General features: G+C 39.7%; 1 protein-coding gene across 4 annotated transcripts; it reads left to right on the plus strand.

Annotated features, from left to right (window-relative positions):
• The first annotated feature begins 2,542 nt into the window (after positions 1-2,542).
• LOC140075239 (putative methyltransferase DDB_G0268948) lies at positions 2,543-29,433 on the plus strand. Of its 4 annotated transcripts, none has more exons than XM_072120851.1 (8): positions 2,543-2,675; positions 7,514-7,647; positions 18,047-18,207; positions 18,800-18,902; positions 22,699-22,809; positions 23,649-23,749; positions 24,548-24,685; positions 29,170-29,433. In XM_072120851.1, the coding sequence occupies exons 2-8, from the start codon at positions 7,537-7,539 to the stop codon at positions 29,258-29,260; spliced, it is 816 nt and encodes a 271-aa protein (XP_071976952.1). In that variant the 5' UTR covers positions 2,543-2,675; positions 7,514-7,536; the 3' UTR covers positions 29,261-29,433. The 4 variants fall into 4 exon arrangements, with proteins under 4 accessions (XP_071976952.1, XP_071976951.1, XP_071976950.1 ...); XM_072120850.1 differs by lacking the exon at positions 2,543-2,675 and adding an exon at positions 2,687-2,822; XM_072120849.1 differs by lacking the exon at positions 2,543-2,675 and adding an exon at positions 2,901-3,100.
• Positions 29,434-72,089: the final 42,656 nt, after the last annotated feature.

Below are 72,089 nucleotides of genomic sequence, written 5' to 3' on the forward strand. Positions count from 1 at the left end.
AAAGTGACTGCTGCCGACAGACAGAGAGTGACTGAAAGAGACTGCTGCCGACAGACAGTGACTGAAAGAGACTACCGGTGATACATATAAAATATTTTTTTTTTAACCCATTCTATTTTGTTGTAGCTAAGAGCAGTTATTTACTATCCCAGGCAACGCCGGGAGCTACAGCTAGTGTTATATATAAGCAAATTGTCCTTAGAGGCTACATGCACAAAACTCCGGCTTTACAGACAAGTGTGTGCAGCTACAGCGAGCTATGTGATGAAGACAGGGATCAGTAAAAGTGGGACAGTAAAAGTTTAATAAAATTAGGCATAGGGCTAACAAAAAATACAGGAACCTGTCATCGGATCTACCTTATTCAGTACATCCGTGATGGTAGGTTTCCTTTAAAGGGAACCTGTCATCAGGAGCCCTTTTTCTGGCTCTCCCATGTCCCCATAGAGAATAGTGTACACATTTTTATAGTAAAACTGCTTCAGTGACTGGATAGCAGTGGGATTTAAACAAATCCCATCCACACCCAAGGTAAATTCCCTAAGGACAGAATGACTTGTGTTGTTGGATGGAATTGACATTAATTTATACACTGATTCTAAGGCTCTTTCACACAATTGATGCCCAACAGTAGCCAGTAGGCAGAGGAATGCCCCCAGTAGCCAGCAATCAAATGATGCCCCATAATAGTCACAGGAATTCCCCCAGTAGCCAGCAGTCACAGTGATACCCCACGGTAGTCCGTAGTCACAGGAATGCCCACAGTAGCCAGCAGTCACAGTGATGCCCCACAGTAGTCACAGGAATGCCCCCAGTAGCTAGCAGTCACAGTGATGACCTCAGTAGCCAGCAGTCACAGTGATGCCCCACAGTAGTCACAGGAATTCCTCCATTAGGCAGCAGTCTCCGCCTGCGGTCATCTCTGGCCATAGGCCTCTGCAGTCTTAGACCAGGCATAGGCAGACACGTCATCACACGTTATCTGCAATGCATCTACTATTATACAGACTGTGCACTTACAGTCTGTGTTATAGATGGAGAGAAGCAGAGGACGGGGGTATGTGCCAGCACTCTGCCCCTGGGGTGTCTCTGTACCAAACGCCATTGAAAAACACATATTTCCAATTGTCTTAGACCTATTGTAAAGGTTGTTTGACCAAAGGGGACACAACTCACAGGTTGAGAGCTGCTGATCTATTACATTTAGGAGTTGAAACTAATTATTTTCTACGTTGGGTGCATTTTTTCCTATCAGAGTTAATTTTCATTCGTATCAAAAATATTTTTACACTGTGAATCAAAATTTGCATGAAGGTGCCATGAAGGGGTCTCTAAACTCCTTAATGCACTTTTGAAAATGGGACAAGTGCAGTGGCGTAACTTGAAGCTGTTGGGCCCCAGTGCAAAGTCTGTGCCAGGCCTCCGATTATAATGTATGTTTTATAGTACAGGCGGTCCCCTACTTAAGAACACTCGACTTACATATGACCCCTAGATACAAACGGACCACTGGATATTGGTAATTTATTGTACTTTAGTCCTAGGCTACAATAAACAGCTGTAACAGTTATCACAGGTGTCTGTAATGAAGCTTTAGTGTTAATTCTGATTCTTATGACAACCCAACATTTTTAAAATCCAATTGTCACAGAGACCAAAAAAGTTCTGGCTGGGATTACAATGATAAAATATACAGTTCCGACTTACATACAAATTCAACTTAAGAACAAACCTACAGATCCCATCTTGTATGTAACCCGGAGACTGCCTGTACTAGTTGTCTCATATGGGAAAGTGAAACCTTGTGCGCCCCCTAAGGGTGAAGACACACATGGCGTTTTTGGGCCGTTTTTACTAAGTGCGTTTTCAGATCGTTAAAAAACGCATCCGTTTTTTTAAAAACGCATGCGTTTTTGTCCATTTTCATTGCGCAATTTCGGAAAAACTGACACAAACGCATGCATTTTTTAACGCGTGCGTTTTTAACGATCTGAAAACGCACTTAGTGTGTGTCTTCACCCTTAGCCTCTTGGCCCAGGTGTGATCGCACTCTCTGCACACCCTCAAGTTACGTCCCTTTCAGTGCCTGCTTTCAGAAAATATGTAGTTTGTTGGGGTCTACTATAAAGTTTATGCTGTAATTTCGGTTGTATTTGTACGCATTAAAATGCTACAAAATTTCCAGAGACACCTGGCAGGGAAAGGGTTAGTGCGAAGGATAAAAGCAAACAGGTTCTTGATTGCATTGGCTTTGAAAGGGTTAAGGGCCACTTTACAGCTCTGTACATCAGTGATTGTGTGAGCCAACACCGAGTGCAGAGGTGAGGTGTTATTATATTATTATAGCCACTCTGTGAGACCGCCCCCGGTTTTGGCGGGAAATAACTTAAGAAATGAGATGTAAGTCCTCTCATATCATATTGTACTATTACTGCCCTCAGCATCTCCATGAGTATACAGCATTAGTATACAGCCTCTCCATGAGTAAAGAGCAGTGCTGGGACATGACAGGAGTGACTGCAGGTCACCCCAGGACACAGCCTCAGCCTCAGCCTCAGCCTCTCTGCACCGCCCTGTGCCTCTACGTCACACTGCAGGATCATACCAACTGCTAGCACAACACGGGGGTGCACGGACAAAGTATTTTGCCTCAATTGCTGTAGATACATGACCTCGTACGTTATAGATGTTCTCAATCATTATAACTAAGCATTGTACTTCAGTGTCACCCTGTCGTCTGCTGCGTGCTGCTCAGTAGCTAGGAGCTGGAAGGTTCCATGTGCGCATGCGGCAGCTTCCTGGACTGTAATGTGTGTGATGCTGTGAGTATATACATTGTATACATGGTGCTTGGAGGTGTGTGACTGTGTTGCATCTCATGTTATTGTATACTGATGTTCTCTGCTGTGTGTGTGCACACATCTACAACATACATTATCAGTGGGGACATGTACACAGCAGGCGCCGCCCCTCACATGCATTGTACATATTCCAGTCCAAAGGTCACCATAACTTTCCTGTACAAGTAGCTCTGACTCCCTGCACATACATTACACGGAGAGCACCTCCAGGAGAGTGCGGCCTCACAGCGGGACACCAGGTGAGCGGCACGAATAGCTGACAATCACTACACATGAATGCAGGGGTTTTCTGCTGCATTTACAGGATTTTTTGCTAACCCATTCACATTCTGCTCTGAGTCTGTGGGATGTGAAAAGACCATTTGTTGCTGAGCCTTTTACTAGTCAGGTAGGTGGATATTACCCTGAGGCTGCACTCACACGTGACACACTGATAGGGAGAAATGCGTCCTATGATATCTCCCGACCGACTTGTAATGCCAGTGCATTGTGAGACCACAGACTACATTGTGTTCGACCCATGGAAACGGACCCATGTGCAGGCCAGAGGCAGACCATAGGAGACTGCCAGCGCAGTGGATGGGAGTCTTTGCATCATAGGGAAATATGATGCAAGGAGTCCCTGACACTGTAACAAGCATTACAGTGCTGGTGCTACAGTTCGGCCGGTGTCTTAGGCCACGGTCACACATATGGCTAGGTGTCTGTCATAACACGACGCTAGCGCACAGGGGGAGGTCCTCGGCCCGAACGCGCATGCATTTCCCTGGATTGATAAGCCGATCGCATGCGTTTCTCTTGACACGTGCTCAGTTAGTTAACCTCTAAGCGCTCTGTGTCCATTATATCGGACATAGAACACTGGGCTTTAAGATATTATGCGGTATCTTATAGATATATAAGACACCGCAATACAAACGCAGTGGATGGGAGTCTTTGCATCATAGGGAAATATGACAGTCCCTGTCACTGTAACAAGCATTACAGTGCCGGTGCTACAGTTCGGCAGTCCCTGTATCATATTTCTGTATGAAGTAAGGAATCCTGTCAACTCACAGGGAGGAATTCAACAATGTGTCTCAGAATCTGCCAGTTTCTAAATCAGATTTATCATTGTGATCATAAATTCTAGAGCAGAATAAAACCATTGGTGACTACTTTAGACCTAGTTTGAGTTGGTCTAAATAGTGCACCAGGATTTTTGGTGCACAGATGATTTCCTGCAGGCCACACCCATTTGTTCTAAGACCACACCCATTTCTCAAAAGCCATGCTCCCTTAATTGGGAAAGTGCCAAAATAAGGTCTAAAAACCTTGATAAATGAGGCACTCGTATACTGGTCAAAGACTCTGAGGGTGCAGTCACACGTTGCAGTTAAAACTGCATCGCAATCAGCTTTGAGGTGGTTTTAGGTGCAGTTTTGTCAATTTAACAGGTGAAAGACATGAACTGAACGGGTGAATTTGATTTTGAAGGAGAAAGCTGTTCCACAAATACAAATCTCCTGTTGATTTGATGTCTTTCACTTGCGATGCAGTTTTAACTGCAACGTGTGAACGCTCATGGCAACCAATCAGAGATCATCTTGTATTTTCCCACAGCAGTTTATAAAATCAAAGCTGAGCTCTGATTGGTTGCCATGAGCAACTACAACAGTTTTGCTGTAAGACAATTCTGATGTACCAGTACCATAAATAAAACGTAACTTTTAATAATTACTGATATAATAAGTTCACAGTGACAAGGACGGTCCCAGTACTGTCCCTTTCAGACCCTGTTAGTCCCTAATATGTAATCCCATATTAGGGACAGGGTCTGAAAGGGACAGTACTGGGACCGTCCTTGTCAGGGCGGGAGCAATATTGCGGGGTCAGGATACAAAGCGATCGTAGGGCTTAATAGGTCCTGTACCTCCAGACCATTACCACTCGAGATGGCGCATCGAAGACTGGTGAGATCCACCCTATTATTCCTTACTGTCCGGATTAATGTTGGTCCATGGTTTTGAGATGATGCACCGTGTCATATGCTATACAGGAATGCACTAAGACACGGTGAGGTATTACTGGGGACCGTGTCAGACGAGACATATTGGAGCTCTGAACGAGCTCCCTTTCTGATGTGTTTTTGCTGACTTGATGGTTGATGCTGATACTGTTGTGGTTCACGGTGAACTTATTTTATCAGTAATTATTAAAAGTTACGTTTTACTTATGGTACTGGTACATTCTGCTGGATTTCTTACCGATTTATGGATGTATTTTTCTTGACTTGAAAAGTGAGTTAGCCAACAAGGTAACCATTTTCTGTCTTGTTCGGATTTAGAATTTTAAGACAATTCTGATAAATCTCCCCCGCAGGCTGCTTTCACACAAGCTTTCCGTTTCACAGAGTATTGACCTCTTTGCAAGAATGGTTGTAAGTGTACGCCCGTTTTGGGAGCCCCTACTTTAAAACTGACTTGCATACTACTACAAATGTATTACGTCCAACTTCTGGCATCGGCTCCACGGGGGAGACACCGGTGGGTGTCCCTTGTATATCAAAAGCCATGGACTGCTAGTACTGCATTTACAAACACAGTGCTAGCGTACTTGGCAGTCCTTACTCTGATTGCATATACATTTTAATGGAAACGCATGGGATCGTTAACCAAACTCGTTGTTTTGCATTAAAAAAAAGAAACTGCTTTCTGAGGCCCACCCCTGTATGCTAGCACCCTTAGGCTGGCACCACACATAGCGCTTTGACTTTTACAGAATTTTTGCAAAATTTCCATTTTTTAAGAATAAAATGCAAAACTTATCACAAATTTTTTTTCCCACTAACATGAAGTACAATATGTCACAAGAAAATAGTCGCAAAATTAAGTGGATATGTAAAATCATTCAAAAGTTATTATCAATTATTGTGACACATGTCAGATTCAAAAAGTAGGGCTTGGTCACGAACTGTCATCCGAGGCAAGGGATTAAAGTCCTTACCGACGTGTGACATATCTGTACATCAGCTTCCTTTATATGTAGAGGGCTCATGGGCTGAACCCTCTCCATACAAGGTGGACGTTTGCTGCATATTGCAGCAAACACTCACCAGTAACACCCACAGTCGGTGCTGGCACCAATCGCAGTTGTTAACCCTGTAAACCGTTCTAGCAAAGCTGCCGGAGGCTTTTAAATTTTGGCCACCATCTTGAATTCGATCACCACCCCATATGAATTTATCGGGAGCGGCGATCGGTTACTATGCAAGCCTTGGGTCTAACAAAGATTAACTCATTACAATGTATGATTTGCACATTGTAATAAATGTGGTAAATCATACTGTAGAATGGCACTATTTGGTAGGTACCTATACCTGTACCTATCAAAGTACCTATATACCTATATATTATGTTTGTATTATGTTTATATATGTTTACAGGCAGTCCCCAGGTTACGTACAAGATAGGGTCCGGAGGTTTGTTCTTAAGTTGAATTTGTATGTAAGTCGGAACTGTATATTTTATTATTGTAGATCCAGACGAAAATAATGTTGGCCCCAGTGACAATGTGAGTTTAAACATTTTTTGCTGTAATGGGTCCAAGGATTATCAATAAAACTTCATTACAGACACCTCACAGCTGATCATTGCAGTCTGGGACTATAGTAAAGCATTCAGAAAGCTTCACCAGAGGTCAGAGGGGTCTGTCTGTAACTATGGGTTGTCTGTAAGTCGAGTGTCCTTAAGTAAGGGACCGCCTGTATATATTATGTTTACATTAGATCTTATTCTTCACAGTTAGGAAATCATAGATATAATTAAACAGATATAGGAATGTATCCCTTACATACCTTTAAAGATAATTATTTACTTTGTCTAACTCAAGGAAGAAATATTTGACTAACTTTGAAACTGTCTTATTAACCCCTTTAGGATGAAGCCATAACTCTTGTCCTACATAAAATGCAATTAAAAGTGATAAAAGAATGATAAAACAAGCTCTCAACCAACTCTATAGACCAAATATGTTAAGCCACTTGGAAAATTGTGATGCAGAAATGATAGATTTTTTTCCCCACGTTAGGTGTCTTTCTACAAAATTAGTAAAATCTAAGCAAAACTATAGAAATATGGTATTGCTGTAATCGTAATGACCCATAGAAAATAGATAACATGTTACTTAAGGTATTTGGTGAAAAAACCATACCAGAGAGATGGACCACACGTGAATGTCCCGACACGTGTTTCGCTATCGCGCTTTATCAAAAGCGAAACACGTGTCGGGGGTCATTCACGTGTGGTCCATCTCTCTGGTATGGTTTTTTCTTCCAGTCAAATATTTTGTACTCTATAGGTGTCTTGTATGTACTGTATTCACCAAGTGATATTTGTTATTCTTTAGCTCCATACCCATATGGGACCTATTACTCTGTATTACCTACCTTTATGCCACTTACGGCGATTATTCTTGGACACATGTATTTTAAACTTCACTGTAGTCCATTCATTATTGCTTTCTGAATTTTATGTTTTTATATGTTTCATTAAAGAATGAGATTTGAGTATACTTTGGAGGTTTGACCCCTCTTTTCTTTCAAGTATTTGGTGGTAAACATTGACATTTGTAAACCGTATTCTTTTACTTTACTGTTCCTATTTATTATGCAGGTTGAAGATTGACTGATTTCCATATGGCTACACGATTGTTTGAGGGTAAGGAGCATGCATCCTATTACCAAAAATACCGTTTTTCTCCAGCACCAGAGATACAAGACCTGATCTTCAGTTATCTTAATGAAAGAGTAAGTAGAAGTTTCAGTAAAATAATCATTGTCTTATGAAAAAATGCTATTTTGGAGATTTGCAGGTAAATGAGTACTATATTGTAAATGTATCATAGCTGGAACTATTTTGATTATTTGCTGAAATATGATCATACGTCTATAAAGTCAGTATCACACTGCTTTAAATTGGAAGCATTGTAGAAGATTACTAATGGCAAACTATACTCACTGTGGCTCCATAGGACAGTCACTAGGTAACCTAAAGTTCTTGTGTTGATCTAGACAAGATACTTTTAGACCTTCCCTTTGACTGTTAAAGTCATAACAATAATCCTAATATTTATGTCTAATCTTTCTAATTCCCATAACCTTTTTATCTCACCATTAGAGCCGTTGGAGGGATCCCATGTTTAATGGTGATGGGGGCAGACAGGAAACCTTGAACAATGACCCAGATTGAAGGAATAGAAAAAAGGTTTTTGAGAAGAGATAAAAAAATGGTGGTGAAAACCCCATACAGTCAAACGGTTTATGTAAATCTACTGATAAACACACAGCTTGCTTGGGCAGATAATTATCCCACCTAGCCTGTATCAAATAACTGTGGGAACAAACCTACCTGGCCAGGGTGAATGTATTGCTCCACGATGGTCCTCTTGGCCAGTATCTTGGGGAGGAGCTTTATATCTACATTTATAAATTATATAGGGCGATCATTTTGGCACCTAGTATGATCCTTACCTGGCTTTAGTATGACTGAAAGGTAAGCAGAGAGGGCATCTGGAAAAGGAATCAAGTTCATCCTTATTCTGTCCCTCCTGGAACTGCATGAACAGTCCGGTCATTGGGAGGGAAAGCATAGGGAGTCCAAGGTGCTTCTGGTGAAAGTAAGTGCCGTTTACTTGGAGAATGCTGCCTATATGAATGGGTTTATGTCTATCTCTAATTAAAAACACCTTTGCATAAAACATTAGTAACAAAGTGTAAAATACTTTTAATCTATGATAATAGAAAAGCTTTGTGTTAAAACACTATAGCCTGAAGATTAATCTTGGTCTTAACAATTTTTGTATTTTAGATCTATATCTCAAGGTACAGTACAAGGCAACATTTCGTTGTCCAACCACCTTTTTCAAGCTTTACAAAGGTGGTTGGACACCAAAACGTGGCCACATTTTAAAATTTGATTCATTCACTTTTTGAAATTTGGAATAATGAAGCACTGTCTGTGTATTTGCACTTAATTGCATAGATAGATATCCATAGAAAAATTAAGCAGCATTGAAACAGCAAATCCGCTCAAAAAGAAAAATGGTGTTTGTTCCAAACGCAATGCTTCAGAGTGTTTTGTCATGCCAATAGCTGAAATGTAGCGTTCTGACTGGATTTGCTGTTGGAGTGCTGCTTATTTTTCTTTGGATACTTTGGAGGGACCTTTGTTGACTTGTGGGCACCCACCCTTTTATTGGTTTGTATACTTTGCTGCCTGGAAATTTCTCCAGGTATATAGATAGAAAGCATTTGCAACACCTTGTACATGAAGCTTTTGTCAAGCCTTGGTAAAGGCTTCATGTAGAAGCTGAAACGCTGCGATGTGTTTGGAATAAATCCACTTGTTTTTTCATTCCCCATATGAAGTGCTGCACAATTCTTATAATCTAGATAGATATGAAATGTTTTTGTTAACCCATTCTATTTTGTGAAAGCTAAAAGCGGTTATTTACTATCACGGGGAACGCCGGGAGCTACAGCTATACTATAAGTCTTTGGCTGCATTTCATAGGTACTATCAAATCAACTCAATCGTATGAACCTATTTTCAGTATTTACACAGTCTTTTAGTAAAATTATATGTATCCAGTAATGTGATCAATGCAGTCTTATCATTATCTTTTCAACAGAAGTTGTAAAGTTTCTTTAGCAATTCCTGAGAATATGTATTAACATGTACATCATACTGCAGCAGTGCCAACTAGCAGTCCATTTTTATTATTTACAAAAAGTAAGGGATATTTGGCTTTTGGGAGAAATTTATAGAAACCATATAAAGTTCACGCAATGATGCATAATGAAAGTTGAGAATATAAGTAGATGCATGTTGATTTTGTCATCTCAAACAATTTATTGAAACAAAAACCAACACCAGCTGGGTATATACCGATAAAATATCAATGTTTCAATAATTTCTCATTTATTTCATGCTGTTTTCAAGTCAATAAATTGTCTGCTGAGACAAGACATCCCAGTTTTTTTGAAGGGCTATCCCTCCACTCATTGAGGTGCCAGAGTGCAGAGTTACAAGCCTCTACAAAGTGACTCAGCTGATCCTGTATGTTTTCCCATAAAGTTGTTTTCTAATAATGTTACCTCAATGAACTGGTGCATTGTTGACCATTAAATTTCTGGTTCAGCAGGGGATTGTTCACAATGAAGCAATCATCAGTGTGCGATGTGGCAAAGGGACATCCTATTCTATGCCTCTCTGTAACTGCAGACACTCTGCAATACTTTAGGCTCAGGGGCCACTTCTGTCTCAAAACTTCTTGCTTGAAGCCTTGCAGTGGTGGGGTTCTGTTGATCAAATGTTAGGTGTCGTCTTGGTCTCATGATGTTTAATATCAAAATGTGAACAGAATGATGAGGAGATGCAAATTCTAATTTAAGCAGGAAATCTATTGTGCCATTCATGGATCAAGCATGCGGGAACCTCTCTATTAACCTTCAATATATACAGTGGGTATGGTGTGTGCCTTTCCTAATCAAGTCCATTCAGTTTAATTTAACACAACTGGACTCCATTTAAGGAGTAGAACCATCTTAAGGAGGATCAGAAAGAAATGGACAACATGAGTGAAATATGAGTGTCACAGCAAAACGTCTGAATACTTAAGACCATGTGACATTTCAGTTTTTCTTTGTTAATAAATTAGTAAAAATATCTAAATTTCAGTTTTTTCTGTGAAGATGGGGCGCAGAGTGTACATTCATACATTCAAAAATAAAGTACTTTATTGATATTACTAATTGGTGCCGATGAAACAAAGAGTGAAAAATTTAAAGGGGTCTGGATTGTCAGGCTCCAGGGGTAGTGGACCCACTGGATCACCACGGATGATGACATAAGCCAATACCTGGTTTACACCAGAGCCTGTCACAATGTGGATTGGAATTGTTGCGGTGTGGTACCACCAGGTCGTTCCACAGGTGCGACTCTGTTCGCGGCGGCAGCCAAGGCAAGATACACAGACGTTGAGCAGAATCGTAGTCGGGGACAGGAGCAGCTGAGGAGCATAGTCAGGAACAGAACCGGGGTCACAATTACAGCACACAATCACAATACCAGCACAGAGCATGAGTCAAGCTTTCTCTAAGGCACTAGATCCAGCAGGGTGTGCAGGAAGAGGCTGGATTATAAAGGATTCTGGGTATGGCCAGCTCCAATTAATGGTGCGCTGGCCCTTTAAATCTTCTTAAGCCCTAGGAGACAGGGACACGGTTGCAGGACCGGAAGCAGTAGTGAGGATTGGTGAGTAGGAGCTGCAGGGCGCTGGGGCACACAGAGGGGCACGGGTGGCCACGCGACCCGAGACATGGATGCTTTCCGTACCCACTGTACATGGTTAAGTCACCCATCAGCTGTTTTGTTATGAATCAAATAACTCTACCCTTGTTATTTATTTTTCTGTCTTTAAAATGTTTGAATAGGAAAACCATTCTGGGTTTTCATATTATTATTTTAGGTTATCATTGTTTGTCACTTGTTCTGTTCTATGCCTACCAACTATTTTGAGGAACTTCCTATCAGTGGCGTAACTACCGCCGTAGCAGCCGTAGCAGTTGCTACGGGGCCCGTGAGGTTCAGGGGCCCGGGGATGCACGCTCCCTGCAGTGCTTTGCCATGGCCTGGGGTAAGTGGTCCGGGGCTGCAGTGCCGGATCGTGCCCCCGGGCCCCTCCCTCTCTATGCATCTACACGTCTCCTGAGCCCGCCCGCCCACGCACCTCTTTCCAGGATCCCTGCCTGCTCATATCCTTGACCCGCCCCCCAGCCACCTCTCTGACCCGCCCCCCTCATCTCCCTGACCTGCCCGCTCATCAGCCTGCAGGGCGGCACAGTTGATTCTCTGCCCCCCCTTCCCCCGCTCGGCCCCCCTTTCCCCCGCTCACGCCCCCCCCTCCTCCGCGCGCCCCCCCCGCCGTCTGAATGCATCTGGACACCCACCTGAACACCTGCCTGAACACCCATACAGCCCCCAAACTTCCTAAAAGGTAAGTATATACAGATGTATTTATCTGTATGCATATATGTATTTATCTGTATGTATATATGTATTTATATGCATATACTGTGTACATATGTATATACAGTGTATGTGTATATACAGTGTATATACAGTGTATATGTGTATATACTGTGTATATGTGTATATATTGTATATATACTGTGTATATACGTGTATATGTGTATATATTGTATATATACTGTGTATATGTGTATATATTGTATATATACTGTGTATATGTGTGTATATACTGTGTATATGTGTATATATTGTATATATACTGTGTATATGTGTGTATATGTGTGTATATACTGTGTATATGTGTATATATTGTATATATACTGTGTATATGTGTGTATATACTGTGTATATGTGTGTATATACTGTGTATATGTGTATATATTGTATATATACTGTGAATATGTGTGTATATACTGTGTATATGTGTATATATTGTATATATACTGTGTATACATAAATATATATATATATATATATATAGAAGAGTAAAAAAGATTCCAAGCGGCACTGCTTAACAAATCCTGGTGGGTGCACGCTCCAACGGGCAGGCTACAGCCCACAGTCAATACAAATAGAAAAATAAGGCGGCACTCCAGTTTTGTGGGAAAAATCAAGTGGTTTTTATTCCCAGTTGGGAATAAAAACCACTTGATTTTTCCCACAAAACTGGAGTGCCGCCTTATTTTTCTATTTGTATATATATATATATATATATATATATATATACTGTTTATGCATATTCCGTATATATATATATGTGTAAATCCTATGTATATGTGTATATATGCATCTACTATGTATACATGTATATACTGTGTATAAATGCATTGAAGCAAATACTGTATTTTTACATGCATGTATTTATATTATATATATATGATGTGTGTTTTTGTATGTGGTAAGTATGTATGCTGTATATACTGAATGTATGTGTATATTCTGTATGTATATGCAACATGTGTGTATATGGTGTTTTTATCCTGCATGTATGTGTATATATGGTCAGTGTATACTGTATTTGTGTATGTATGTATATATATATATTTATATATATATGTGTGTGTATTGTAAATGTATTATATGTATATAATGTGTATACTGTATTAGTTTGTATATACTCTGTGTATTAGTGTATAAATGTATATGAGTGCATAAATGTGTGTATAAGTGAATGCTTGTATGTATAAGGGTGTGAGTATACGAGAGTAGAACTTTATGTGTGTATATAAAGGTGTGTATATATCAGTGTATAAATGTGTGTAATTGTATAAACATGACTGTATAGGGGTACCTTCCCAAGAACATATTGGGGATGTATATCTGGCCGCAGATTTGCTGCCGGATATACTTCCCCCATAAGCTTCTATACGCCAGGTCTCGGCACGGTGAGCACAACGAGTACTCACTGTTTTGAGCAAAAGAGAGAGAGCGTGCTCCATCTATGGCCGTAAGAACGACCATGCGGCTCTATTCTCTATGGAGAGGGGAGGGGTGAGCTGCGCTCACCTCTCCTCCTCTCCAGCACGCCCGACGTGTGCCTGCCATATATATATTTTAAGGGGAAGGGGGGCCCCATGCAGAAATCTGCTATGGGGCCCAGCCTCTCCTAGTTACGCCCCTGCTTCCTATATAAAGTGTATTTGCCAATTGACAAAAAATGCAGTTCCACCAATTTTGGATGGACTTCACCAATTAACGCTTAGGCCCTTTTTTGATTTTGCTTTTTAATTTTTCACTCCCCACATTAAAAAATCTATAACAATTTTTTTCTCAATGTAAAGAGCTGTGTAAATTCTTGTTTTGTGCGCCTTGTAGTGAAGGTATTTAATATTCCTTGCTGTGTACTGGGAATTGGGGAAAATATTCCAACTGACATGAAATTGGTGAAAAACCACATTTGAGCCATTTTCTTGTCGACTTTGTATTTATTGCTTTCACTGTGTGGCCAAATGACTTGTTTTCTTTATTCTTTAGGTTGCGGGGATACCAAATAAAAAAAAAAAAAAGTGAAAACCTTCTGTACAAAAAAAATTCTTTGTTTCACCATCTTCTGGCTCTAACATGTTTTTCATACTTTGCTGTACAGAGTTGTGTGACATGTACTGTATATACTGGCGTATAAGACTACTTTTTAACCCCTTAAAATAATGGCTACAGTGGGGGGTCGTCTTATACGCCGGATATACGGGGGCCGCACTGTGTGAGGTGTTTTTTTTCCCCGTCAGCGCGCAGAGAGCCGCTTCCTGGGACCGCCGCACATGCGCGGCAGTCCGCCTCTCACAGTCATTAGAAGAGGCTTAGTACGCGCTGACGGGGCGGCTCGCTGTATGCTAATGCAGCCGCCCTGTGACAGCGGTCGGCGTCACAGAGCTGGGGGTCACAGGCGGCACTTACAGAAGCATGTCGGATCTTCATTAATATCGCAGCTTACAGTTATGATCACCAGGCACTTGCTCTCTTGTTTGTTTTGCAAAGTTTTAAGCAGACTTTTTTTCATTTGGGAGAGGGGTAGTCTTATACAGTGAGTATATACCAAATTCTATATTTTTAGGGCAGAAGTTGGGGGTCGTCTTATACGCCCAGTCGTCTTATACGCCGGCATATACGGTAATTTTTTGTGGGATGAGCTGTTGTTTTCTTTGCTATCATTTACTGTACAACCTTTTAATCACTTATGAAAAAAAATGTATATGTTACAAAATGTTTAAAAAGTGGCAACTCTGACTCATGGGCCCTATTTTAAATTATGTGACTAAATGCCAAGAATAACTGTTGATGATATTTTGATAGATTGGACAATTTGGGACATTATGAAACTATCTTTCAGACCCCCTAGGGTACGTTAACTCTAGGTTGTCTGATTGATCTTACCATTTTTACAGTATTCCAGTATGTAAGGATATTACATATAACCTTTTACAATGTAACAGATGGTTTTAAACTACACAGCCTCGGGCCTTACAAAGACACAAGGCTGTCATGGCGAAATATCGTCTTTCTTTGATGTGCGACGATCTCTGCCAAGATGGTTGCTGCAGGTGTTACCAGTGGGTGTTTGCTGCATTTGTTACCAGTGGGTGTTTGCTGCAATATGCAGTAACCACCCAACTTCTAAAGAGAGGGTTCAGCATGATTCTGATGTAATCTCACTGCAGCTGAGGAAGTTTCAGCGTCCTCCCACGCTGAAACTGGAAATGCTCTTTGCACACTGTAACAGCCCGTGAAGTTGCAGCAGAGAGACACTCTGGTAACATCACCTGGAGCCATTCGGGCTCATAAGCAAAATTTTCAAAGTTGTACAAGGAAGGATTTCCACAGTCATGGTGCCGAGATCTATGAGTAAATGCCCACTGGTTTGTCATGCTTTATTATGATGGTAGATTGCCTTTAATACTTTAAAAAAATAAGAAAACTTGGCATAAAAATGTCTTGCATGTCCATATTCTGACACACATAACTTTTTCATACTTTAGTGTGTGGAGATGCGAAATGGTGAAAAAAATGTAACTAAGTTTTTGTTAATTAAAAAAAATGTGTATAAAATAATTTCATGCACCCTTAGGTACTTGAACCCAAGGGGTCTCACTTACACCCTATATTCATATACAACTGTACTGCAGTATTAATTCAGCAGTTTACCACCACATACAGGGGAGGAATTGGGTATCAAACTAAGAGCATTTTGTCATTTAATTCATTGTGAATATGTATTCTGAACTGTTCGTTGCTATTTTAGGTGAGGTAACCAATTTCTGTTTAGTAAGCACCCAGACGGCAGGGTTTATGTTATGTTTTGTTTATCTGCTGCCATTGAACACTGCTGTTGGAGTGGATAAAACGCAACATTTGCACTGATAACCTTGGAGTCTGTGTCATTGCCAACCACCAAGCACCCCCATATTAACCTGCTGTTAATTTTTAGCATATTTTGTTTTCTTATGCGAGCTCCCATCTTCTCTGCATGTCCCACCACTCCTGATCAGTTATGATCACATACAGTGCCCCCTTTAATTCATTCATTCATTAATACATTGTCCAGTAGGGAAATAAATATAGTTCTGATCAGTATCTTTTTTACTGCCCATTTATTGTATGATTTCAAAGTTATACATTAAAGTAAAAGCGTATCATTTTAGGTCTCTGAAATGACTTGATTTTATTTCCTAGTAAAGCAAAAATGGTAAAGCTTTAGCAATTTTATTTGAAGTAACATCTTTCAATCCAAATTACAGCAGTTCAAAGACCAGAACTGACATTGACAGCCTGCACTAGTGGAAAAAAGTCTGTTCCCTTTCTGTCAGTGATGTTTGTTTTGTTGCTTGGCAATGAATGCTGGAAAAAGTGCATTTGGCATAATCGTCCAATGTACTTTACTGTAGTCATATATCGAAGAGCACATAAAATGTCAACTCTACATCAAAGAGGATGGTGAACTGAAATAAAGAATATTTTTTCACACCGTGGATGCTCATTATACTTAGGGCTCTTTCACACTGGCGTTTTTTTTTCACATCATTAATTTTTCACTAAACCCATTCTGGCTTATGGACACATACAGACTGTTTTTCTCTTCCTGGCTTCAGTGAATTTTCACTGATGCCTCACTGAACCATTCTTTTCAATGGGGTTTTTCACACTTCGTTTTTTTTGCATTCATCTAATGTTGTCGGTGAATACAAAAAGGACGGTCTTCTAAATTTTTTTTCAACTGATCAGTGGAGAGAACGTTTAAAAAAGCAAGTTGCTGATTGGTTGGTGATTAAACTACCACGGATCACAAGAACGGTGGTTCATCGTACCCCAAAAGAAAGGAGTAGCCAGTCACACATTCGCTCTGCTATATGGAACTGACGGAGATAGTCGAGTTTGGTGCATGGCTATTTCCATCAGCGCCAAAGAGATAAATAATACTGCTGGACACATGCATGACTGGCAGCTCTGTTCATCTGGGGTACAATAGGAGTATAACATTCTCATGATCTTTGAGGTCCCATCACTGAGACCCCCACCAGTCAGCTAGTGACCCCCTGACGTCTTTGGTGGCTAACCTATTGCATGGGTTCCGAAGATAGCACTCAGAGCCCCCTCTTTTTTTTTTTTTTTTTTCTTTTCCAATTGTATTTTTATTCAAAGTTTTTCAAGTTACACACAGATACAGAAAAATCAATACAGTAAACATTTAAATGAATCTGTGACTGGCAGTATGTTACTACTTTTCAAGGGTCCCATTTTAAGAGGGAACAATGCAATAGGCATATAGAAGATATAGAACGATACACAAATCACATTTACATTGGTACTTTCAATAACAAATTGCAACATAACTGAGACAAAGAACATTTTACATTGACAGACATGGAGAAGAAAAAGGAGGAGGGGAAAGGGGGTGTAATTTCAGCGATCTAGTTTCCTCTGCTGGGCCCAGTAAGTGTCTCACAGCTCCCATACCATATTAAAGGTGGGGACAGTATTGTTCAGTGATGCTGTCAGACTTTCCATGACAACGACCCCTTGAACCCTAGCCTGGAGTTCCAGCAGGGTCAGTGGAGATGTCCGTTTCCAGTGGCTCAGAGCCCCCTCTAATGGCATTCAGTCCTTCAACTAGTACAGAGTTCATCATACAGGACTTATTGGGCCACATTCATTATTTATTCCATCAAATCTTGCACATAAATACATGTGAAAACACATGAAAAAATTTAAAGAGATGCAAAATGAAAACCAGACTGACACAGGAAAATCCAAATGTCTAATGTGGGAGGTGTTCAATATCTTTAAACTATAAGTATGCTTGGCGTTTTCAATGAGTACAAAAAATGGTGCATAATATTAATTAGTTCATTAGTGCAAATGTCATAAGGATACCCAGGAGACAGAGAACATAGAATAGCAAAGCGTAAACATAGGCTAGGCAGTTTTAAAATTCACCATATTTAATGGGGAAGAGGACTCTAAAATAATCTACAACCATTTTTTGCAGATGCGAACAAGTGGATCTATGTGAATGCACAATATATCTTTTGAAATTTGAATTTCCAAAGAACAATATATATATATATATATATATATATATATTTTCTCAATACTGTAAATCTTATTTCTTCTATTTTCCAGTTAAACAAACCATATGAACTTGCCGTGGATGTTGGCTGTGGAACAGGACAGAGCACAAAAATTCTGTCTCCACACTTCAAAAAGGTTTTGGGAACGGATATTAGTGAAGCCCAAATTGAGGAGGCGGCAAATGCGCTTAAACTTCCAAACACAACATTCAGGTGAGGACTTTTGAAAAAATATTACTGTGATGGCTTCGTTAGTTAATTACAGGCGGTCCCCGGGTTACGTACAAGATAGGTTCCATAGGTTTGTTCTTAAGTTGAATTTGTATGTAAGTCGAAACTGTATATTTTATAATTGTAGATCCAGATAAAAACATTTTTGCCCCAGTGACAATTGGAGTTTCAAAATTTTTTGCTGTAATGGGACCAAGGATTATCAATAAAGCTTCATTACAGACACTTTACAGCTGATCATTGCAGTCTGTGACTATAGTAAAGCATCCACAGAGCTTCACGAAAGGTCACAGTAACCTGAGGGGTCCGTCTTGAACTAGGGGTCGTCTGTAAGTCGGGTATCCGCCTGTACATTATCAGGGCTGTATTTGCCAAATAGCCACTGGGGATACTGTGGCTATTGCTTCTAGTCTTGAAGGTATAGTATATAGCAGTGGGAATACAAAGGTTAGTATTCTGACAGAGTGGGGATGCTTAATGTTAAGGGCAGCGTGAGCTCTAATTATGGTCCTGGTGCCATCTAATGTTGTTAAAAGTTAAAGATGTTATATAATAAGATATAGAATTTCTACAGAGCCGCTCCAGCTGAAGAAGTACCAGTAGATGATGCCTCTGTGGATCTTCTAACCGCGTGTGCTGCTGTCCATTGGTTTGACATTGTAAAGTTTCTGAAAGAGGTAAAATGAAAATTTGATATGGGTAAGAAAAATGACTCCCTTTGATATCTTTCAGAAAAGGATAGCTTATACATTTTTCTGCATTACACTGTACCTTGGTAAGTCTGCCGTAAATGCACAAGATTAATCTCTGCTCTGTGCACTTGATGTAAGAAAATCTTCAGTATGATAACCTTTAAAGAAATTTTACTGTGGGCATTCAGAGGCTTTTTATAAGCTTTATTTCTACACAAATGCATTACTCAATGAAAAGAATGTTGGCTGAACAACTCTGTAAACCTATGAATCTAGACTGATGTAAGAATAAAATATTATCAAAGTTGCTGTAAAATTTTAAACACTATATCAAGCTACAAACCCAACTTGGCAACTCATGTCCCATTAAAACTTTTCAACTACATTAAACCCATGCTTTTTTCTTCCTGCCAATTGTGGAGATGTTGACACGATATTTGGCAATTTTCAATGTTTAGATTTTATCTTGTACCTAAAAAATTATATATATATTTTTTCAGAATCAAATTCTTTAAAAGAAAATCTCAAAATCATTACTGTTTTACACAGATTTTGCACCCCAAATTTCTTTCATGCGGTCTGATAAAATGTTGGTCTATAAACCGTTTTCTTCTTTATTTTCTTTTTCAAAAGACTTGTCTTGTACAACTTCATAGTGCATCTGAAATTATCACCTTTTATTGTTCAAGCAAAACAGTCAGTCCCTAAGTCTGTCACTGCCTAGTTTACACAATGATTTAGATAGAAAAAGATAGAAAAACTTGTTCTCAAATTATTTCAAGAAAAAAAACCCTTATAATTCATTTAAAATGCCCGTAAAAAATCATAGGGGTAAAATGCCAAACAGTGAAGCTAGCAGGTTTCATTGCTATTCCCCAGGTTGAGTACATAATCACAAGCCACATTTAATCCATTAGTCTACCAATAGTTTGTTGGAACTAGGCAGTATACACCAATGGATAAGCTTAAGCTTTAAGATAAAGCAACATGTTACTTGACTAGGGTCAAGGACCCATGAATGGAGACAGCCTGATGGAGCACTGACAACAACATAAGACTAAATAGGGTAATAAGAGTTCAAAAACAAAATTAAGAATATCAAGACTTGGAAGACACTGTAATGGCAAAGCTGAAATCACAAGTCCATGGGTAGGCCTCGCATACATACAGGAGAAACCCATCAGCCACACACAAAACCCTAGCCACATGACCAGAAGACACCAGTGTCAGGAAATTAAAACCAGGAGATACTAGAGGAAGCATCAAGGGTCAGAAGGGTCACCTTAAAGAATTGAGTAATAGCTTAGATACAAAAAACTAGGAACTAACAGAGGCAAAAGTAATTCTTGTTGCTGCTTTTGGTCACCAGGGAGAGCCAAGCATTGCACATGGCTCGCAGCTGGATCGGCATAGTGACAGTGATACGCCTTTCACAGCAGTGATGCACATGTGTGAGAGAGAGACAATCGGCACTCGCCAACTCTAATTGTTTTGGGTTTAAGGGGAATGATTCATTTAGGGGTGCCTGGTTTTCATTGGGAAAAGACATGTTTATATATATTTTTTTTTAATTAATTTATATAGATTTTTCTCTATGGGAAAAAATTAAGACATCCCCTGAAAATAATCTCTTACTTATGATATACAACAATAAAAGATCCTCTTATTTTCTGGTAAATACATTAGTGTGAAAAATGTCTCAGCCTGCACCTTTTTTACACTATAAATAAGGCAACTCATAATTTATAATACAAGAATATTTGAAAGAATTCTTTACATTAAGTGTAGTAAAACTCTGAAATGCCCCATCCAGAGAGGTAGAAACGGCAGGAACCATGGCAGGATTTAGGCCGAGATTGTTCTGTGTTCTGTGTTGATCAATGGGATCAATGCTTATACTTATTCCTTGATTGAATGTTGCAGAAGGTCTCATAAAGTTCTTGATACAAGCTACAGGATGTGGGCTGATGGTAGTTAAAGGTAGATCCAGGAGTATTCTAACTTGCCACATTAGGAGTTGGGAAGTATAGGATACATACACTGGAGATCAAAATTAGAGAACATTATGTGATCAGTGAGTTTTTCAGAAATGTCTACTGATTTGATGGATTTTTTTGTAAGGGGTAAACCATGCCACATTATTTTACAAAATTACCAAAGTATAGTACAGCAATAACTGTAGCACAGAGAAAGATTGTAATTACATTTTCTATAAGCTACAACAATCACCAACCAGTAAGAAGTTCACAGGCCTTTGCTTTGAATGACACATCTTCAACCACAGAACATCACTGGTCTCTCACACTACTCTGGTGTGATTTTGGTCAATTCTTTTTCCAGTCTTTTCCACAATTCTGTGACTGTTGTGGGTTTCCTGGCCATAACGTTGTCACCAAGGATTTTCCAGAGGTTTTCTATTGGGTTTAGATCAGAACTCTGGGATGGCCATTTTATTTTTTGAATGTTTTCTGTTTCAATGAACTATTTAGAAAAAATGTAGTACTCACCGATAAAAACATCAATCTTCCTTATTGCATTCCTTTAAAAAACATGAATCCGGATAGGATAGGAGCAGGGGGCAGACGGGATGAGAGACAGACGTTTTGCGAGTGAATGCAATCTCTCAAGCTCATGAGCTTTTTTAAATATTTGCTATGAAATTTGGACTATGTTAAGCATCATTTGAGCACCGCCGGTTTTCCATTTTAAACAGTCTGTATGGATTTTTCAATCCCATCAAGCAATTTGCTTCCTGAAAAGAGGGTGCAAAACGGTGCAGGGATAGTGCCACTATACTTACCATTCTTGCTTTGCTTTGTTTCATGGAACTACCTGTTTTGCTGTGTGACAGGGGTCATTAGCCTGCATGAAAATTGCTGGCAGATTGGGTGATGAATTAAAGGAAGGGACCACTTGCATTCACTCTGCTATGTAACTGTATGAGAGATCCTACTCCTGCTACAGAAAAACCTTCACCAAACCATGACACTGCCTCCACCACCTTTCACTGATTTCTTTACTTTGGGTTCAGTCTTTACCTAGTTTTTTGACAAACATAATGGTTCCTATCACACCCAAATACATTTGCTTTCATTACTAAACTGAACTGTGGGTGGGCTGCTTCTCTGTCCACACCACATGCTCCTCAGTAAAGATGAGTAGTATTTTGATTCTTTCTGGTAATGAGTGTTTTGGTCACTGCAGATTGGGCTTTCAGTCCAAATGCTCTTAAACGTTGAGATACTGTTTGATTAGACAGATCCTTACCCTGTGTAGTAATAATAATAGGTTTATTAATAATAATCTTATTATAAAAGACCTTTCTATAAAGACATTTTATTATGTGCTTTAGAATATTTACAATTTATGAAATAAACTTCAAATACTTCTATTTTACCCTTGTTAGGGCATATTCATGTAGGACTTCACAATGACCTTGTCTTTTAGGAAATTGTGTATTGTTCTCTAATTTTGATCTCCAATATAAGATAATTGGTGTCCGTCCATTAGTGGTTTTACCCATCTTCAAGATCATGGATCAACACTGAATGAGAGTGGACATTATGGGCTTGTGTTTTTTCAACCTTTAATAAATTTATTAAACATTGTTATTTCTTTATACCGTTTTAATTATTTTATTTCTGGAATTTTCTTTTTACACTTTTGATTTTATAGCCATAATAAAATATGTATATTTTCCAACATCTGCTTGAAAGTTGAATCCTAGTGTTTTATGTGGATGAGCTCTGCATTGCAATTATGTGCAACTGAACTTTTCCAGGTTGACCGGATTCTTAAACCTGGTGGATGCCTTGCATTTTTTTCATACCTTCCGCATATGGAAGTGCACTACAAAGACAGATCAGAGCAGATGACCAAGGTTTTTTCTGAGGTCAGTACTTAACAATTCAATACAATTATTTATTGTTCCATACTTATTCTGCTTACAGTCTTGTTACTAAAGGTTACTGAGGTGCATGCAGTTTTCTATTCACAGTGATTCATACACAAAGCATAAGAAAGGAAATATCATAGCATATGCCAGTACATTTCTTTGTAAGAAATTTCATTCTAGAAGCATTGCTTAAAGGGGGAAAACAGCCCTTATGGAGCACATATGGCTTAGTAATACACATCCATAGGAACTGCGTGTGGTCCTGCACCACCATTTTTCTATAGAAACTGAATGCATAAAGTATTGTCATACTATGGGTAATGTTTGTGATAATATCATATGGTGATTAATATAGGACTTCACAATAATAATTATAAACAAAAACATGTGCCCAGTAACATCCTCGTTGTGAAATTATGCGGACAGTGATATTGGAGAAAACCATCTTGTAAATAAAAGGCATTTTAAGAGATACCATCATTTTGTGAATCTTGGGAGGCTACTTTCTTCTATACTTTTGTACATTTGAATTGGCTTCATTTAATTTCCCATGCAATGTACTGGGAAACTGTGGTTTGTTTATACTGCTTCATCATGGAATCCAAATGACACATCCCTATAGTTCATTGTTCAGTACGGTTACAGAGCTTTGAAAGGTCTGAATACCTTTTAAAAAGACAAGTGTAAAAAATTTTGCTTTTTTACCACTTTTTGACACCTGTACTTTTTCATATTTTGGTATAACATGTCATTATTTGCTGTAGTGTTTTACTGATTACAACTCTCTTCACTATTGGTTATCAGCAGGTTGAGAAATCTCTCATAATCTTTTTCAGGTTGAAGATGTTCTGAGCAAATATCAACATGAGAAGGTGCATCATGTGAAAACCGCTTATAAGGAAATTTTTGACTCCATTCCCTATACAGACAAAGTAAGGTATGTACATTTTAATAGATCTTTTTCATTTTTAAGCACAAATTTAAAGGAAACCTTTCACTATTCAAGCAACTGGGGTTATGGTCCTACATTTTTTTTTCACATTAACTGTGTCTGTGGTGGTGGTTTGGCGATTGAAACTGGTAAAAGCAGCAGTGATTCAGTGACAGATATCTGCATAGGACAGATAACATTAGTACACCTCACTGCACGGTGGAGTCATCCTGAATTCAAAGCATTTGCAGAGAAGTGAGGTATACTGGCCCTAAATTAACTGCGCAAGGTGCATGCAGCGGTGGTCCGGAACACACTCAAGTCACCGGACCCTTGCAACCTTTACCATAAACCTGCTGATGTATTCCCTTTCAGTGTTCTTACCAATCTTGACTGTAGGTATAGATAAAATTCAAAAAGCTATTATACAGATTTTACAGTGGATTTTAGGGAAGGAGGAAAGTGAAGAAAGAAAATGCAAAAATGAAGTTGGCTGTGTCTTTTAATGGTTAGTAGCTGACACCCACTTTTGATGTCACAGCACAAGCATATTTTATTTTAACTTCTGTCTCATTGGGCAGGAAGTAGTTCTAAGTGAAGTAAACTCAACCTACAGAATTTATAGCTGTAGCTTCTGTGCAAAATCAATAATGTATGATCTGTGCAATGCTGGTGGAATATTAGCGACTAGAAGATAGTTATTTACTACGGAAAGTATAATATGTGCTGCGACTTTGGATTTTTGCTTTGTTGGATTTTGATATATAGATTGTAATGGATTGTAATTGAGATATTATATTGCAGGAAGCATGACATGGCTACAAAGACTAAAATGCCTCTAGCAGACGTCATTGGCCTTATTCAGACCTTCTCCATGTTCCAGACTTATCGTAGACTTGAACCTGAAAAAGCTAATGATTTCATAAAAACAATAGAACAAAGGTAAGATCAGTGAAGTATTCTTTTATATTTTTTAATATTACCCTGTATAGCTGTACAGCCTGTAATACAAGTGATAGCATGCATTTAGGATATGAAATAGAAATATGAGGCTCATCTTTTTAATCTTTAAAACTAAGGTACAGTAGGTTTCCAGGGAAATAATCAGGAGACAAGAAATTACTAGTCGTGCGTACCAAGCAACAAGGGAAATTCTGCAACCTACACGTAGAAATTGAGATATAGGAAGAAGCATGAAGATGTTCATATGTTCATTTCCGTTTCCAATACAACACATTCCACCCTTGGTTGTACTTTATTACAGTTCTCAAGTGTTGTTTTGCAGTATTTATGCAGTTGTAGTTTGATTTTGGCTTCTGGCATCAAAAATATCTGGTCCCTCAGGTCCAAAAGATCAGGGCCCTTATCATCTCTATTATGTTCTTTAGATTCCATTTTATTCCTTTACCATGAAGAGACACCGTATAAACTCCATGTAGCCTTTTAAACTCCTAACATTGACTAAGTATAATATACTTATTTTGTAAGTAAAGCTTTATATCTCCTTTGCAGTTGTAGTGAGTTGGTGACAAACAACATTGAGCCATTTCTCTGCCTGTGACCTAAGAGCAGTACTACTAGTACTGGGGGCATCAACACAAGTAACGTCTGGTGGTGTATAAGGGTGTCAAACAGAAGCTTTCATGTCCATTTACATTTTTGTATAATGCAGGCGGTCCTCTACTTGAGAACACCCAACTTACAGACGACCCCTAGTTACAAACGGACCTTTGGTAATTGTTAATTTACTGTACGTTAGCCCTAGGCTACAAACAGCTGTAACTGTTATCAAAGATGTTCTTGTCATAAGAACCAGGATTAACAATTAACATTTTTTAAATCCAACATTTCCAACATATCCAACATTTTTCAAATCCAATTGTCACAGAGACCAAAAATAATTTGTCTCGAGTTAAATAAATATACAGTTCCGACATTAGGGCTAACCCTAACCTACAGAACCTATACGTAACCCAGGGACTGCCTGTATTTTATTCTATTCTTGAATTTACTGTATTTTTATGTAAATGTGCGCTATTAAATATTAGCTAAATTTGGGTCCTTCATCTTCATGTATAAACACTACTATATTAGCCAGATAGTTGCTTCTGGCCTTCTTCACTACACTGCTGAACACAGCAACAGCATCTTAAGATCAAACTATAAATGTATGCTTTGCTTTTAACTTGTGCCGATTTCTGGCAACTCTATTATTTGACTCCTGACATGGAGAGAAAGTAAGTCTTAATTTTGCTTAATGTTACATTTCATGAAAAACTCCTCATCTCTATAATTTGCTAAGCGTAGATGTAGTTAAAATAAAATGTAATTTTAGCTAGTGATAGGTTGAATTACCATATTCTATGCTAAAATGCCTTTGTCTGCATTCTGAATTATTCCTGTACTATATAAAACTTTATTTCAGATTATATGGCTCCCTGCCAGCAGCTTGTGGTGATTCCCATGGGTCTTGGTCTCCTCATGCATTCTTCCTCTACTCCACACCATCCCCCTCACTCCCCTGCCTGCTCATTGCACATGACAGGAAGTGGGGAGGGGCGAGGGAGTTGGATGAGTGTGAAGGAGAGGAGAAAGACTGTGTAGCTTACCTCTCCCTCATCTAGAACTCATCACAAGCTCCTGTTAAAGATAATGTGAAATACTGTTTTATAAAGTACTGAAATGATTCATGATGATGACAAAGGCATTTTTAAAATCACCATAGCATAGGCCTGTCACAATCTAAAATTTATATTCATGGTGACAGGTTTGCTTTACATATGCTCTGTGTAAAATAAACAGTTTTGTTAATTACATCAAAAGGTTAAGAGACCAACTTATGTGACTCTTAAATGTGACCCACAACCACATCCTCCACCACTCTTTCTGAGATGGCTGCTTGAACCTTCTCCGTCCTCTTTTCTCTTTAAGAATTACATAAAATGTCCCATTAACCCCTTCGGGACTTTTTCAAATCTGCCCTGTGTCACTATGAATGGTTATAGCTTTGGATTGCTATAAAAAAAAAATATAGGGGATTTTGAGATTGTTTTCTCTTGACACATTGTACTTCAAATTTGTTTAAAAATTGCAATGATATCTTTTTGTGTTTAGTTATGAAACAAAATTCTGCAGAAATTCTGAAAAATTCTTTATTTTCAAAGTTCTAAATTCTCTACTTTTGATGCAGATTGTCAAATAAATTCATAATTTACTTTTCCTAAATGTCTGCTTTATGTTGGCATGGTTTTTTAAGATTCTACATATTTTACTAGAATGTAATGAGGATCAGAATTTGGGTGCCATTTTTCAAATTTTTTTTGAAAATCACCAAAACCTGTATTTAGATGGACCTGCTCCACTTTTAATTGACTGTGAGAGGCCTAAATAATAGAAATACATGTAAATTACCCCATTATGGAAACTTCACCCCTCAACATATGAAAAAGTGCTTAAGAAGTTTGTTAACCCTTTAGGTGTTTTATAGGGGTTAAAACAAAATGGAGGCGTGGCCTACATATTGTAATATTTTTTGACAATACATTCATTTTGGGTGGAAAATTAAACATTTGCAATGGATTAAATTAAAAAAGGCTCCACAAAGTTTGATATCCAATACCTCCCGAGTACACTGATACTCTATATGTGGTAGTAACCTACTGTATGGGCGCACGGCCGGGCATAGAATGGAAGGAGGCAAAATCCAGAGCAGATTTGCAGGCTATAATTTTTTTTCTTTTTTTAATGTGGACCTATAGGGGCTTATTTCTTTTGCCACATGAGATGCACTTTTCTAGTATATAATTTTGGGGCATCTATAATTAATTGGTGAGATTTTATTAACTCTTTGTTGTTGGAGAAAAAAATAATAGTCAATTTTTAGGAAGATTTTTTTTGGGGGGGTGTTTGGGCCATTTACCACACCATAAAAATAGTATATTATTTTTATTCTATGGGTCGCCACGATCACGAAAATACCTCATTTATATATATTATTAATATTATTTTTACTGAATTAAAAGTAATTTGGAGAAATTCTTGTTCACTTTAGGATCACCATCTTTAATATGCATAACGTTTTTATTTTTCAGCTGACAAATCTGGTTAAGGGCTTATTTTTGCGAGAAGAGTTGTTCTTTTTAGTGGTCTTATTTTAGAGTGCTTAACTTTTTTTTTATCACCTTTAGATCATTCTTTTTAAAGGTATTAATTAGAAATAATTTTTTTTCGGAAAGTTTTTTTGCGTTTTTTTTTCCCCAGAGCTTACCCAAATGGTTGTCTGATGTCAATGAAAGTGTAGGGATTTCAGCCTCATCAAGACACTTCAGGAAGGTGCATGCCATGATAATTCGTTTAGGTGGACAGGTAAAAAGGTTGAAAAAGTTAAACGTCACAATAGGGGTGGGGGACATCAAGAAAAAAAAGCTCCTTAACAGGAAAACTCAAGAAAAAGGCTTAATTTCTACAATTTCATTGCATTTGGATTTTTTTTCCAGCTTCCCAGTACACAGCATGGAATATGAAATGCTATCACTAGCAAGTACAATTTGTTACACAGTAAACAAGATAAGGAGTGAAAAATGGAAATGCAAAAGACGAAAATGGCCCGGTCCTTAATGGGTTAAGGCACCTCCTTTCCCTTAAACTGACATATATAAATGAAATCGTAAACATGTTAGGTATTATTGCATCCCAATCCAGATCTACCAAAATATAAAAAGGATTATTCCTAGTGGTGAACCTTGTAACAGAAAATAGTGCCCTAATGTCCAAAATGCCACGTCTTCACCATTTTCCAAGACCTAAAGAATGAAACAAAATGTAATCAAATGGCCTTACAGTCACCATTTTTGCAATGAAAGTGTCAGCCCACTTTGCAAAAAAAAAAGACACCTTACACAGCTCCATACACCACAGTATGTAAAAGTTATTGGTGTCAGTATATGGCAATACTAGGATTTTTATTTTTTGTACAAAAGGTTTACATTTTTTACAACAAGTAAATTTGGTATCTTTTTCAATTTACCGAAAAATAAAGGGTTGGTGTAATATGGAGAGCACAGTGAAAACACAGATATGACAAGAAATGTGGAAATGTCACCACTTTCTATCACACGGAATGTAATATTAAATCCTGACACTAGGAAGCAGAAAACAAGCACTCACAAAATTGTGCACAGAGCAATAAAAAGTTGAAAGTGAAAGATGGACACGAAAAAGGGCTGTGGTGTTAATGGGTTAAAGGGAATATTTGTGCAATATTTTTGATACAGTCAGGAGGAATGATGCATGTACAAACAGTACTTTATTTTTTATCCCCAATGTCTGAAATTCCTCAACTACACTTTATAAAATATTATCTAAATAATTGAATGACAGATCTTCACTTTGATGAACTACTAAATTTTTACCTTTATGTTTTTAAGGTTCCTGGAAATTATGGAAGTATCCTGCAATGAAACAGAAGTTGAGGTCTGGTTCAAATATGTTCTTGTACTGGCTTCTAAGCCAAAGTAACATCAGCGTTACAACCGAACATAGTGTTCTTTAAAGTATTCATTAAAAATTAACCATATAAATTCAACTTTTAAAATAATGATATTGCTCTCACTGCACTCATTATACTGCATTGATTTCTTTACAGTGATTTCTTTTAAAATAAAATATTTTTTTTATGGCACCAAATTTCAGTTGATTTCTTTTTCTTGGGTTACCATTATTCATTTTCTGAACAACCTTACTTAATTCATTTGGTGCTAGTATTTTATTGGATAACAGTTATGCTATATTCAGTTCTGGAAAATGTCTGAAGGATTAGTTTGGCTTGCATTAAAAGCATGCGTACCTGGCCCATAGAGTATGCATTGGTTTCTCTAACATGCCTAAAAGGTGTCCTATTAGCTTAAGTAAAGCTACTTGACAAAAAATAGCTTTAGCACATTTGGAGAGAGTTTGACAACAATTCCAACAAAACCTATATGATGCATCTGGCTTCTTCCTTTCCTTAGATATATCATATATCCATCAGCCCTATCTGTAAAATTCTCTCATTTTTTCCAGAAGTAGGCAGGTTGTGATATCAGCTAAGGGAAAACATAGCACTGAGAGCATTCACATGAATATTCAGAAACAGCCCAGCCAATCAGGACACTGAATCAGAGTTACTGCTTGTAAAGAGATCTAGCGCAGAACAAGCCAAACAGCAGAGAACACTGGATCTCCTTATCTACTACACCACAAGAAAAAGATGTATTATAACATGTCCAACTACACTGTAAAACACATGGGAATAAAAAAGGAATACATGGCAACATAATAGTATGTGTATAGCTATATATACAGTGGGGACTGAAAGTATTCAGACTCCTTTAACCCCTTTCCAACATGTGACGTAATAGCATGTCACATGTCGGCTGCGGGTGTATCGAGATGGCTCATTGGCTGAGCCCTCGCCATACAAGGTGGGTGAAAATGCAAAGCTGCCTGAGGCATTTAAATCCCTGTGGGGGATTTACCATATGTGGTAAATCCCCATATACTGCCATACTGCAGTATGGCAGTAAATGGTATGGTATGATCAATCAAACAACCTAAAATGATTCTGCCTCACGACTCTGTACCTCGTATTGGCCGCCACCGAGGACAAAGTCAAGCCTGTGGAGTGACCTGGTGGTACTATGCCGCAGCAAGTCCAACCCATTTTGCAGTGTGAAAACCGGGTGCCACTTAGACTCTGCTCCCAGGTTTTGGCTTACGTCATTGTCCGCATTACCTTGGGGATTCTGCGATTTGTGAGATTTGTTTTTTTCAATTGGTTAACATGTAGTATGCAGGTCCGGTTATAGGGGAGACCCTTTGTCAAGAGGCGGCGGGAATGAAAGAGGGGAAAGAGCTCACATATAGCTAGCAAGACAGGAACATCCACTTTCTAGGTACCCAATTATCACCTGGAACCGTTGTCAACTGGAACGTTAAGGGACTATGGTCCGCCCCAAAAAATAGCAATGGTTCTTAAGAAATTAAAACGTGTAATTCTTATGAGGATTCACAATACGACCCGGCTGCTTACTTGATGGAGTCACCCTCCCATGAGTGAGGAGCAGAAAACACTATTCAATGCCCCGCTCATCTGCTCATTACCATTTGGGAAGTTGCCGGGCCAAGACGGGTTTCTGGGGGAGGTGTAGAGGCAGCTGGAAACCCAGGTGACACCGGTACTGAGGGCACTCTTCTCCAAGGTTTTACAGGGCCAGATGTTGTTTCGGGACATGAATATGGCTTACATTAAGCTGCTACACAAAGAAGGGAGGGTGGAACCCGGATCATACCTCCCCATTTCCTTTGGCAACGCAAACTTGGAAATACTTTCTAAGACCCTGGCTAGTAGGCTAGCATAGGTATTGCATTCGCTGGTGGTGGTGTGCGCCACGGAGAGAGACCCTAAAGTCGAGTCCCCTACCTGCCCTGGTCAACTTGGACATGGAAAAAGCCTTAGACAATCTACGCTGGGGGTGGCAAGGGCAGGTCTTGGACCTTATGGGATTATGTGATCTTTTAGGACCTTCTTGCAGGTACTATAAAGGAACCCTTTGGCAAGAATACGGACTCCAGGATTAATCTCCTCACCTTTCCCACTGTAGAAAGGGAGTAGGCAGGAGTGTTCTTCTATTTAATTTGCCATTGAAGCCCCTGTCTTGCCTCCTGGAATTTGGCTTTCTTATTCACCAACTGTTCTCTGCATTATTTGCAGATGATATCATCCTGTTTCTTTCAGAAATTAGATCTGACCTCCCAGGAATCCTACGGAAGCCGCAGCATTTTGGCACTTACTCAGGATTTCAGTTGAACCATAATAAGTGTGACATACTCCCCTTGACAGAGACAGATGGGTGGGTGACAGGGGTCTTTGTGGACATTCCAGTAGCAAAAGCTCATATTAAGTACTTGGGGATCAACATAGGACGGAAACAGGAATCGGCGTACAGACTAAACTACACCCCCTCTCATTGATAAGATTCTATGGGAACTGAAACTGTGGCATGACCTCCGACTGGACTCTGCTTTCTCACGCTTCCTATGGAAGGGTAAAAGGCAGCAGAATAAGAGAGACAAATGGATAGTGGATAAGGAAAGGAGGGGAGAGAATTCACCTAGTATTTGCCTGTATAACCTGACATGCCTGGCAAGGCATATATTTTATTGGGTAAAGGGTAGCTTCTTTTCAGATTACACGCTGGAAAAGGCATCCCTTTTCCAAGAAAGCCTTGTTACATTCCCCATTAGGGTTTCTGCACCCTGGAGTGAAAAAAAACAATAATTTGCAAAGATGCTGTAGCAACCTGGCGAACGCTTCGTGGGAAGTTTGAGCTAGCGTTTGAGATCTCTAAACACCTATCACTGTGGAATGCCCCATTTTTTTGGGACAACTAGGGACAGTGCAGTTTACCCAATATGACCAGCTTCAGCAGGGTATTATCTAAGCTCAGAGATGTTAGTAAGAAGGTTACTAGGAATGCATTTGACAACTTACTATTGGCAGTTACAATTCTTATTTCCTGGACTGTGGTCCATCGTTGAATTCACCTAAACAAATGACAATGTAACCACATTAACCATGAGCATACACTCACCGGCCACTTTATTAGGTACCCCTGTCCAACTGCTCGTTAACACTTAATTTCTAATCGGCCAATCACATGGCGGCAACTCAGTGCATTTAGGCATGTAGACATGGTCAAGACAATCTCCTGCAGTTCAAACCGAGCATCAGTATGGGGAAGAAAGGTGATTTGAGTGCCTTTGAACATGGCATGGTTGTTGGTGCCAGAAGGGCTGGTCTGAGTATTTCAGAAACTGCTGATCTACTGCGATTTTCACGCATAACCATCTCTAGGGTTTACAGAGAATGGTCCGAAAAAGAAAAAAATTTCAGTGAGCGGCAGTACTGTGGGCGGAAATGCCTTGTTGATGCCAGAGGTAAGAGGAGAATGGGCAGACTGGTTCGATCTAATAGAAGGGTAACAGTGACTCAAATTGCCACCCATTACAACCAAGGTAGGCAGAAGAGCATCTTTGAACGCACAGTACGTCAAACTTTGAGGCAGATGGGCTACAGCAGCAGAGGACCACACCGGGTGCCACTCCTTTCAGCTAAGAACAGGAAACTGAGGCTACAATTTGCACAAGCTCATCGAAATTGGACAGTAGAAGATTGGATAAACGTTGCCTGGTCTGATGAGTCTCGATTTCTGCTGCGACATTCGGATGGTAGGGTAAGAATTTGCCGTCAACAACATGAAAGCATGGATCCATCCTGCCTTGTATCAACGGTTCAGGCTGGTGGTGGTGGTGTCATGGTGTGGGGAATATTTTCTTGGCACTCTTTGGGCCCCTTGGTACCAATTGAGCATCGTTGCAACGCCACAGCCTACCTGAGTATTGTTGCTGGCCATGTCCATCCCTTTATGACCACAATGTACCCAACATCTGATGGCTACTCTCAGCAGGATAATGCACCATGTCATAATGCACCATGTCATAATGCTGGAAGCATCTCAGACTGGTTTCTTGAACATGACAATGAGTTCACTGTACTCAAATGGCCTCCACAGTCACCAGATCTCAATCCAATAGAGCATCTTTGGGATGTGGTGGAACGGGAGATTCGTATCATGGATGTGCAGCCGACAAATCTGCGGCAACTGTGTGATGCCATCATGTCAATATGGACCAAAATCTCTGAGGAATGCTTCCAGCACCTTGTTGAATCTATGCCACGAAGAATTGAGGCAGTTCTAAAGGCAAAAGAGGGTCCAACCCGTTACTAGCATGGTGTACCTAATAAAGTGGCCGGTGAGTGTATGTGTTAATTGTTTATAAAAAAAAGATCTGTATACCCTTATTGATGAAGGCTTGATGGCTGAAACGTACGTCGGGGTCGGCGTGGGGCCTCTTTACTCATGGGTAAGGTCTGATATACTCAGTCTTCACATTTCATTTTTTACTGGTAAATTCATTATTAGGACAATTTTCTTGGTCCTTCCCATATAGCACTTTAATGTATGTCATTTCACTTGAACAATACAATCATACATGGTTTTATCCATACCCCCGCCATGTCTAGCCAGGGTTATGACCCCCTGAGCATATGTCTAAGTGTATTCATGTCTTTTTGATATATGTAAAACAAAATAAAGTTGAATCTTTTAACTCTTTCATGATTGCAATGTGGTGGAATTTTTGTTTTTTGGTTCATTGATTGTTCACCTTTTCAACATTATATACAATTCTTTGCATTGGTGGCAACCTTTTGCAGGGGATATAATTGTTGGGTTTTCATACCCTTATTGTTGTATGTGCCATTTGTGGAAAATAATGTGTGAAAATACAAATAAAAATATGTTTAAAAAGAAAAAGTCACAAGTGTTTAATCAGCTTTAATCACTTCAACTGGTTGTGCACATGTCCATGGACCCACATTATTATAGTTAATTTGACCATTTGCTATTTTTTTTTAAAAAGTCACAAAAAATGTGCAAAAGCTCACCTAGTTTCAGCTGGCGAACATTGTGGAAATAAACAGCACTTTTTGAGAGCAAAAATTTGCAACTTCTTTTTACAAGTCGAATCCTACATGACAGAAGTGCAGAGAAGACAAGCAAGCAAGTCCATACACAAGAAAAACATATAAGACAAATAAGACCAAGACACTAGCCATAAATAATAATAATTCTTTTTTATATAGCACACACAGATTATGCAGCGCTGCAAATCGATCCCTGTCCCCAATGGTGCTCACAATCAAATCAACCTACCAGTATGTTTTTGGAGTGTGGGAGGAAACCGGAGGACCAGAGAAAACCCCATGCAAACACGGAGAGAACATACATACTCTTTGCAGATGTTGATCCTGGGACTTGAAACCAGGTCCCCAGCACTGCAAGGCTGTAATGCTAACCACTAAGCCACCATGCCGCCCTTCCTAGACTGACAGGAAAACTAGAAAGAGAAATCTCGCCCAATGTGGCTGCCAACAATACAACAATAAGCCCCATCAGCTTTACCAGGGTCGGCTCCACGTTTTAGTAGGCCCCTGGTTGACAGAGTCTCAGTGGGGCCCTTTGTAGTGAACTCACATGACGGCATTAAAAATTCAGAAAAGTAAAACCGAAAGTAAATATTCCCTAAAATATTCTCTAGTTTCTCATGCTTAACAACCCCCTATTGGTTATTTTACTTAAGTCCCCCTCACCCCCATGGATTCCTTATGTACAGCCTTATGTGCCCCACCCCTCTCAGCAGCTTTATGCCCCAGCACTTGCCCCGGTTTGCCCTGAGCTGGTCCTGAGCTTTACTTTTGACCAAAACCATTGAAAAGCTTTTTGGAGTTATATTCTTTAGTAGAACTTTGACCACTGTGTAATGAGTACAATGGAGGTATTAAATTAAAATGTATCTAAAATATAGATCTATAGTAATGATCTCTGGATCTTTTCATGTGGAACCTATATGTTTTTATGCTCGTTTATTGGATTTAATCAGAAAAATGTTAGAGAAATACTGAGCAAAGCAATTATTCTAATGTATCTTCTAGGGTTATTTTACATGAAGAATAATCTCAGTATTTAATTGGTATTTGATATTAAACCTAAATGGCTTTTCCAGTGTCCTGTCATCATTTATAAAGCTATTAAACTTTATCTTGACAATGTGGAGAATTTTAGTCAGCCAGCTTGCAAAAATGAAATGGTTTATATGTCATATGTCCAAAACAATTCCTGATTTTAAGTAATCTATTCACAGCAGGTATTCGGAAATATCACCAGATAATACACGTGAGTCTCCTCAGAAGATAATGTCAATTTAAATTAAGATTCTACTGGATGTAGATTGTTAGCTTGGATAACATCATAGCCTATTGCAGTAGATATTTAAGGTCACAACGTTAATCTATAGAGTCTGGCAATTTCATACAGAAGATAAAAGTGCAGTCTTCAGACTGGGAATGTCTAATTGAAGAAAATAATGGTTCAGGCTACCTTGGTGCGCCCCACTTCTATAGCTTTCATACTGATGAATCACTTTTGATAATCAAAAATGATGTACGCCACTAACGTTCTGTCGACTTGCACTAGAACCCTGAATTGAGAGAGCTCAATGTTTTCAAATGATGAATATCATCCCTTTACTATCGGAAGACCTTGCTTGGGAGAGAGAGGAAAAAATATCTAATTTTAGAAGGGAAAAGGAAAGAAAAGGATTTCTACACATCTATTATGCATGAACATATATTGTATAGAAACAGTTCATGACACTTCTTGAAGTCCTATCATTTTAATTATAAATGGACATTATGTTATTAATAGAAATAGAGGAAGAAATTCCAATGGGACAAAAAAAAATGAAAATAAATATATGAATAAAAATCACAAAAAAGTGATGGATGGGGGACATAAAATCACTATTCCATTAATCACAAATTATACTAGTGATTCACATAAAATAAGAAAAATCATTAAGAAAAATTGTCACATTTTACAGTTTGATCCAGTTATAGGACACTTATTGATAGAACCTAAAGTAGTTCACCCCAAGTCTAAAAGTATAAATGATCTTATAGTCCATAGTTGTATAAATAATTATCTCCACTATGGATACAACACAAAGTTTTTTACAGATGCTAAATCTAAATCTAAGGCTACATTCACACGAACGTATGGAGGACGTATATACGGCCGACGTATATACGTCCCCCATACACTCCTATGGGCGCACGGCACCCTACGGGAGCGGTACGGTGCCGCACACGTGCGGCACCGTACCGTTCCGTACCCGGGAAAAAGATAGGACCTGTCCTATCTTTTCCCGTAATACGGGGCCGTGCGCCATAGGTTGCTATGGAGAGGGGCGGGGGTGAGCTGCGCTCACCTCCTCCTCCTCTCCCCGTACACTGCCGTTGCCCGCTACGGTACGGTACGGGCGGGCAACGGCAGTGTGAATATAGCCTAAGGCTTGTAAGAGTGTTGGTGTATCACAAACTGGAGGCACTCGCTCATTCACATCATCTGATAACTCACAGATATTCGATATAAAGCATTTTGCGACTTGTCTCTGTAACAGGGTGATATATATGATCATCTGCCCCTGTGCTCTTAAATATATTGGAAGGACAATAAGGAAATTAAAAACTTGTGTTAACGAACATTTCAGAAATATCAGAAAAGGAAAAATGGACCATTCCCTATCTGCTCATTATATTAAACACCATCAAAAGAGCCCTAAAGGCACTTCTTTCTTTAGTATCAAAAAAGTGTCCACACACTGGAGATGGGAGGAGCTATTGAAGAAGATGAGCCAGAGGGAATACTTTTGGATTTTCCAATTAAAAAACCTAGCTCCTTTAGGTCTTTGAGATAAAATACTTTCTATGAAGGCGAAATAGTTTCATATATATACATATTCTCTTATCGTTAGTAGAGTATTCAATTATTGTATCCATTCAAGAGTTTCATTTTTTTGTTGCTCCGTTTGTATTTTAATGATTACTTATTCACTAATTTTAGGGGGTTTTATTAATGAAATAATGAGTATTTCCAGAGTCGGTTTCTATTCAATAAGAATTTTAAATGTTTCAATATTGTTGCCATTAATCAGAATTGAGGTGTTGCTATAAAAGTGAGGAATAACTGCACGTCAGTAAGCCCCGGAAGAAGCCATTTTGGCGAAACTCTGAGTCAGGCAGGCAAATACCGAATGTGCATTTCTTTTATTATTCAAGGCCTTTTAGCTATGTGAGTATATTTAATAAAACAAACTCCTTTTTGACTGCTAAACCTGTTGCACTATTGGCGATCATATTTCTTTCCTTGGGAGCAATAACTGATGTAAAAGTTGGCATTGCCCGGAACCAGAAGTGGAGAACTGGAACCAAGAACGGAGGGGTGTGTTACCGGAATAGGAAGACTCTGCATCCGTACCGGAACCAGCAACAGTACCAACGAACAGTCCCAGTAAGGAGAAAGCCGCCCCAGAGAAGCAGGATTGCAATAGGAGATTACTTCTACTTGTGTGCTTCGGACAGGAGCCATAAAGTAACTGTGTCTTCTTGGCTGTCTTTAGAGCAGTGAAAGACGTGGAAGCAGAGAAAATTGTTATTTGATTATATATGTGACCCTCATTGACTCCTTTAATTGAATCTTGACAATATTTATTGGTAATATGTGGGACTTTTTTGTTAATACTTAATTCTAGAAATCAGGTATTTCAACACAGTGGATGTATTGATTGCTTTAACCGGTTAAGGACCGGGCCCTTTCCTGTTTTTTCATGTCCATTTTTCACTCCCCACCTTCAAAAATCTATAACTTTTTTATTTTTACACGTAAAGAGCTGTGACAGCTTGTTTTCTGCATTACAAATTGCACTTCATAGAGATGGTATTAAATATTCCATGCCATGTACTCGGAAGTGGGAAAAAAATTCCAAATGCAGTGAAAATGGGGAAAAAACGCCATTTGCTTGTGGGCTTGGATATTACGTCTTTCACTGAGCGCCCCAAATGACATGTCTACTTTATTCTTTGGGTCGGTTTAGGGGATACCAAATTTGTATAGGTTTTATAATGTTTTCATACATTTACAAAAATTAAAACCTCCTGTACAAAAATTATTTTTTTGATTTTGCCAACTTCTGGCGCTAATAACTTTTTTATACTTCCGTGTACGGATCTGTGGGTGGTGTCATTTTTTGCGAAATTTGATAATATTTTCAATGATATAATTTTTAGGACTGTACGACCTTTTGATCACTTTTTATCGATTTTTTTTATATTTTTCAAAATGGAAAAAAGTGCCATTTTCGAATTTGGGCGCTATTTTCCGGTACGGGGTTAATCGTATTGAAAAACCGTTATCATATTTTGATAGATCGGGCATTTTCGGACGCGTCGATACCTAATGTGTTTATGATTTTTACTGTTTATTTATATTTATGTCAGTTCTAGGGAAAGGGGGGTGATTTGAAATTTTAGGTTTTTTTATTATAATTTTTTTTTTTTTAACTTTTTTTTATTTTTATTTTTACTATTTTTCAGACTTCCTATGATACTTTAACCGTAGGTTTTCTGATCTATCCTATCATATACTGCCATACTGTATATGGCAGTATATGGGGATGTGCTATCGGAAGACCCGAGGCTACCATGGAGACGGATCGCCACTCCCCGATGACGTCACGGGGAACGGCGATCCCAGGTAAGATGGCAATCAAAGAAAAATGAACCTTGCACAGCCAAATGTGAGCCGTCCACCTCCTGACCACTTTACCACCCTGTTTGTATGCTGCTATTTTACTGGCTCATGGCCTGGTTATCTGTATTTTGCACTAGGGTTTGCCTCCATTACTTTTATTGAATGTATACCATGATTGCATTGTAGGCATCCATTTACTTAGCATCTACCTCTATGGCAGCTTGATATATGCAATTTGCACTTTATACATGTTTTCTCAATATTTAGGGGTGGTTTGGGTACATTTTGCCCACTCAGGAGGTGTCCTGTTTCTGCACCAACTACATTGCACAACATGGTAGAGAATTGTATGTACTTTGGTACAATTTTAATTGATTTTAGATATGTGTTTGTGTTCAGTGCTTGATATAAATAAAATTTGTTATGTTTTTCTGAACCCATTGTGTCAGTGACACACTGCTTTTTCTGGCTTTTTGATTCCCAGGTAAGATGGCGGCGCCCATGCGCCGCTATCTTTTTGAGGCTGCCGGCAGCTTTGCCGGCAGCCATCAATGTGATAACACCCGCGATCGGAGAGGGCTCAGCCCATGAGCGGGCGGTCCGGCGGGCGGTCGCGAACCGGTTAAACAGAAGGGCATTTTATTGTGCAATTGACTTTAATATAAGAATTTTAATAATGATATAATATTAATAATAATTGCTTTATTTATATAGCGCACACAGAGCTTTCCAAATCGGTCGAAAGTTGACTTCCACAACTTTAAAACGACTTATTTTGAATTAGTTATTTTAATATATATATATATATTATATATATATACCGTATATTCCGGCGTATAAGACGACTTTTGAAGACAGAAAAATCTTCTGTCTTCTCTGGGGTCGTCTTATACGCCGGTAATCCCGACCGCCCGCCGTGTATTCTGTGTATGCTGCATATTGCAGCAAAGGCTTACCGATAACACCCGCGATCGGTGCTAGCTGCCGGCAGCCTCAAAAAGATAGCGGCGCATGGGCGCATACTCACCCTCCGGTGGCCCCGATGTCTGCGCGGCTCGTCTTCAGTGTTCCGCGCCATCTTCTTTCTTCTGCTGGGCGCCGCCATGTTTTTCCCCGAGGAAGATCAATGGCGGCGCCCAGCAGAAGAAAGAAGACGGCGCGGAACACTGAAGACGAGCCGCGTGGCCATCAGGGGAGCAGCGCAGCACATCGGGGCCACCAGAGGGTGAGTATATAAGTTTTGTTTTGTTTTTTAATGCTGGGCTGTGCTGTATACTACTGGGGGCAGTGCTGTATACTACTGGGGGCAGTGCTGTATACTACTGGGGGCTGTGCTGTATACTACTGGGGGCTGTGCTGTATACTACTGGGGGCTGTGCTGTAATGGTAATGTTGTTGTTGTTGTATGCCTTATGTTTATGAGCGACTGTTTTCCTGCTATATACTTGCATGTCATAAGAATTTAAATTTAAAAAAGGACCATGTTAAATTCAAATCAGTTTTTTTTTAAATTTTTACCGGTGTTTTGTATGCGTTGGAAAAGGGGTAGTCTTATACGGCCAATATATATAGGAGAAAATCTGTGTATCTGGGTAAGTAATTGGCTTAGTGATAGAAAACAGAGGGTGGTCATTAATGGCACATTCTCAGATTGGGTTGATGTTACCAGTGGAGTGCCACAGGGGTCAGTATTGGGGCCACTTCTTTTTAATATTTTTATTAATGACCTTGTAGTGGGTTTACACAGTCAAGTTTCAATATTTGCAGATGATACTAAGCTGTGTAAAGTAATAAATACTGAGGTCGATAGTTTAGCATTACAGAGGGATTTGTGGAAGCTTGAGGGATGGGCAGAGAAATGGTTGATGAGGTTTAATGTAGATAAATGTAAAGTTATGCACTTGGGCCATGGAAACAAAAAGTATAATTATGTTCTAAACGGTCAATTACTTAGTAAAACTGAAGCTGAAAAGGACTTGGGCGTATTGGTGGATGGTAAACTTAATTTTAGTGACCAGAGCCAGGCGGCTGCTGCTAAAGCAAATAAAATAATGGGATGTATCAAGAGAGGAATAGATTCTCATGATAAAGACATAGTTCTGCCCTTATACAAATCCTTGGTCAGACCACACATGGAATATTGTGTACAGCTTTGGGCACCAGTGTATAAAAAGGATATAATAGAGCTGGAACGGGTGCAGAGGAGAGCAACCAGGATTATTAGGGGAATGGGGGGACTAGAATACAATGACAGATTACAAAATTTGGGATTATTCAGTGTAGAAAAAAGACGACTGAGGGGAGACCTCATTACAATGTACAAATACCTGAACGGACAGTACAAGGATCTCTCCAAAGATCTTTTTATACCTAGGCCTGTGACCAGGACAAGGGGGCATCCTCTACACCTAGAGGAGAGGCGATTCTACCATCACCATAGACAAAGGTTCTTTACTGTAAGAGCAGTGAGACTATGGAACTCTCTGCCGCAGGAGGTTGTTATGGCCGACTCTATGTACATGTTCAAGAGAGGCCTGGATGACTTTCTGGAGAGAAAAAATATCACGGGTTATGGGGATAAAACATTTATTTAATTCTTGAAGGTTGGACTTGATGGACTTGCGTCTCCTTCCAGCCTTATATACTATGATACTATGATCTTAAACTCTATATTTTAAACAGGAAAGAGGGGGGTCGTCTTATACACCAGGTAGTCTTATACGCCAGAATATACGTATATATATATATATATATATATATATATATATATACACAGTGATGTAAGACAATAAAAGACAATTAAAGTAATATGTGTAAATGCAAAAGAATGTTGTCATTTATACCTCAGATTGGAAGAAATGACAGCAACAAAGATGTAAAAAGTTTACCATGCTCCAAGGCCCAACTGCCCATATTGTACTGAGTCATGATGGGTTACTAAAGAGATGCTTAAGGAAGTTTCTTTCTACAGTAATATGAAAAAAGTAAGTGCGTCCTATTTCTATTCTTGGTTTTCATATAATGAAAGGCTTGAAAGGTCACAAAATGTGGTAAATAATTCAACCTCTGAGGAACAATAAATTCCACTGTCATTCACTCCTTCATGACAAGCCACTGTAAATATATATCAGCTTCTCATGAAGGAGTGTATGTAGAGGGGTCATAGACACCTGTTGGTAACTGGCGTGTTCAGTGTTGGCAGTCAATGGCACCTAACAGGTTTGCTCATGGGCACCACCAGCTCTAAATGCTTATCAGTGTAATAATAGTCGGGAGCCTGGTAAAGGCTACCATTGCTGTCATTAGTAATAATTCTATATTACACTCTGCCAGAGGGGAATAGTGTTTGCTTCCAGGGGCAGGGAAGCTGCGCTGAGAACAGCTTCCAGCCAAGGTGGCAGGCCACGCCCAAACACATCCCCATATCTCAGCACCTGATACAGCGCTGGGAATGGTGTCAAGTGGGCGTGTCGGCCACCTCAACCAGAAACTGTTCTCAGTGCAGTTTCCATGCCCGTTTGTTTATCCAGGGAGACGGTGGGACAACGGGAGGGGCCATGGAGGTAAGTACAAGTTTATATTTTTAAAGCAGTTCCCTCCAGCCAGACATCTATTTTTCATAGGGTTTCGGACAACCCTTTAAGCCCACTTCAGAATTCATCTGTCTGCCTCTGTCCTGTGTGACATCATTAAAAGCAAGTGATCCAGTGTCACTGGCAGCCATGCATGCCCAAGCTATCACACTATATCTGCTGTGTTTTACAGAATATGTGGTATTGTTAGGAGTTACCAAACTGTGTATTTTGCCACAGCTAATAATGTATCCTTGAAAAGGCTGGCTACATGCTTATGAGGTTTCCAGTCTATCTGCTGTGTGCTGTCTATGGTTCTTTCATTACATAGTGGTTAGCAGTAGCAGATTATAATACAGGTAGTTTGGGCTCAAGCCTTCTAGGGGTTCCATGGCCACCCAGATCGCCCACCAAATGTTATACTAAGATGGACCATCACCCAAGAAATTCTCATACATCTGTTCATGCTTTAAAATCAAATGTACACGAGAGCCATTTCAGGTCCTCTAACAGTCCTGAAGCCGCAGATTGAAAGCGGGCAGAAAGGACACATCCTCAATTCCTCAAGAAGTTTCATTCTGGGACCATATCTGGAATTGAATCCCAGACTTGTAGGGGCTATAATATTCATACAGTCAATTAACAGACAATTTGCCCTTGGTTGTTAGTATGCTGAATCTACTGTTTTTGTTATTCCTGTGTTGCAGCACTGTCACTGTGTAATGGGTACATATATCAGATCTTCACTGTATAAATACTATGCTTGACAAAGACTGTGTTAAAACATTGCATGCATTTCTGATGAATAAAGAGAACACTTGATTCACTGAATTACAACGTGGTGCTGCTGCTTTTTTACTCAATTGTATCTTCCTGCAGGGGTGTAACTAGGAGAGATAGGGCCCCATATCAGGCTTCTGAATGGGGCCCCCCTTCCCACTTAAATAATACACATATTTGTATGCTCACACTTGTGTATAATACAGTAAATACAGTATATATACACACACTATACACTGTATACTCATACAGCATTTATACATCACAGATACATGATGCACATCCTCTATTTAGTGTGTTAGGTTGGACAGTGGGGCCATCTGACACTGTGGACCCCATAGCAGTTGTTAAGGCTGCTACCACTGTACTTACGTCCCTGTGTTCCTGGACCCATGCAACTGGGATCTTTCTGCTGCGGGCACCCGCCACAATGATTGGGCAAGTTTGGGTGTTGTTTCCAACTTTTTTTTTCTGAGCTAAGAATTTGGTGGCATTCTGGTCAGCTTGAAAGACTTGCATTCAGGATGTCTACCATTGCTGTATATAGGGTCTTTCCATAGAGCATAAACATAGTGACAGGTCTTTATTGGGATTTAAAGGGTCTATTATCCAGGTATTCAATCTAGACATTACCTCCTAGAACACTGTCCCTTTTATGTTTTTCTTCCTTTTCCTAAAAGAGGATTATGTTGCTTCTGTCCCAAGTGGATTGCCTAACCTTATACCTCTACACCACCCTGTGGCTTTTAGAATACTACATCTGAAAGTAATATTTGTGGTCCTTTCTTCTCCTCTAAAATATTTGTTTCATTACATGTTACTCACTTGGAAAAGCCCTCCTTAAAGAGACTTTGGGTAAATGTGAGTTTCCTGATAAACTCTATAAACTGTATTAGTATTTTCCTTGGGGGTGGTGCAAGGGACAGATCAAAGGCAAAAGGATTGTTCCTAGCCCTTCTTTTACCCATGAATGTGTCAGTCCGTTATTCAAATAATTAAACTGGTATTCTCATCTGGGTATTCACATTCTGTTTCATTAATCATATATAAGCATTTCTTCAATTAGATGTTATTAAAGAAAATGTACCTGGGTGAAGATAATTTCTCATGAATGTAGTGATATGGTCCCTTAGAAACCAGACTGACTCCTTGGTTACGGCCACCTCTGCTGGAGCGATTGCACAAAGAAACAAAAAGTTTCTGAATATTAAATGCCCAAGGAGTTACTGCTTGTGGCACATTTCGTCCTGTGGTAATGATCGCTGAAGTCTAGCCACTGCTGCCAAAATGTGAGATGGTCGTATCCGAGGAAGCTATCTCGTTTCTAAGGGACTACATTTATGAGAAATTATCTTCACACAGGAACATTTTTTTTAATAACATCCAATTGAAGAAATGTTTACATATGGCAAATGAATTAAATTAAATGTAAATGCCCAGATGGGAAAACCCTTTTAACTTAATTCCTCTCTGTAGTAGAGAAGTAGAATTCCCAGCCATGCTTTAAGCTTCCCTTACATTCCTTATAGTGAATTGAAGGTCACCAGTGGAGTCTTTTCTTCCAGATTTAGTAGTAGAAGATGGCCCGTTGGGGTAACATGAACTCCATATCACCTCCATATAGCAGACATGGCATATGCCCAATAATCAAACTGAGCCATTGTATCATCAAATGATGGGACCTATCCATGGAAAGACAAGGAATAGTGCCTTTTAAAGAGGTTTCCAAAAAGACTGACACAGTATGATATCATTTACCCCTTTCTTAAATGACTTCAATATATTGCAGAGGAATCTTAGGAACCATAAGATACCCTTTACCAGACTGCAAATAAATTTAGAGGGTCATCCATCAGCATATATATTCCAGAATAAGATCTATCTTCCGAAATAGGTTTATAGCACAACTCTTCTCCTTCTAGCACCACTTTTATTGTGTAAGACTTCAATCACACAACCTGTGCTTTCTGGGATGCAAACAGGGTTTGTTATCGCCTGTTTCCGGCCCATATGATATAGGAGGGTGGCACCACCTACCCTGCCAATGTGCATTGGAAGTGACTACACAGCACGATAACGATACAATGAAAATGGTTCCCTATGGGACCACATGGCCTCTATACATGGTTGTATGTATGAAGCCTTAATCCAACAGCCATTTAACCCCTTAATGCACAATGACATTGGGGGCATGGTGAGCTTGTATTTAGCGCACCATGATGTTCTCAAGCATCATGGAGATCGTACGGGCTCTCCTTATGTATGCAACAGCCAAGCCTTTGCCTCAGTAGAAGGGATAGCAATAACTATGATCCTGGCTGTTTAACCCTTAAGGGCACTACAGTCAAACATGACCCCAGCACCTAAAGGGCTTACCCACCTGTCCCCCAGCAATTGGCACCTGCCAGGAGCAGGTCTGAGTAGTGCAGGTGTCATCCTTTGCATATATGATCAGATGAACACTTGTTTAGGTCCCAAAGGAGGACAAAAAAAAGTGTAAAAAAAAAAGTAAAAAAAGGAAAGCACAATAACAGTCCCCTAAATTCCCCTATATAGAATTAAACTCCCAAACAACATAAAAAAGTGAAAATTACCAAACAAACCACAGATATTAGGTATTTCCATGTCATTTATAACCAAAAAAAATAAAATAATTAATGAATCTGTATGGTGAACACCTTAAAAAAATCACACACAGCAAACAGAAAAAAATTATGTTTTTAGTGCATCCAACCAAATAAAAAAACACCATAAAAAGTGATCAAAAAGTCACATTTACACCATTGTAATAGCAATAGGTACAAGATAAAAAAAGCAAGTGTTTCATAGAAAGAAGAAACATCTATGGTGGTAAAAAGGTCAATATAACCCTTGATAAATGTGGGTCATTCTGTGTTGTAGGCAATCTTGAACAGGTGGGTTTTCAGGTTACATTTGAAGCATTGGAAGGTGGGAGACAATCTGACACACTTTGTTAGAGAGTTCCAGAATATTTGAGATGTCCTGAATACAGTTGTGAGAAGAGGGGATGGTAGTAGAGTGAAGCTGAATGTCCTATGAGAAACGTAGATTACGTGTTGGATGGTACTGGCTAATTTGTTCAGAGATTTATGGAGGGGATAGGTTGTGGATGGCTTTGTATGTCATGGTTAGTATTTTAAATTAAATTCACTGTGCAATGGGTATCTAGTGGAGAGACTGGCAGAGGAGAAGTGAGGAGACAGAGGGATTAGCCAGGCATCAAAGTTAAGGATACATAGGAGGGGTGTTAGAGAGCTAGATTGTGGACCCCTAGGGATAAAATGTGACTATAAGATTCAGTTTACTGTATGTGGCTCTGGGTGATATCAGAACAGCACGTATTTGCCCTATCAGGCGCCTCCTTTCAGCTGAGGCTCCACCCGTTACCGCCAGCCTGTTTTTTTGGTGCCGTTAATATTTGTTTTAGAGAGGCATAATGGGCTATAAAACAACAATACAGGTACTTATCTCCCCTGTTGACGTTGGCTCCTATTCCATCGCTTCTGCAGTCCTACGTGTCTTGATATAAAAGAAATATCTGTCATGCCTTCTCCACCAATGAATGTCCCCGGGAGTCACTGTTGTGCACACAACTTGGGACTGCTGGCATGTTAAATGCAATTTCGCTGTGGAGTGGGGGTTTGGTAAAATAGACCTGCAGGGTAGTAGATGAAGGGAGATCAGTGATTGTTGATTTGATTTTTAACCTGTTATATGCTGCCTTTAAGGCTACCGGTTTAGGTGACCTAGTTAACAGGGAAATATTTCCTTTAATTCTCAATGCCTACAGCTCAGCTACAATACTACTCATTAGGTTCACCACTGGCATTTCAAATATACCAATTAGAGATAAGGTTTTACCCTGATAAAAACAGAACTGATAGGCGTGATGTTTCACATCCTACGTGCAGAAGACGCTGAAGGTCCATAATTAGAGGTGTTTTCAGGCCCAGTACATCTTCAATCAGACTTCTCACAAGACCACCAGCAATAGCAAATCATTTTGTGAAGCAATGTTCTATTATTTTAATGGCGTGCTGTCTCACAGAATGTGACTACCCAGTAATAGTTATAATATTTTCACAGAAATCAAAGCTACACTATTTTAAGTCCATCATAGCTTTGTAAGTTTGCTATCTGTCCAATTACTACCCACACTGGATGTCAAAATAACATTTGAGAATAGCAATAGCTGTAATCAAAGGAAAAATGAAAGGGCCCAGAAGCCTCAAGTCACCCAATCAAATAGGAAGAAATTTCACTGTCTGTGTTTAATGGAAGTTTTGCTGGAAGATACGGTACTGTACATGTCTTGTCTTTAAGAATCTGTTTTAAAGATATCTCGATTGTCATACTTCATGTTGTTATTCATTTCGAATAAAATATTAAATTGTAAAACATGCATTTTAAAAAATACTGAACATTTAATAGACATTTGGTTATGAATTAAGAATTGAGTAGTCTTTGAGTAGTGCTTTACTTATATACTGTATTAATTATCAATGCAATTTGTGTTACAGAGAAGAACAAGCTTAAAGTGTAGCTGTCATTCTGAGCAAAAAAAAACTAAAATACATAATTATGCTTCAGGTGTCCCTGGGAATCATTCCTCAAAGTATTTTGCCTCTCAGTCCTCATTTAGTACCTCTTTTGGCCCATAGTAACCATGGTTTCCAGCTGTCAAAAAACTACAATCAGCAAGATGGAGGGGAGGAGCCTGCCTCCTGTCACCTCATCACAAGCACCTGCTGCTGACCAATGACAGACACCAGGGCTATCTATCTATCTATACATTAATCAAGTTCACAGCTGCACCACTTTAGGAAGCTTAGTTTGGGTGCTCGCCCTTCTCAGTGGTTTGACTCTCCACCTCTTCATGCATAAAGGTAAAAAAATAGGCTGCACACCACAATGTAAAAACGAGTGGGTACCCTATTCACCAAAGTGCTACGTTTTGGATCCTCTTCAGAATCCTTTCTCAAGCCTTGTGGTGTGCAGCCTATTTTTTACTTTTTTACTTATCTATCTATCTACCTATCTATCTCATATATATCCATCTATCTCATATCTATCTGTCTCATATCTAGCTATCTATCTATCTCATATCTATCTATATATCTTTGTATACTTTATGTATATCATATCTATCTATCTATGTACCTATCTATCTAAGTAATACTCCAGCACAGCACATGACAGGACAGCTTGCAGACTTGGAGATTGTCTCCTGCCACTTCTTTGTGTGAGGTGATGGGGGAGGTGGGGCTGCAGTTTTTCTCTGTGGGGATACACAAGTGTAGGGGAAGCTGAGGAGAGATATGTGTAGGTGTTTGGTCACTACATTAGTGAGGGCTTCTGCCTGAGTGCTGGGGCAGTGAGACAGGAGGTAATCAGCTGATTGGAGGGAGAGAGATGGGGGCGTGTCTCTTCTTCAGTAGTCTCAGCTTCTTTCTGAAGACGGAATGTCCATAGTAACAGAGATATGTGAGATTGCTGACATCTAGGGGAAGTCTGTAGAGTACAAGAGGAAGGAGCAAGATTCGGGTATCTAATCCATTTGCAAAAGGGCTTAAAATTACCTGCCCTACAACATATCAAAGGTTTTTTGAAATGACGGTTACTCTTTAAGTAATTCAATTCCCCATGCCTGCTATTCAAGCTCTGATAGGAGAATATACACTGTTTATAACTACAAAGGGAAGACTTAAACAAAATAATATAATTCCTCGTGAATCAAACTTCTGTGAAATCAAAGCAATACTGATGGACATTCAATTTCACAGGCAATTAGCAAGACACACTCAATAAAGAATTCTACAGGTAGGGACCACAGACCACTTCTCAGTACCAACGCTTTCTGGCTGATGTTTTGGTCGATTTTGAATGTTGGTGGTGCTTTCACACTTGTAATGGCATTAGACAGACTCTACAACCCACACAAGTGGCTCAGGTAGTGCAGCTCAACCAGGATGGCACATCCATGCGAGCTGTGGCCAGAAGGTATGCTGTGTCTGTCAGCGTAGTGTCCAGAGGCTGGAGGTGCTACAAGGAGATACACCAGAAGACATGGAGGGGGCCATAGGAGGACAACAACCCAGCAGCAGGACTCCTAACTTTGCCTTTGTGCAAGGAGGAAGCCCTGCAAAATGACCTCCAGCCGGCCACAAATGTGTATGTGTTTGCACAAACAGTTAGAAACCAACTCCATGAGGATAGAATGAGGATCCAATGCCAACAGATGGTTGTTCTCTCAGGCTAACACCGTGAAGGACGCTCGCCAGGAATCATAAATGCGCCACTAGTGCCCTGTGCTCTTCACAGATGAAAGCAGGTTCACGCTGAGTGACAGACATGAAAGAGTCTAGAGAAGCTGTGGAGAGCGATTTGTTGCCTGCAACATCCTTCAGCATGACTGGTTTGGTAGTGGGTCAGTAATGGTGTTGGGTGAAATTTCTTTGGAGTGCCAAACAGCCTTCCATGTGCTCACCAGAGCTAGCCATGAAATGAGATCCCCAGACCCCTTGTGAGACCATATGCTGGTGTGGTTGGCCCTGGATTTATCCTAATGCAAGATAATGCTAGACCTTATGTGGCTGGAGTGTGTCAGCAATTCCTGCAAGATGAAGGCATTGAAGCTATGGACTTGCATACTCATTCCCCAGACCTGAATCCGATTGAGCACAACTGGGACATCATGTCTCACTCCATTCACCAACATCACCACAACGGCACCACAAACTGTCCATGAGTTGGCGGATGCTTTAGTCCAGGTCTGAGAGGAGATCCCTCAGGAGGCCACACACAATACTGACCCACATTTTGACAAAGTTGGATCAGCCTGTAGTGTTGTTTTTTTTCCACTTTAATTTTGTGGGTGTCGCCAAATCCATGCCTCCTTTGGTTAATAAATTTTATTTCCATTGGTGATTTTTTTGTGATTTTGTTGATAGCTCATTCAACTTTGTACAAAAAAAAGTATTCAATGAGAATATTTTATTCAGTCAGATCTTTATTCTTTTGAGCAGTTTTGTCTCATTTAAGAAATAAGAATTTTACCCATTGTATTAGGAGTCTAGGACATTGGGACTATAAGGGAACAGCAGACAGCAGCTACAAGGACCTTAAAAATGTGTCAAAGCCCTGGTTGGTTCAATTTGTTTTCTATCTCTTTTGCCATTACATCATAAGAACCTGTGCAGACTTCTCCTATACAAAACCTGCAGCTTTAGCAAACAGGGATAAATCACCTAATACTCATGGAAATAGCATCAAGTCATTCTGCCCCTGTTAACATACCTCAAAGAAATCACACCAAGACAGAAGTATGGTATAATATCTCAATCTCTGTGGAGCACTGATGCTATGCAGGGCTAAGTAGAAATGAGATGCTTTATTTGCATCACAAAGGATTATACAGAAACTTTCAGTGGAGCAGGACCTGGGCTTGGTTAGTTAGAAATTAAGAAGCAATGCCCATAGTTCATTGGTTAGTAAATTATCACATCGAAGAAACAAAAGACGTCTCTTTCTCTGGAATTGTTAATATTGTAAATCAGCCAGAGATCCTTACATTCTTATCTGCACAGGAGTGTGTTATCACACTGTTATCTATCTTCTTCCATTGTTGAGCATCCTCTTAGTTTCAGCATTTGGCAAGCATATAAAAATAAAATCATTTTCATTAAACATATAACAATACTTCACAGGCCTATCCTAATTTTTGCTATGTGACTCTTATTATCTCTGTAAACCACTACTAATGATATAATTTATAGGGAAGTTACATTTCTCTTCTGCTGCCCATATTACTATGAGTTGGTTTGGATAAACATGGGCCATTGTGCAATAATTGTCAATTTTATAACAACATAAAGATGGCCAAACACATTACAATATTGTTGGCTCAAACCACAATTTTGTCAGGATTTGTTAACTCTGCCTGGGCGTTATTTCTCCTCACATCTGCCAGTGGAAGAGATAAAGTTCCAGCAATTGTATTTGGCCTGCCAGATCCTCTTCTTCTTTCATAGATAAGCTGCAGCCAGAAGTATACAACAATGTCTTCCTCCCCATGAAGCCGTCCCCTTGTTCCAGCCTGTGTATAGGAGGATCATGTGCGATTACTATTGACCAAATCAATGCCATTGAAATGCCGTGATAATTCATTTTAAATGTAATGTAGAGATGTAACTATGTAAACTATTTTAAAAACCTTTTTTTTTAAATCTTGGAATTTACTCCTATGAGTATTTACAATATATGTTTATGTAAAGTTTTAGAATCCTTCTTGCACTGTTCCCATTATACCATATGTTACTGTCTATAATGGGAAGTTCAATAAAATAATACATATAAAAGAAATTCAGAACATTCAGATATGTGGAAATCTTATGTAGCTCTTATTCTTGTAAGGAAGCTGAATGATATTGAAGAATGGCTTCTTAATACCCCATGAACAGATGTAACACTTATAAAGATATAGAAAAAGAAACATCCAATCAAAGCTGCAAGAGCCTCAGCACCGCTAGAGAAGAAATATTCATCATTAGCCTTCCTGACTCCATAACATTGGCTGCCAATAAAAGAATATACTGAACAATGAAGCTCAGAGGATTCTTTTATACATTTGCCAGAGGTTTCTTTTATATATTGTTTATTTTAACCAAATGTATTAATGTATAAAAAAATCTAACTTTATTTGAAGTGCATTATGCAGGCCTACATACAGTATATGCATATAATGAATAGAAAGGGTTAAGGCATGCAACAACATGTTTGTACAGGACTAGAGATGTTTTAAGATGCAACAGGTATCTTATAACAGTCTCTGTCTGTATGTGTTTTGCTGTATTGTAACCTAATTATATTTTTAATAAACTTTTCTTTGAAAAGTTTTTTTAGATTAAAAGGGAACCTGTCATCAGGAAGGTAATTTTAACGTAATACAGGTTTCAATAACCACTGACATTGATTTTAAAATTATTTCATCATGATATGAATAATTCCAGTGCTTTTTAACTGTTGGCAATGTTAGCAATAACCTGTAAGCAGAAATTGACCAAATAAACCACTACCAGTATTCTGCCAAGCAGCTGAACACCTTCCAGGCAGTGTTTCCTTCATGGCCAAGCCAGGTGGCATCTTCCAGAAAATCAACTTTGAAGTGAAATGTAAATTGGTTGTATAAAGTCAAGGAGGCGGAGACTCAATCTTTCTCCTCCTCAGAAAGCCCCCTTAACTGTAATTGATGGTCCTGCATCCAGAGACATCACCAAACGGATCTCATGAAGTCTGAGGCATGATCTCAACCACAGAGGAGGAGGCATTCAGAGCTCTTCACCTTGACTTTAGTGTAAAACTCTCCACCTCATTGACTTTATACAACCAATTTACCTCTCACTTCAAAGTTGATTTTCTGGATGATGTCATCACACTGAATCATGAAATAAATATACACTATAAGGTGTTACACTGCTTGACAATATGCTGGTAGTGGTTTAGACCAATTGCAGATGACAGGTTCCCTTTAACATTACCAGCTCCCTTCCAGCAATGTGTGGGGCAGTTCAAATTTCCCTATTCACCTTCTCTTCAATGCCTCCTCTCTATTCCCCCATTATCACCCATCCCCTCCCTGCCCTCTCCTCTGCTCACACCCCCACTTATGTCATAACCACAAACAATTCTCATTTTAACTCTGAAACACCCAGGACTCACCAGACATCACTGGCAGGGAGCCATGTATTAGTAATGAAAAAATTATAAAACACTGGAATTATCTGCATGCACCACAAAGGCATTTTTTAAATCAACATGCCAGAGGCTAATGGAACGTGTCATCATATAAAAGCGACCTTCCTGATGACAGGTTCCCTTTAAAAAAAGTCTGCCATCAAAAACAGGAATGATAAACCAGGGGCACCTAGTCATAGATCCAGGCTCTGTGACTGTGGGTAACTTCTTAGAAATAACAAAGCTAAAGCAGTGCACAACAAACGGCCAATCAAATGTAAATCTGAAGATATATACAACAATCTTTATTGAAAAATAAGAAGACAAACATTACAAACTCCATATACATCTAAAAACATCTAAAACACAAAATGTACAAACAAAACAGGCCGGGGACCCATGTGAGGGTGACCCGTATACCTCCTCTCTTATAACTTCTTATAATCATTCTTTTTGGATCCTTCCTTCTACAATCAACTTATCAATCAATTATGCTAATGAGTCATACGGGCTCCTGGGGATTTTATTATAGCTGCTCTTTGCTGCAGATTCACAGCTTGTTACACATGAGCATTTCCACCTCCCATTGTGTGCTGAAATTTCCTCTGCTGCTTTGAGATTACATCAGGCAGAGTGAGGGGTGAAGTATTGAGGTAAAAAGGGGGGGGGGAGACAGTGAAAAAGCCCATGAAGCCCAAGACACATAGGGGATCTGGTAATTTGGAAGGAAGGAGGCCATGGATAACCATTGTAACAGGAGTGCCCGGTGCTATAAGTAAGTTTCCCCTGGTTTGTCATATATCATTTTAATGGTAGATTTCCTTTTGAACCCTTTGGCGCTCTGCCCCTTAGCTGAACGATGCAGAGGGTCCGGTGGTGAGTAAAGAGGACTCACGGGCTGAGCCCTCTTTATACACATGTGTATGCAACAACCCCCACTGCTAATAACTGTGGCCGGTGCTTGCACCGATCGCGGCTATTAACCCGTCCGATGCTACCGGCGGCATTTAAAAGGCGGCGCGTGGATCCGATCTATCTTGGATCCAATTGTTGCTCCCTAGAACCTCATTGGGAGGGGGCGATTGGTTGTCGTGGCAGCCTTGAGTTTTTGTCTGACCCGAGGCTGCATGGTTTCTGTAGTTTCGTTACAATGAGCCAGTATACTGTGTATAAATGCCATATTCTACAATACAGTAGTATTGCAGTATATGGTAGGAACGATCAGACCATCTAGGTTTTAATGTACCCTAGAGCAGTGATGGCGAACCTTTAAGAGACCGAGCGCCCAAACTGTAATCCAAAGCCGACATTTTTATTGCAAGGTGCCAACACAGCAATTTATCCCAATAGTGCCACAATATCACTATACAAAAGACAAATACCCCTTTGACATCATGACGCCACCATTACAACCACATAAATAGCATAATTCTGGTAATAAAGACCACTATAGAATGGCCAACATTACCAATAATAACACTATACTAGAAGCTAATATAGTGATGAGTACTGTTTTACTGCCATTCAGTGAGGAATATTACCGCCATATACTGATTAACATTACCCCCATATAGTGACAGCAGTTCTGAATGAGATATTTTTATTGAACATTTTTTATATAACAACACACCCAACAAGCACAACCTGGTGGGAAGTAAGTACATATCATTACAATAAGCTCTGGTTTTATACAATAATACAAACTCAAATTATACTCATTAAAGCATTACAAGAGAATTACAGTTGTATCCTTTTTCCCATACAGGATTTACGTTTTATCATATATGCTTATTATTGTTAGCATACTCCCTCCTTCCCTTCCCAACTCCCCCCACCCACCCTTGCGAGCCAGCTCTACTAAGACCCGTCAGGTCTCATATAATTATTCACATATTAAAGAAGACCTAAACCTATCTTTACTTATTTTGCCAATGATAATTGGTATTCTAAGCTAGTTCTTAGTCCTATAAGGGAGCTTGATGGTAAACAAGGCGTATCTTGCCACTTGCCCCAAATCTTTTCAAATTTGGAGACCCCATTCCTCTTCACATACGTGCTATATTCCAATAGTATTATTGCATTCAACGGTCTATAAACGCTTTCTTATCCGGTGGCCTAGGCCTAATCCAATGAGCAGCTTTAACTTTTCTAGCTTGATATAAGGATCTTTGTGTTGCAATGTTATTAGGTTCTGTCAGGTTGTATATCTTCAGTACTCCCAATAGACATGCTAGGGGACTTTCCTCAATTGTTACCGAGAAGACTTTACGCGTCAATTCTAATATAGATTTCCAAAAAGACTCCAGTTCCCTACATCCCCACATCATGTGGAGTATATCTGCCTCTTCAGTTGCACATCTCGGGCATTCGGAATTAGGCCTAGCTCCTATCCGAACTAGTATTTGGGGTGACCTATATGTTCGGTGCAAAAGAAATAAGTGAGACATCCTACGCGCTTCACTGGGCGAGAGAGTTGGCACCAATTCCAAAGCTTCAGTCCACTGCTCCTCTTCAATAGGGCCCACCTCTCTATTCCAATGTTCCCAACATTTTAATGGAATATTCTTAGAGTCATTTAATAGCACTATATAAGAATATGAGATCAATCCTTTAGCAGAACTGGACTTCAATATTCTATTCAATGCCCCATTGGAGCCCACCTCTATTTGTTCCAAATATTGCCATCTTTTTTTGCATTTCCGTTTTTCACTCTCCACCTTCAAAAATCTAACTTTTATTTTTCCATGTAAAGAACTTTGTGAGGGTCTGTTTTCTGAATAATGCAGTGAATTTGGTGAAACAATGCTTTTGTGACATTTTCTTGTGGGCTTGGATTTTACAGCTATCACTGTGTACCCCAAATTACATATCTCATATATTCTTTGGGTAGGTACGGTGATACTAAACCTATATAGGTTTTATAATATTTTTATTATAAAAGGTGGTATTTTGATCTTTTGGTGCTATTTTCCGTTATGGGCTTAAGGTTTGGGGAATCCAATTTGGCAGGGGATCTGTAGGGCAAAGTGGTGGTCGTTCTGGGGTGGAAGGTGTAGGCACAGGTGGATTTGGGATCACACGTATGACAGCTGTCTGTTGCCACATACATACTTGTTCGCAGCGCTCATCACATGCACCGCACAGCCAGTGATGCAGCATAGCACCCGGCCACCTTGTGCATGCGCTGCCTGCTGTGAAGCTATGCTGGCTTTATGGGCCGTCTTATGCAGGTGATGAGCATTTCAGACATAGACCAGTATATATGTGGCAACAGACAGCTGTGATACAGGGTGATTTGGGACACCAAATCACAGTTATCTATAGTTGGTTTAGTGTCCCAAAGCCACCTGACAGAACCTCTTAAAGCATTTGCAACTCTAAGGCCCCTTCTACACTGGCGTTTTTCACGCGCGAGTTCTGCGCGTGCATTTGACGCGCAGAACTTGCATTGTACTCTGTCCCATTGTATTCAATGGCTCTTTCTTCATTTGCGTTGTTTTGCACGCGCGTGCTTGCGTTCGTTTGCACGCGCGTCAAAATCACAGCATGCTCTATTTTTGCGATTCACGCGCATTTTTCACGCCCCATTCAAGTCTATGGGGACGTATCAAAAACGCATTGCACTCGCAAACATTGCAAGTGCAATGCGAGTGCAATGCGTTTTAAACGTAAGGGTTGCTAGGTGACCAGTATAACAGTATTTCCCCTGCTCGCGAACGATCAAATAATTAAAAAAACACAATGAAGAACAGTGAAGAATAGAATAAAAACAGTGAGCACAGTGAACACAGTGAACACAGGATCATTTAAGTGAAAAACACAGTGCAGAACACAGTGCAGAATAGATTACAGATGTTCGGCACATCTGCTTACTTGTCGGGAGATACGCGCGGAGCGGTGCGAACAAAATAGCATGTGAAGAACAATATATATGTGTGTAAAGAACACATTGCAGATGTTTCCATACATCTGCAATGTCTTCTTCACACATATATATTGTTCTTCACATGCTATTTTGTTCGCACCGCTCCGCGCGTATCTCCCGACAAGTAAGCAGATGTGCCGAACATCTGTAATCTATTCTGCACTGTGTTCTGCACTGTGTTTTTCACTTAAATGATCCTGTGTTCACTGTGTTCACTGTTTTTATTCTATTCTTCACTGTTCTTCACATCTGATAACTTGTCGGGAGATAATATACGCGCGCGGAACAGTGAAGAATAGATTGTAGATGTTTGCATACATCTGCTATCTTATCAGAAGACATTCTTTTTCAATTAAATAAAACATTTTATTCCCGAACCTTGGTCCCTTTGAAAAAGTCCCATTGACTTAAAAAAAGCGCGTGAAAAACGCACCGAAAACGCAAAAAAACGCGAACAAAAATGAAACAAAAACGCAGCAAAAACGTCAGTTTTTCACGCATTGCACCCTGACGTGAAACGCAACGCTAGTGTGGAAGAGGCCTTACACTGAACTGCTGATGTGAAAAGCACACACAGCAGCTCCTGACCTCTTATCTTCTTATGATGCTGTGGGTTCCGTTCTGTGGACTCTCACTCCTCTTTACGTTTGTACTCGTCTTCCCGGGCTGAGGAGGAGGAGGGCCCAGCACTGATCGGCTGCTACTGTCTCACTAAGGCAAAACTAGTTACAGAGCTGATCTGATCAGCTGATCAGCTCCAGGCTGCAATGGACAGATCCTGGCCAGAGCTACAATGATTAACTTTAATAAGACTGGGGAGATGGTATGCGTGCCCTTTCTGGCACGCATGCCATAGGTTCGCCACCACTGCCCTAGAGGGTCTAAAAAACAGTAAAAAAAAAGTTTCAGAAAAGTTAAAAAAATATTTAAAAAATGTTAAAAACCTAAAAGTTCAAATCACCCCCCTTTCCCTAGAATTGATATAAAACCTAATAAACAAATAATGCCCGATCTATCAAAATATAAAAATGATTATTGCCGGCAGTGAACCACATAACGGCAAATAGTGCCCAAATGTCCAAAACACAGCTTTTACACCATTTTACATCACATAAAAAAAGTAATAAAAAGTGACCAAAATGTCGCAGAGACCTCAAAATGGTAGCAATGAAAATTTCGGCTCATTTTGCAAATAATGACATCTAACACAGCTCCATACACCAAAGTATGAAAAAGTTATTAGTGTCAGTATTAATGTCATACACAATCATTTTGAAATGTGTTAAAACTCAATAAAATCTATATTTAAATTTGGTATCACCGTGATTGTTATTATTGTGTTATTTGAAAGTCGTAAATACTGAGCCCACAAGAACGTGACGCGAACATTTTTTTCCAATTTTTCCACATTTGGAATTTTTTTCCAGCTTCCCAATACGCAGCATGGAATATTAAATAGTGTGACGGAGAAGTAAAATTTGTTAAGCACAAAATAATCCCTCACACAGCTTTGCACACAGGAAAATGAAAAAGTTATGCAAGGTGGAGAGCAAGAAATGAGCGAAAAAACCCTACGTCCTTAAGGGGTTAAAAAGTTTTTGAAAAACTTGTTGCTGAGCCAATGTTCAGGGCTGTATTAAGCATCAGGTGTGGCGTGAGATTGCCTGAATTTGCAGAATAGTGTGAATCATATGGTCCCTTAGAAACAAGACTGTGTCCTTGGATACGGCCACCTCTGCTGGAGGGATTTTACAAAGATAGAAAAAGTTTTTGTATATGAAATGTCCAGAAGTTACTGCATGTCCCACAGCCGACCTGTGGTAATGATCACTGAATCCAGGAGGCCAAGCAGGGTTTACTAGTGCATGTCTGGCCACCACTGCCAGAGTGTAGGGTGGTCGTTTCCAAGGAAGCTATCTTGTTTCTAAGGGACAACATGGCTACATTTATGAGAAATTATTTTCACACAAGAACATTTTTTTAATCACATCCAATTGAAGAAATGTTAACATATGGTAGAATCTTTACAATAGCGTCTTTATCAACAGAGGTATTCACTACACGTCGACCATATATTTCCTCGGCATCCAGAGTCCTCCATTGGTGATCCTGCAGTGTTAAATCTAACATTTTCTTTTCCTTCACTTCCTACTTTTTGACTGACTTTAGTTCTTGTTTGAGGGGATTGCCGTATATTTTATTTTCTGTTTTGTTCATTACTTTCTTTTTAGGTGATGACGTGCCCTGTGATCTGCGTTTATTACTTTTATCTGCTTTTGGCGCCTTATCAATTTTACACTATACCTCGGAGAGAGGTGTGCCAGACCGATTATCACAATTGTCCGAATATTGGTATAGCCTACAGCAATGTAGTAAATTATTCACATCCAGCAGTAGCAAGTTGACAGACAAAGGTGTGGAATAAACCAGTTGCTCTGCGGCGAGATAAAAACTTGTTCGCAGTACACAGCAGCGAGATTCAGTTCTACAGCAATACGGGAACTTGTTTATATCCAATGACAACTGCAAAAAGTGGCATATTCACATCTAGCAGCAGTAGATATTAACAAATGGTAAATAAATTAAATAAAATGTGAATACCCCTTTAAGGCTCAACCCCATTTTTTGTATTCTGACATGCGTCGCTTTATATGGTTATATGTTTTATATATGTTTTATTGTTTTCCAAATTGAGAGCATTAAATGAGGAGAATGCCCGGAGACAGACCAAAACCTAGTCCGGGTTTAATCGTGTGTTGTTATACCATGAATTCCACATTTTGTAGTGATTTCTAAGGGTATTATTTCTAAGAGCAAGAGTTCTTTCCAGATGGCAATGTTGATTTAACATTTCCAGTAAATCAAATATGTTTGGAGGCTGAGTTGATTTCCAAGCTCTAGCTATTAAGAGCTTTGCTGCTTGTAAGATATGTCCTATCAGTTTGCGACATTTAAGAGGAATTTTGGTTATGCCCAGCCCCAAAAGGGCTAAAGACATATCCGGTTGTTTTTGTTTTTCCATTGTGATAGATATTATATTATTAAGATGATAGGGTATGTTCCAAATATGTGTAGTAAGGAACCTTTGTCTCCACATTGTCTCCAGCACTTGTCTGAGGTTCCTGGGAAAATTCTTGCTAATTGTGCTGGAGTATAGTACCATCTGGAAAGAATTTTTACATGAACCTCCCATAGGTTTGCGCATTTAGAGGCTTTGGATGCCCACCAAAATGCTTCTTCCCATCGTATATGGTTATAACTTTTGAACACTGTTACTTATCAAAACAATTCTGAGGTAGTTTTTCCCCACGAGTTGTACTTCATTATAGTGGTGAATTTTGGATAATAAGTTTTGGGTTTATTTACAAAAAAAAAGAAAAAAATTATGAATTTTTTGTAAAATGTGTCTTTATTCTCAGAATTGACTATTTTGGGGATAAATACTTAACATAAAAAAAACCCTATATACCTTATATACTCGAGTATAAGCCTAGTTTTTCAGCACAAGAAATGTGCTGAAAAACCCAAACTCGGCTTATACTCGAGTCAAAAAAATAAATCAAAACTCACCTTTCCGGCGGCCCCCTTAGATCTTCTGTGCGATCCATCCGCTACAATGGTATTGTTGTGCTGCACAACGGGGAGGGGGGGGTTATATACACTGGGGCAGGGCCTATCAGGCTATATACACTGGGGCAGGGGCTGGCAGGCTATATACTGGGGAGGCTGTGACCAATGCATTTCCCACCCCCGGCTTATACTCGAGTCAATAGATTTTCCCATTTTTTTGTGGTAAAATTAGGGGCCTCGGCTTATACTCGGGTCGGCTTATACTCGAGTATATACGGTAATCAATCATTTTCAAATCTGCACCCTTCAAACTATCAGAAACAGCTTTTAGGAAGACTTTTAATCCCTTGAGATCTTCCTAGTCATTAAATCAAAATGGAGGTGAAATTTAGAATGGTCAAATTTTGACGGTCATACGTTCATTTAACCCTTAAACTTACAAATTTCCAAAAGATAAAAAAAGAAGATCCATCTTAAAATCTGTTATGCAATTTCTCCCGAGCACAGAGACAAGTGGCGGTTACTTGTTTTATGGGCACACAGGTGGGAAGGAGCTGCCTGCAGCTGCCAGGATTTTAGTTTTCTCATTGGCTTCTTTTGCAGGCTATAAAATTGCTTTTTTCGTTATTGGGGCCAGGTGACGTTATTAGGGCAATTTTTTGCAAAATGAGATGCTTTTTCCAGTGTTACCATTTTGGGGTTGGTATCCCCTATTGTTGAAAATTTATGAGCTTTTTTTGGGGGCAGGAGTAGAAAAGCTGTACTGTATTGGATTTTTTACTCTTTTTTATTTAGTTTTTTCGTGTTCACCGTATAGCCGTATAATCATGTTATCTTTATTCTATGGGTTAATAACATTACGGTGATACCATACTTGAATATTTTTTCTTACGTTTTACTAAATTTGCCAAATAAAACCCTAATGTGGAGAAAATTCTATAATTTTCGCGCTGCCCACTTCATTTAAAGAGTTGAACACCCGCGATCGGAGCCCACTCCTACCCGATGCCGGCTCGGCTCAGATCTCTAGCTGAGCCGGCATCAGCTCTGAGTCAGATATATGCATGTGCTTGTGTCTGTGTATGTATGTGCTTCTGTGCATGAGGTTCTGCAGCAGCTGTTTATTATGAGGTTCTACAGCAGCTGATGTGTGTATTTTGAGGCTCTTCAGCAGCTGAAATTGTATTGTAATGTTCTCCAGCAGCTGAGGCATGAATTGTGATGGTCTCCAGCAGCTGCATTGAGTATTGTGATGTCCATCAACTGAGATTGTGATGCAGCTGAGGTGCATATTATGAGGTTCTATAATCGTCTTCAACATAACTCTGCGGGTTGGGGGGAGCAAATTATGAAGTGAACCTTTTCAATTGCTCAGGGCCCCAGCCCAAGAAAGCCACCTACCAGTGGATTTCTCTAGAAATAATTTTTATAGTTGCTAGTTTGCTGAAGGCAGCAGTGGAGGGGGGCATTCTATACAATGGAGAGGTAGGACAGCAATCCTTCTTCAAATGTGGATCAATTTGTGGTGGTGCCCGCGGCCAAAGTTTCTGATGCCGGAAACCAGGAGTCAGCAATCTTGAAGGAGGGAGCCACAGCACCAGAGGTCAAAATTCAAAAGGATGTATTTACAAGTGCATCCAAACATGATAAGCGTGATGTTTCGATTCGCAATGAATCTTTATCAAGCATCTTGATAAAGATTCATTGCTTATCGAAACGTCGCGCTTATCATGTTTGGATGCACTTGTAAATAAATCCTTTTGAATTTTGACCTCTGGTGCTGTGGCTCCCTCCTTCAAGGGGGGCATTCTATTGCATGTGAAATCCTGTGACAGCTAAGTGCTACTTGTAGAAATGTATCCAATAAGCAGTTGTGTTGTGAACTGTACATGGAAAAACTGCCTAGCAGTCTAATATTCTTTTTCTTAATCAAATACATTTTTATTGAGCATTTTTGTTTTTGTTAACTTATACAAACACAGAAAAAAATAGATTTAAATAAACTAAAATAATAATTAGTGGAGATAGAGGAAAACTTTGTAACTTATTTTAGATTTTGTTGTTTAGTTCTAGCATATTAAGCGGATACAAGAAAGTTTTACAAATAGAGCAACTCTAGGATAAGTATATTTCCTTCTGCGACTAAAGACGTAAGGGAAGTGTAAGATGATATCTACAAGTAGTTTTTCTGTTGTTTAAAATTAAAAAATGTTGAAAAAGGTGAAAGTATTTTCCCCTGCACTTGTGACTTTAATGATATGTGGACTAAGCATCAGCAGGGTTTTTGGCGTGGGGGTGGGGGTGCAGTAGCCTCCTACTGTGGAGACAAATTTCCCTAAATTACACCATGAACTGAAATCTATGCAGGTTCCAAGCTGTTGCACATTAGAGTTTTTGGCACAATGAGGGCTGGAGACGTGTTTGAAGTTTTTAGAACCAACCCTTTAAAAATTAGCGTATATACTCGTGTACAAGCCGAGTTTTTCAGCACAAAAAATGTGCTGAAAAACGTCCCCTCGGCTTATACACAAGTCTATTACCCCAAAAAAATTACCCACTTAAAAAAATAAAATTAAATACTCACCCTCCGATGTCAGCGCGGCTCCCCGATGTCGGCGCGACTTACCGATGTCCCCTATGTCAGCGCGTCCCGTCTTCTTTATTCTCTGCGGCTCCTCTTCTCTCTTTTTTCTTCTATCATCGACGCGGCCATGTTTTCTTCATGGCCGCACATACTATGACGTCAGCAGCGGCCGCGTCATAGTATGCACCTGCTAGAAGAAAACATGGGCGAGTGAAGAGGAGCAGCGGAGAAGAAAGAAGACGGGACGCGCTGACATCGGGGACATCGGTAAGTCGCGCCGACATCGGGGAGCCGCGCTGACATCGGAGGGTGAGTATTTAAGTTTATTTTTTTAAGGGCCGTGGGGGCAGGCTGTATACTACTAGGGGCATGCTGTATACTACTAGGGGCAGGCTGTATACTACTAGGGGCACTCTGTATACTACATGGGGGCTGCTGTATACTACAGGGGGCTGTTGTATACTACTGGGGGCTGCTGTATACTACTAGGGGCTGCTGTATACTACTAGGGGCTGCTGTATACCACTGGGGGCTTGCTGTATACTACAGGGGGGCTGCTGTATACTACAGGGGGGCTGCTGTATACTACTAGGGGCTGCTGTATACTACTAGGGGCTTGCTGTATACTACATGGGGCTGCTGTATACTACTAGGGGCTTGCTGTATACTACAGGGGGGCTTGCTGTATACTACAGGGGGGCTGCTGTATACTACTGGGGGCTGCTGTATACTACTAGGGGCTGCTGTATTCTTCTGGGGGCTGGCAGGCTGTATACTACTGGGGGCAGTGCTGTATACTACTGGAGGCTGGCAGGCTGTATACTACTGGGGGCTGGAAGACTGTATACTACTGGGGGGTTTTGACCAATGCATTTCCCACCCTCGGCTTATACTCGAGTCAGTAGTTTTTCACAGTTTTTGGTGGTAAAATTAGGGGTCTCGGCTTATACTCGGGTCGGCTTATACTCGAGTATATACGGTAGATGAAAAATATTAAATTTAATTGGTCCAGAGTATAAACTTTATATTTTGGAGCTAACATTAGAAACTTTCTGTTGCTGAGTTTTGCCTGATATCTAAGCTTTCTGCTGAATCCTCTGTATCTATTTCCCTCCATCTCCTTTTCCTCTAATGTTTTCTCTCCTTGTACACCTTAATTTCTCATGCACTTTTATGCTATTCCCATGGGGGACAGGCAATTAATGATCTCCTGTTGCAGTGAAATAGGTAATGAATCCCCTAGCGGAGTATATTTGAATGACATACTGAACATTCATTGAAGAACAACTTTAGAGACAAATCATCACACTAGATTTAAGGTAACTCTCTGCAGACGTGACGTGTTTATTTCAAGTAGACTTCTTTTGTGATATCTTTTACACTCACGTTGGCTTCTCTTTTTTCGTATTAGTCCCCTATAGACTTTGGTGATACATTAGGGAGTTCTGCTACATTTTTATAATGTTAGGAAATAACCTGTGTAAAAAAAGTATTAAAAGAAATACTAGTCAAATGTATTTTTTGGTCTCATAGTATCCAATTCCCCCAGCATGAAAAGGATAGGAGTTACACAATGTACTAGAGACTTCTATATATGCATTCAATATACATATGATAATTGTTCACGTTCACATTTTAAGAGTAGACAATATTAGTTCTTCCCCAGAGCATGGATGTCAGGACTTTCCCCGGATGTCTAATTATCCGTCAGATCACCAAGATACAACATTCCTAGATTACCTCGGAAAATATTATCTGATAGGCATGTCTGTATAGATGGCTCAGGTAGGTAGATAGATGGATCCTGAAGGAATCTTGAGTCTTCTCAGTTGTGCATGTGAATCAAGTAAAACACCCAAATTTTCAGAGTTATATAGGGTCATATTTATAAAATCAGATAGGATAAAACACAATAAATGTCTCCTTTTTATAACTATCATTTGCGCGCAGCAGTTTATTTTACATACGGTATGTGAACATAGTATTTCTAACATCAAACGGCTGATTTATTCTATTTCAGTTGTTTTGTGAGGATAATATATATTTAGTAACACACTCCATTATAATGTAAGTGACTGTTGTGCTGTAAGTGGAGTTGTGCTTCATTGAGCTGAAGACATTTGACTGTGAATTCATTAGAGATAAACCATGGAAGGTAGTGTCCGGTAAGGTACTAGACGTCACTAACGTCTTTGTCTTTATGACTATAAGTGTGTGACGTAGCATCATTAGGCGCAAGGCAGCATTTTCAATTTTTGCCTCAAGTAAGGTAAGAATCGGCTCCCAATACAGTAGATTTTCTACATAAAGGACTGTCTACTTAGGTTTAATTAGCAGCCAGCTAAAAGTGCTGTATAAGTAGCTGGTGGGGACCTCCACCCCGGGGGAAGAGATGGGTCAAGCCAAGGGCCAGTGGAGCAATTGCAGTTGCAGACCTTTGGTGTTTTGTGGTACCAGGCAGTAAGTCTGCAACTGGTAAGGTAGGAAATATGGAGGTGCAATCTAGAACATTTTTGGGAGAAAACATGTATTACACATTCACAATGAAATAAATGTCAAAATGCACCATAAAGTTTGAAACCCAATTTACCCCAACTATGCCTATACCCATGTGTGGTGGTAGACTTATATGTATAGGCATACGACAAGGCATTGGTTGCAAGGAGTGCCATTCAGAGCAAATTACTATATTATTAATGAGATTATTAACTCTTTAAGGGTGGAGTAAAAGAAATTCATCAATTCTTGTTAGATTTTTAGTCTTTCTTTTAACCTTTTGCAGTACCATAAAATAACACATAATAACCCACTCCCGGAAGGCCGTGCCCCCTCCTTATGCCCCTTCAAGCCCCACTAGCAATAAGCTAGCATTTGCGAATAGTTCAGGGCCTCTGCGCCACGTTACATACTCCCCATTGTCTTTATTCTCTAGGTCAGTATGATTATGGAAATACCCCATTTATGTTGTGTTTTTTATTTTACCAATTTTACCAAATAAAGACAAGTTTGGAGAAAATCTTATTTGTTTTAGCTTTTTCTATCTTTTCAGAAGCACATCTTTTTTATTATTCATTTGACAGAGATGGTTGAATGCTTATTTTTTTGTGACACAAATTGCTCTTTTTAGTGGTATCATTTTAGGGCACACATTTTTTATTGATTAGTTTTTTAAAACTTTTTTTGTGAAGGGATTTGTTAAATCATGTTTCTTGGTAAGTTTCTTAATTTTTTTTCCAGTGTTCACCCTTTGGGTTCAATAATGCTTCAGATTTATTGTACTGATTATTGTGGAAGCAGCCTTACTAAATAAGTCTGTGGTTTTCTCTTTATTTTTGCTATACTTTTTCTTTACTTTTTTTCAGATTTCTCAAATCTGATGATTTGTTCAAGCCACTGCACTGCAATACTAAAATTTCAGTGTAGCTGACTGAGCATGCAGGATCTGACGTGCCAGGGCATTGGGCATCCCCAAGGTACACATCAGACCTCAGGACTGTCAGAGGAAGGATTGTAACCCCCTGGTAAGCAGCACAAGGGTCAGATCCATGAAAGGAGGGGAATGCCAGAGTCCCCTTAAATGCAGCAGTTATGCTTGAACATGTTGTGTAAGGGGTAAATAAAAATGATCAGAGTTACATCTCTGGCCTTACATCTTCTAGTATTATACAGCTGACACCCCTAGTTTCTGGAACTGGTTCTGCTTGTGACCCAGTGCCAAAATCATGAAGTAATAGCATGGCATGTTACCTCCTGCAATGCTGCACTTGACGTTAAGTTTCAGGAAGGGGTTTAATAAGTGCAGTACATAAAGGTAGTCATCCAGTTGGCAAAGGTGAACGTGGAAGAGGCTCTTGACACAAACAACCTGATGACAGTATTGAAGGTCCAGATCCTCAGCCAAGGAATCTCAGGGAGCAGGTACTTTAATGTGGTGTTCCAATGCTAACCTGTATAACAATGGGATTTTCCTTGTCATTTCAAGCAAAGTTGGCACTAAAGTAGCAATAAACATTATATAAACATTAACATCCAAGAGAAGTCACATTTAATTTCAGTTCAGTGTCAGTCATATTCAGTACCATAAATGATTATTTGATATTACAGAAGCAATTGTTATCGCAAATCTAAATACAGAAATGGTTAAATCTGTAGTAAAATAAAGAAAAGTTAAAGCTTTAAATAAATGGTTATTTGTTGGTTGGGGAGCCATTTTTCTGTAAAATCCATAACCTGCTTTGCCTACACACAGATGTTATTTTGCCCTGTAAAGCTCAAGATAACCTTCAATATATTACTAATTCCCCACATCATAATCACCAGTTTCATTAAGTTCTCCTCGGAGTACAAATACTTAGTTGCTTTCTCTATTTAGTGCTGCTCATTTGATTTTCTTTTTTGTTTTTCATGCATGTAATTAGCATAGTGATGTTCAGGACTCATTTACATTCAATTGCACACTTGCAAATGGAAGTTCTAAAACTTTAGTTAAGACAGAATGTTATACAGTAACCTGAGATGATTTCTGTGATGTGTGGTGTATCAATAAACATTTTTACTTTAAATAGTCTACTTGTTACATAACTAAATTGCTTTTTCTGTGGATCAATTGCAAGACTATTTTAATGTAGTGTTCTGCTTCCTTTTGTTTAAAAAAATATTTAGAAAGATTCTTGTGGACCTGTGCTTTATTATCTTGCTATCAGGGATTACATTAACCCTTTGTGGACCATGGGTCATTGGTGCTCAAATGTCAAGGTCAAATTTTGCAGTTCTGCTTTGGAACAGTACATATCTGCTGTAATAATAATAATAATTCTTTATATAGCGCACACAGATTACGCAGCACTGCACAGAGTATGCCAAATCGTTCCCTGTCCCCAATGGGGCTCACAGTCTAATGAACCTACCAGTATGTTTTGGAGTGTGGGAGGAAACTGGAAGACCCGGAGGAAACCCACGCAAACACGGAGAGAACATATAAACTCTTTGCTGACGTTGACCCTGGGACTTGAACCCAAGTCCCCAGCGTTGCAAGGCTGTAATGCTAACCAATAAGCCACCGTGATGCCCCTCTACAATTTTTATCATGTTATTTTCATGACATATGCAAGGCAGAGCGGTTGTTGCGAATACGTCCCAATATGTAGCTCGCAACCTGTGTGGAGTCTGATCAACCCCACAGCAGGTCACTACACAACACGGGGAACACTGCAGTGGTAGATCCTGCCTGGTAAGGCAGGAGTTAATTGTTTAATGTGATGTCTTTCCATCAGCCAATCACATTGGTTCTAATGCTGTATTGTAAGCTGGGATGCCATTGGAGGAGTAACCACCACCTGACCAGTGGGAGTAATAAAACCTCTGGTCAGGAAAGTTCTACAGTCAATCTAGTGAGTAGAGTCAGTGAGACCAGGCAGTCAGAGAGTGCAGTCAGACAAAGTAGTGAGACAGTAGAGCCCTGAGGAGTTAGTGAGAGTAAAGGGGTATCATCCTACCTTCAAGGGTGATATCTGAAGTAACCCAGGACAAGCTGAAGCATCCTACTAGGACACAGCTATCTCCCAGCCTGCCCTTGCATCCAGGCTGGTGATCAATCCCTGTGGTTCCCTCTCCAAGTACATCCCCAGCCTGCTATCATTGTTAAGATTCGTTTGGCACGTTATCCACTGTTCCTGTTGGTCCCAATATAGAACTGTAAGTTGCTTTTAGACAACATCTGCCTCCGTCTGATCCCTGCTACTATGGCTGTCACCATCATGGGCACCCTATCCATTACACAGGGACTCATACTCCAGTCCCCAAAGGGTTGCCCCAGGGAGAACCACTATAACCATCTCTCCTTCACCATTTCTTGCCAACACCAAAGGGTTGCCCCAGGGAGAAACACTATAACCATCTCTCCCTCATCATTTCTTGCCAACACCACCTGCTCTAGACCTGCCAGGCTGTAGGACAGCACTCCGGTCCCCATACCAAGCACCGTGACACTAGCGTGCCTAGGCCGCAACTGCCAGCCACTCCGGTATCCCGGGCCCCGGCTGTCTCCAGGCCCCACGAGAAGAAAAAAGTTAGGCCCTGGTGGGGGATGTTGCAAGTGGCGTCACGAACAGGATACGAATCCAATGCCTTAACCACTAAGCCACCGTGACTTTCAACTGCCCTGGGGGTATGCAACACCCCTGCCGATGCAAGGCAGAGTGGTTGTTGCGAATACGTCCCAATATGTAGCTCGCAACCTGTGTGGAGTCTGATCAACCCCACAGCAGGTCACTACACAACACGGGGAACACTGCAGTGGTAGATCCTGCCTAGGAAGGCAGGAGTTAATTGTTTGATGTGATGTCCTTCCATCAGCCAATCACATCTGTTCTAGGCCGCAACCGCCAGCTATTCCGGTATCCCGGGCCCTGGCTGTTTCCAGGCCCCAAGAAAAAGGCTAGGCCCCGGTGGGGGATGTTGCACATGTGAGACTTTCACTTAAAAGGATAGTTTTATTTATTCAATGTTTATTTTAGAACATTCTTTTGTCATTTTCAATCTGTCGACCCTTCCCAGGGTTTAGATACAGATGCAGAGGTGCATGAACTTCTGCGAACTGTAAGCTATGTCTCCCTGTAGCTCCTACATTATGCCTGCAGCTGACAGGCTGAAGGGGGAGCACACTTCAAACCGCTATATCTTATGAATGGGGGCACCTACAAACATTTCTGGCGTCATTTTAAAAAGAAGACTCTCCCTTTTACATATCAGGATTGTGTTTCTCAGTCCTACAGTACTGGAGATATTCACTGTTGCAGTTAAATTTGAGAATGGAGAGCTTTATTAATAAAATAATATTTTTTTACTAAAACTTTTTTCTCCTCTATAATATGGCACCAGGACTGTCTTGATAGATGCCACTGTTCAGATTTTATAGTCGTTTGAAGATGTCCTCCCCCATTTCCTTTACAGAGACCCTGTCAGGACAATATAACTCTCTAGCAGCATTTACTATAGGAAGCAGCTCCCTAGCTCTCCCCCAGTTACAGAAGTGTTAAAATTCTAGCTTTATTGGAACATACCAAAAAGCTATGAAACACTGCAGTACGTAGAGGTCTAATCGGCGGACCTAGCTTCCGATGGTCTGGCTTATTTATGAGGGGGCGATCTGAGGAGTTGGTTACTGCAGCATCGAGCCTGGCAGTCACCGTTGACATATGTGTGGGAGAAGCTGAAGAGAGGGGAATGGCTTTAACAGTCCCCTCATGAATAAGCCGGACCATGGGAAGCTAGGCCCATCGATTGGACTTGTACGTACTGTAGTGTTTCATAGCTTTTCGGTACGTTACAATAAAGTTAGAAATTTAACACTGCTATAACTGGGGGTGGGCTAGGGAGCTGTGAGATAGTATAAGTAGCTAAGCAGTTTTATTGTCCTGATAGGTGCCTTTTAAGTAAGGAAGAAACACACATAATACTTGATTATAATTTTTTGCACTATATAGAATGATGTTGAAAGTTTAGTTATGATATAGAATGACAAAGAGGGTCCTACATAATTTCTGAACCTGACCAGAAACTATATTATCAGAAATGCTATACCACCTGACAATGTATTGAATGAATAAATTAGACAAAGTTTGTTAACTAGGAAGTTGGGAACAGGTTCTGAATGACAAAGCTAGCCAAGAGGGTCAATAACCCAAGTTATCCTGGAACTTATAATGATAAATGATCAAACCCACTGAGAAATGAGGTGATTATATAACTTATTAGCTACACTTCATCCATGTATATTATCTAGTAACCTACGGTAGTTTACAGTATTTGTTGGTCTTTGGGAATTTATGATAGATAACTGGAATATTTTATGATACAGTGAATGAAGCCAATTTTACTTGCAGGTTTGGAGTATGTGAAAGCTTGAAGGACTGAGGTTGTTAGCAGGCACCAGAGGAGACCATTGCTAGAAGGCATAATTAGGTGTTTAGGTATTCAAAATAATTGCTTAGGAGAAATGACATGCACGGTTACTAATAGTGTAATTCCACATGCATCTCTTATGCTGCAATCCCAGTCTCTTAACAGAGAACAAGATAAAGCACACTGTAATGTATGAATACAGTAATATTAATCGGTGTTCTGATGTACAACATGAAACTATTTCCCTAACATTCGTGACAGGAGGAAAACTTTTTGATGTGTTGTTGACTTTAGAAAACTTTGCTGCATCTCATATTACACCAAGGTGTCTTTGGTAGAAAAGCTGTCAAGCATTTGAACAAGGAACCGGAACATTCTGAACACCATGATTTGAAAGTTATTACGTTTGGCCCAGTGAAGTGCCAGTTTTTCCACTACTGAAAAATACAAGGCTGCTATATATTTCTCATATCTACCAGATTCATGGGGTTGAAATGATGTTTTAAGTTCAAAGCATTCATTTCTGTATTTTATTTTAGTTGAAATGTAGTTCACAATGCATTTATTTATGTAGGGAGTCTTCGAGTTATCTAAAGCTGTGCAGTATAGCTAAATATCACCATAGGAAGAGCCTATTCATTAAAGTATTTTGTAAAATATTAGTCTAGTTTGAGGGGATGAACTTTGGACACCCCATGTGCAAAGCATTATAGCTAGCACAGTCATTCTTGAACATTGTTCTGCCTTTTATTATTTGGATCATTTACTGCAAGTTATGGTTTTACACAGTCATGATTTACACTTGGCATATCCACCTGGGAATTTAGGTCTGAATGCAGAAACAAGAACATGACATAATAGTTATTAACAAGGCCTCAAAATCTAAGCAATTTCAAGTGACATACTGAGGGAATGAAACAGTACTGTCTACAGTTGGGAATCTGTTCCTTCTAGAATAGGTACACTGATAGATAATCCCACATCATGTCATTAGGCTTCCTGAAAATCATGC

Source organism: Engystomops pustulosus, chromosome 8 (assembly GCF_040894005.1).
Source record: "Engystomops pustulosus chromosome 8, aEngPut4.maternal, whole genome shotgun sequence".
NCBI classification, from domain to species: Eukaryota; Metazoa; Chordata; class Amphibia; order Anura; family Leptodactylidae; genus Engystomops; species Engystomops pustulosus.

Excerpts from the sequence above, each read along its gene's own strand:
- LOC140075239 (XM_072120851.1), top strand. The coding sequence starts at position 7,537 with ATGGCTACACGATTGTTTGAGGGTAAGGAGCATGCATCCTATTACCAA. Across the intron at positions 7,648-18,046 it reads TCAGTTATCTTAATGAAAGA|TTAAACAAACCATATGAACT; the intron begins GTAAGTAGAAGT and ends TCTATTTTCCAG. Across the intron at positions 18,208-18,799 it reads CTTCCAAACACAACATTCAG|AGCCGCTCCAGCTGAAGAAG; the intron begins GTGAGGACTTTT and ends GAATTTCTACAG.